At 43.1% G+C, this 58485-nt stretch overlaps 1 protein-coding gene across 1 annotated transcript; it reads right to left on the bottom strand.

The window, feature by feature from the left end:
* Positions 1-18037: 18037 nt before the first annotated feature.
* On the bottom strand, positions 18038-56132 carry Dicer1 (dicer 1, ribonuclease III). The gene is given in 26 exon segments (NM_001244269.1): positions 18038-18226; positions 18547-18622; positions 18723-18885; positions 20948-21216; positions 22735-23608; positions 26570-26725; positions 30515-31295; positions 32521-32696; positions 33212-33317; positions 33581-33763; positions 34163-34316; positions 34517-34730; positions 34839-35018; positions 36756-36895; positions 37701-37776; positions 38587-38719; positions 40279-40433; positions 41099-41341; positions 41471-41603; positions 47604-48076; positions 49124-49292; positions 52370-52530; positions 53253-53387; positions 54228-54358; positions 55176-55338; positions 55948-56132. Coding segments are annotated over 26 exon segments (5754 nt in total). The 5' UTR covers positions 56092-56132; the 3' UTR covers positions 18038-18060.
* Positions 56133-58485: the final 2353 nt, after the last annotated feature.

Here is a 58485-nt window from a genome sequence, read left to right as displayed (position 1 = left end):
CTGCTCTGCACCCCTCCTATGGCCTCTCACACCACTTACACCAGGCTAGCAGGTTGCACCAAGAGTACATTTGTGCACAAAAAACTGATTGGTTTCTGACAAATTCAGCTTGGCCTCCTTTTAGCACCTACTCATCCCCAGGGGCAGGAAACCCGATACACAATGATTTGCTCCAGACCCACTGGGGGGCAGGGTAGGAGTTTGTGGAGGGAACACCTCCAGGGGGAGGCCTGTAGATGTGGTTAGCAGGTGAGGATTCCAGGGGCCAGGAAGTCAGGTGCTGTCAGCACCAGAATAGGCTGCACTGGTGACCCACTTCCAGCTGGGAGTCTGGGCAGGATGGGCTTCCTGTCTAGGGAAAGACAGACTGGAGGAGAGGCCTCTTTTGACTTGTGACTGGACAACCCTTTTCTCTCTACCTGCATCCCTGGCTAGTCATTGCCCCTGTCTCCCCTTCATCTTTCTCATCCTTTTTTTTTTTTTTTTTTTGACTCTCAAGGAGGAAAGTGCAGACATTTCCCAGCTTTGTCTAAATTCAGTGAATAGGAAGAACTTTTTCTAAGATTACAGCAAGTCAATATAAACATTGTCATCGTCACAACTTTTATCTCCGGACCATCGTCATCATCACCACCAGTCACCACTGCTGTTATAATCAACAAGATCGCCACTATTATAATTACTTTTACTATTTTAATCACCATCACCACCTTCATCATCACCATCATTACCTTAATTATCATGATCATCATCACTGTCATTAGTCACCACCATCCTAACCACTGCCACCATCATCACCACTGCCATAATCACTATCATAATCACTCCCTTTACCATCAGCATCACTGTCCCCATCTGTAATGATAAGTATCAACCATAATTACTAATCTATATATTTTATAAAGACTTATCTTCTCAAGGACACCAGCGGAGTGTGTCCTGTCTTCCTGGCGATCACATGGCGACTGTGTCCCTTCCCTACATTTCCCAGAATCCTCCTCCTCTCCTAGTCCCGCCTAACTTGCTCCCCTATTGGCCAACAGTGCTTTATTTATCAACCAATAAGACAAACATATATACAGAAGGACTTTCCCCATCATCTCCTCTTTTCTGTCTAAATAAAAAGAAGGGTTTTACCATTAACATAGTAAAATATATAACAAAACAGTTATCAATTAACAACTATAGTTACAATATTTAGTTCATTAACATTTAGCAAGATTTCAAGAAAATATTCTATCATCGATCCTATCTTTGTGAGTCTAAAGTCTTATATATAGTTTATCTTTTATAATAACTAAAGAAAACTATAACCATAACTATCTGTCTTCAACTCCATCAAAGACCACAGAAGGATAATATATAAACTCTAGAACTGACAGAGACATCTCTCTACCTGGACCATCACTCAAAGTTCCTCTGTAACGTTGGGACATCAGCCCATAAGACACAGTGTGCCTGGCAGACTTCTCAATGGAACAGGAACCCTTCAGGACTGTTCCTCGTGTTTTGTAAGTTCAGCAGTCACTTTCCTGTGGATCCTGCAAGTCCAGTTTATCAAACAGTCCAGGCAAGAGCAGTTTCTTGCCCAAATGGCTAATCTTGCCATGTTAAAAATGTTGACTCATGCTACCTCTTCATCCCCACTGTCCCACGGCCTCTACTCCTCACGCATACACACTGCTTTTCAATCAAAAGATCTTGAGAAGAAATTCCAACACATGAAAGGGTGGGGGCTGCTTGCATATGAAAGGACTGCAGAGCAAGGTGCTCTCCACTGCTCTCCAATAAGCAGGACAGCCACTTTCCCTCCTGGCACCTTGGTCTTCTCAGCTGGAAACTCCCTTGGGGAGAGGAGGTGATAGGTTACACTGGGAAGGATCCTCAAGTCTTAGCTGGCTCTTTGATTCTCACTCTGTAGTGGGAAGGGAAGGAGACACCCTCCCTGGCTTCCCTGAGAAAGGTGAAAGCAACATTCTTTACAGTGCCCCACTAATGTGCTGGCCTTGAGGTCTGGGCTGTGCCCCACATCCTACTGAGGAAAGATGGCTCCTGCTACCAGTCCCTCGACAGCCATTCCTTCTGATTGCCTCTCCCTCGGGCCTCTCGGCTCCTGCAACAGGGCCCAATAGCCTCAGAGACAAGCACACCAGAAGGACCCTTGCAAGCTTCCCCTTCTACCCTTCCCACTCAACTGCATTGGCTGACCTGACCTTGTGCACTTAGAAGTTCAGGATTCAACGTCAGGGATGGGGTTAGGAAGGACAGAGAAACTCCATCTGTGCATATCCTTGGAAGGAGTTTAAAAGTCTGTCCCTTCCTCTTCAAGCTTCCCCCCTGAGAGGAGGGACAGAGATGACTTCAAGCCACCCAAGGGCCCCAGGGAGTCTAGTATGCATGTCTCAGCCAAAGGCTGAATTATGCCTGGCAGAGCGAATCTGACAGCCTGGGCCGACTGCCTTCCCCACAGCTGCCTAATGAGGCCCTCTGCGTGGCTGCGGCTGCAAGGAGAGTGGCCAAGGTGATGATGACATCCAGGGGACCAATTTGGTCACTGAATGACTGACCCAGCCATCGTGCCTCCTGGAGCAATTATTCCCCAGCCTGCCTGGCAGCTTAGGGCAGCTTTGGAGCTCACAGTTCCCCAGGGCAGGCCTTTCAGGAAGAATGAGTCTGAAGTCGCTCTGAAATCAAAGGAGGCACCCCACTTTGGGGCAGGAGTAGCTGGCCATGAGACACAGTTGTCTGTTAGACAGTGATATAGTCCCAGAACTCTTCATTTCACATTTGCCCTGCATAAGACTCTGGGCTGAGCTTAATATTGTGTCTCTAGCTGTTGCTAGGGGTCACCTCTGTAGTGAGGCATGTGAAGCTCAGGAGCAGTTCCAAGGTCACTTGTGACCATGTATGACCAAATTCTTATGTGAATCCACACCAGCCTGTTCACCTCCCAAAACTCTTGTTTCCCCCCTTGTTCTGTGTGCACTCCCCCCCCATATCTTCCTCTCCTGCCACCACCCATCCCTCAGTGGCACAGGGATAAGAGCTCAAAGCCAGTGGGTGGAGCTCAGCCCTGAGTGGGGAAGATGGGTAGAGGGGACCAGGAGATGAGTAAAGGAGGAAAGCTGCAGTGATGTGACAGCCATGGTGGGCCAGCTCACTCACTCCTGAGTGAGGAGTGGTCAGGGGTGGCATTGTAGAGTGGAAGAGCAGATGGAACAGCAGAGGGCACTCTCAAATGGCACAAAACCCTGGCAGATATTCAGGCTACTGCTGGCAGAAAAAAAAAAAAGAAAAAAGAAAAAGAAAGAAAGGGGGAAAAAGGCTAAAGATGTATGGCAGAGGCCAGGCGGGTAGAAGGGGCTATTCCCAGAGCAGAGGCCAAGGCTGTGTCAGAGTGTGGATTTGTTCCAGTTTTGGTCTGAAGGCATCTGCCAACCAACCTGGAGCAGAGCTGGCAAGTAAGGCTAACCTGACCCTGCATTGCCTAGTAGATGCACCGTTCTAAAGCTGCAGGCCTTGGAAGCATTCCTGGCCCCCTACCAGTTGGCATCAGTGGCCAGTGGATTCCTGAGCCTGGGCTCTATGCAGGACAGCCTATCCTTGCCATGGCCCAAGGGCCTGCCCAGGCTCCAGGACAGCCCTCCTTTCAAGCTGACACAATTTCTGTCTCTCTGCTTCTCTTCCACCTCCACTAGACCCCATCACTCCTTCCTCTCAAATTATGGGGGATTGTGTTACCTTCTTAGGGATACAAACTGTGCTCTGGCTGGCTCTCGTGGACATCTAAGTACTTCTTGACCCCTTTGGGGGGTTGATGAGTGTAGAGGCTCCAGGATCAGACTGCCTGGAAGAAAATCAGGGAGAGGATGCTTTCTGGAAGAGTTGACCAGAATGGGTCTTGAAAGGTGAATAGGATTTTGTAAGACGCAAGAGACAAGAGGAAGAAGTTAAGGAAAAGTGAAGCAGACAAAGTTAGAGGTGAGAAAAGAGTATGAGTGTGGGCAATGGTGAGAAGCAGTGAGGTGGAGGTGTGGGAAGAGAAGGTGAGAGTCCCCAGGTGCCAGGTCAAGCGGGAAGGAGCCCTCCCTGTGCTCTAACCAAGAGCACCCATGCAGCAGGTTCCCAGCGGCCTTCAGCTGCCCGCTATGCAGATGACACCATGCCTTCAGCCTGCTCAGTCCTCCAAAAACAACAGCCGTGGCTAGAGTTCTCTAATAGCCCCTGAGAAGGAGGTGCTCCCTGGCTGGCCAGGCTTAGCCCTCCTCTGTCCCAGGGCTCAAGCATGTGGTTCTATCGCCATCATCTTTTCCTCATTCATTCACTCACTGATCGTTATCCTCCGACCCTTCCAACGCTTCAGACAGGCCGTCCATTTAATTTTGTAAAACCAAACAGCACGCTGTTTCTCTCAGGATGCACAGTGAGTGTGATACGGTCTGTGGAATGTTTCTCAGCGCAGTGAAAAATTTAATTTTTCCCCCCAGCATCAAGATGTGTCAAACATAATTTATGCCTGGACATAATTCATCACCAAAGATAAATATTGAAACCCAAGAGAAGAGAGGCAGCTGCAGAATTTTCTGGGGCAAGGGCGCTGCAGAATGGGCCCCCCTCCCAGCCCGCCACTGACAGGGTGAAAAGCATAGAGGAAAACAAGGTAAAGTAGCTAGCCTGGGGTCTGGCCTCGGTCTCCTCAAAATGCTGAGTGATTTCCTTTTTCTTTTTCTTTTTTCTTTTCTTCTTCTTCTTTTTTTTTTCAGGCCTCTTTGGTATCTGTGGACTGTTGCTCTGTCTTGCATAAAATCTCTCGCAATAGAAGTCTTCAATTAAAGTCACCTGCTGGTCTTTGTCAGTTGAACTTGATGCTGTCAAATCACACAGAGCTCCTTAAGCCAATACAAGTCATTACAGAGGGAGTGAATAAGAACCATGGCGGGCAGGAGCCCTCTGTGATCAATTGATATCTTCCTTTGCTTGGGAGGGGGTGGGGGTCTCCGAGTCCTGCTCCCCGCCGCCTCATCCCCTCCACAGGGGCCTGAACCCCTGGATCCAATTAGACCACAGCTCGGCGGGTCTGAGGGTGCGCTGAAAGGCCATCGGTAGGCGAGCCCATTAATAACTCGCCAGTGCCCTGCGTATTGTAATTGTCAGTCTGCAATTTACAGTAATCCTCCCATGCAAAAACCCAAGTCGCTGCAGCTGATTGGAAATTCATACGCCCGTTTGAAAGAGAAAAACACAAGCTGCATGGGTTAAAAGGCCACAGCGTGCAAGTGTGTGTGTTGAGTGACAGACATTTTAGTACTAGCCTGGGACCATATTTTAAAAGGTCACTGAAAACTCTTGGCTTGGGCTCTCTGACAAACAATGAACGTCCTGGGTATTTATTTGCCATCTCTTTGTTTTTACAGCATGCAGAATAAATGACTTAAATGACGTTGTGCGGGCCTGCATATTGTCATCACAGGTTACAAGTCATTATTAAACTCCGTCAAATCAAACCAAACCCGGTCAAGGCAATGAGACTAAGAGTTATTTGCATTCCTTCTGTCATAAAAAATCATATCCCCTTACTCAAGACTTTCAATTCGTTATTAAATGCAGCCACAAGAGTATTTCAGGTCTGGCAATATAAGCCCAGGGAAACCTTCTTGGTATAACTCAGTGTAACAGCTCAGACCCGATCCCACTAAAAAGTCCCAGTTGAGCGTATCTGGGCATTCAATCAAGACATACATATTACTTTTAAATAAGATTAGCCTCTATATTTTGCTGCTTAAGTTAAAACTTTTCATGTCTTTTTCTGCTTTTATATAAACTCCAGCATAATTCTGTTTTAGCAAAATACTTCAAACAAATTAAAAACCTCAAGTCAAATGTGTCCTTAACAAAAACTTTCTTAATGGCATTGCAACGTGTTTGCTGACGCTAAAAACACTTTCCCATAGATGGATTTTTCTGTGCCCCCCCCACCCCCACATCCTTGCCTTTGTAACCTCAGCAGCACAACGACCTCCTGGATGGCTATGGCATGGGGTTTGACCAGTCACTTTCCACTGACCCACAGTATCCATTAAAAAAAAGTGTCCTGTCCTGTCTAACTGCAAATAGGTTCCGTGTTAATTGTGAAACGGAAAGTGATGGCAGGTTATTTGGGAGAATGTAAGGTGGAGATTCGAAGTAGATACTAGTTTGGGACACATGTCTTAGTTTAGTTTCTGTTGATGTGATAAAATACCATGACAAAAGCACCTTAGGGAGAAAAGGTTCATCACCGAGGGGAAGTCACAGCCACCGGAACTGGAAGCAGCCAGTCACACTGCATCAGCAGGCAAGCAGCAGAGAGCAATGAATTAGCTAACGCAAGCATGCCAGTGTTAGGCTGGCTTTCTCCACTCTTGCAGGTCAGAATTCTGTACCTAGGGAATGGTGCCACCCAGGGTGGGTGAGACTTCCCACACTGAGGAATGTCATTAAGATAATCCCTCAAAAGCACCCTCAGAAATCCTCCTCCCTGGTGATTGTAGCTTGTGTCAAGTTGACAAAGCGGATTTTCACATATGAGAACTGTGGGCTGTAGTGGCTTTCTGATCTTGGAAGAGTGGAGAGAAATGTGAGAGCTATGTCCATTCCTAATCCAAAAACAATGGCTATGACTGCCATGGGGCGGAAGGATGAGGACAGACAGCTGCTGCAAACAGCGAGCACCCAGTGATTCCAGTCTGTTCGTCGTTTGGATCTTTGGATCCAAAGAAAGAAAATTGAACAGTGGCTGTGGAACCCGTGCTGGCTCACGTTGAGTCACCATATTTGGTCTATCTTGAGTTGACACAGAATGAGGTCTTAGTGACAGTTTCCATGTTGCATTCTCTCATGCTGCTATGTCCTGCCTGCCCAGGCTGTGTATTCTAACCCTAAAACTGCACCAGGGCTGGTGATGATCCTCTTCTAGGTTTGCAACTCAGGTCCCTTCAGGAGTGAAGCTCACAGAAGTCAGCTTCATTCCATAGCGCAGCAGGCAGATGGCACCTTATCTGACACCCTGCCTGTGAGTGCGGGTGGGGCCCAGGAAGGTAACCGCTGCCATTGCTGAGGCAGGCCTACCCTCTCTGGCAAAGATGCCAGGGTATGCGTCGGTGATGGGGGTTCCCTGCTCGTGGATTGAGTTCACGGAGATAGAGATGCCATAGGTAGGCCCTATAGAAGCCGAACCAAGACCTTCCTGAGAGGAGAGCCACGAGGTTGCCGGGCAGGGTGCTTGTGGGCAGCAAGCAGCCAGGAACCTGCCTCTACGAGATGGTGGAAGCTACCAGCAGCCACGGGTTATGAATGAAGCCAGAGTCCGAGTGAGCTCAGCACTTTGGGGAACTTGACTACAGCTTTGGAGTCTTTACAAAGCCCCTAGCTAGGCTGTACTGAAACTCCAGAACAGAGAGAATGTCAGCTAATATACATGTCTTCTGGGCCGCTAAGCATGGGGGCTTGTTATCTGGCAAGAGAAAATGAGCAGGCTTCCTGACCAGCTAGCAGACTAAAGCTGTTTCTCAGCCTCTCATATGGACTCCCTCCTCATATGGCAATCTAAACATTACATTGCTTTAAGACCTCTTGTTCTTAAAGACATTTATATAAATAATCTACTTCTTGATTTGGCTGTCACTGTGTTCTCTAAAGCAAATAGCTTTTCCTTTTTAAGGCCCCGGACAGGCAGCACGCTTAACATCAGTATAAAATTCTCGTTAAGCCCACAGAAATTAGCACTTATGAGAAAAGCTGTACCTTACAAAAAAAAGACACCTGACCAAATATTTCATAAAGGCAACACACAGCAAATTCCTAAGGTGGATTCTCTGGATTTACAACCATCAAACTATATTAAACTTAACAATATCAAGATTTATCCCCTATTAAGTGGAGTCTCGTTTTGGTAATAGCTCACATTTGGTCCCAGAGGATCTCAAATACCTTTGGCCCTTCACCGGGTACTGAGTCATGATTCATAGTGAGGTGTTCAAAAACCCTCTTTATGAGGCTGTGCAGCTATGCCGGGGTGTGACATACCTACCTGGAAATGAAAGAGGTAGGGACATAAGGCAGAAATGGCACCAGGATCTGGCCATGCAGGAGAGGAGAGGTGCTGAAGATTATTATCTCACAGGCTTGTGTCCCCGGGCACTGAGGGGTAGCCCTTACAGGCCCATGTCCCAGCAGTGTCAAATGTTAATGTCTGGCTGAGCTGTCTCTACACAGTGCCATCAGAAAAGCTCAATACACAGAACAGATAGAATTGAGACAGCTGTGGAGACAGAACAGCAGCACCACCTCCTCTCAGGTTAGTGTCTGCTCATAGCTGTCCCCATTTGGCTATGCCATGAGGTCCTCAGGGAACTTCTGAAGGCAAGTGCTGTGGCTACACCCAGAGATTCTGACTGTGTTGTGAATCAGCCATCCTACATCTGGGAACACAGAACTGAGAGAGGGAGAAAACACAGCTTTTGATTGTAACTCGGAAAGACAGAGCCCATCTTCAGAGCTGCAGGAATGTGCAACAGCCTACACTGAAATCGAAACTTTGGGTGGAAATGTAGAAATTAATTTTGAAGACTTTTAGTGATCAAGCACCTTTTAAAAATTCTTCTAAAATTATTTAGGGTCTTGAGCTGATGTTGCAGTTCAGTGGCAGAGCTCTTGCTTAGCATACATAAGGTCCAAACTCAACCCCCAATTCTGCCAGGAAGAAACAAGTGAGCTCTTTATTCTCTCATACATGGCATCCTCAGAGTATGCACAGCCTTTCATTAAAAAAAAATTAGTCTTGGGCCGGGCATTGGTGGCCCACACCTTTAATCCCAGCACTCAGGAGGCAGAGGCAGGCAGATCTCTGTGAGTTTGAAGCCAGCCTGGTCTCCAGAGAGAGTGCCAGGATAGGCTCCAAAGCTACACAGAGAAACCCTGTCTCGAAAAACAAACAAACAAAATTAGTCTTAATATTTGTTCTTTTCACAAGTAAAGTTCTGGCTCATAGTTCAAGTGTACAGTCAAGCATGGCAGGAAGCTGGCTGTATGGCGTCCATGGTCAAGAAACAGAAAACAAATGAATGGAAGCTAGTGCTAGCTCATTTCCCCTATTTTATTCACTCCAGACCTGATGACCAAGAAATGGTCCCACTCACAATTAAAATGGGACTTACCACATCAATTGGTGGAACCCCTATAGGCATGCCCTCAGGACCACCTTCCAGGCAAGTCTGTATTCTGTCAAATGACAATTAGCAACAACAAGCATAGTGAACAGCCTGTTGAAAAGATGACACCCATCATGGTGTCATTAACAACTGGGTGAAGTCCTCTGTGTGAAGAACAGTTTGTACCTCCCTCAAAACACAGCATGTCTTCCTCCTTGTGTGGTATTTTGAATGGGAACGGCCCTCATAAGCTCATAGGTTTGAATGCTTGGTCATTAGGGAGTGGTGCTATTTGAGAAGGAATTAGGTGTGGCCTTGTTGGAGGAAATGTGTCACTGGGGGTGGGCCTTGGGGTTTCAAATGCTCAAGCCAGACCCACTGTCTCTCTCTCTCCCTATTGCCTTCAGATCAGGATGTAGAACTCTCAAGCTACTTCTCCAGCACCATGTCTGGCTGTGTGCCATGATGACAACGCACTAAACCTCTGAAATGTAAGCCAGCCCCAATGAAATGTTTTCCTTTGTAAGAGTTGCCATGGTCATAGTGTCTCTTCAGTCATAGAACTTTGACTAAGACACCATGTGTAGATGTGTCCTTATTTATGCTCCAGCCTTCTGGACCGTACCTTGATCAGTCCTTATCAACCGTTACATGTGCCTCCTGAACCAACTCCTGTACAGACAAGGAGACAGAACCTCAAGAGGTTCACAACCTAGCTGAAGAGTGACCGAGTAGGGCTCCCCCAGGCATGATCTCTATGCTCCCCACTGTCTCTCTCTGGATCTGAAGGGTTAAAGTTAAGGTGTCCTGGGACATGTGTGGGCCTCAGATATTCTGGACACCCAGCACTGCCGGCTGGTTGCCAGCATCTCCCCTCTGTCCACACCAGTGGTCTCCAAGAGCTTCAGGTCTGGAGAGACTCCATCTTCTATTTATATAGCAGACCACAAACAGGCATTCTGGCTTGTTGGAGAGACTGACTCAGCCCTTCCTAGCAGAATAGGTGAATATAATTTAAGAACTACCTACCATGGGCTGTGGAGGAGGCTCTGTTGGTAAAGTGCTTGCCATTTAACTCAAGGACCTGAGTTGAAGCCCCAGAACCCATGTGAAATGCGTAAGGTCGCAGTTCTGGGGAAGTGGAGGCAGGGGCTACACAATTCAACAAATTCCAGGCCTGGGAGAGACCTTGCTTCAAACGAGGTAGACAGTGTCTGAAGAATGACACGTAAGCTTCCCTCTGGCCTCCATGCACGTGCTCAGGCACATACAAGCACACTCCCACGCCAACCGAGCCACCAACCCAAACCCAAAGTGACCTTACAGGTCTCAAGCAAAGCCCCAAACAAACAACAAAACCCAGAAAGCCCAGGCTCCTTCCCATTAAGCCACTTGCCCCTACTGCTTGAGGCACAACAGGAAACTGAGAGCACAATACCTTGGAAGCATGGAGAGCCAGGCCTGCACAGAGCAGGCATGGACATGGGCTGTACCCACTTCACATGTGCCCCCACAGGTCAGACCAGCAAAAACAAAGGTGAAGTTGAAGCAGAGCCGGAGGGATGCAGCCTGCTGCCTCACAGGACTGCTCCACCCATCCTGGTCAGCCCCTGCCAGCTTAGTAGCTGCTCCATCAATACATCTGAGACCGAGAGAAGCCTCTGTGCTTATCTGCTGCCCGAATCCATTTCCCCAAAGAAGCCACAGCAAGAGAACAACAGCCCAGATGTTGCTACACACAACAGGGTGGAGCCAAGAATGGGGACAACAGGAAGGGGAGAGGTGACTACGGGTAAAACTGCTTTGTTCCCATATGGTAGTATCTATTGACTTGGCTATAGCTTGTTTTCCCCACAGGACATAACTGCCTATGACTACATCAGGGTCATGTTATTCACGGCTTTGTCTCCAGGGCTTTGAAGAAGCCCACAGAGCTGCTAGGCAGTCAAAGGAAAAAGGAGAGACGTCAGCTACAAGATGCAGTATCCATCCAGACCAAAGCTTTAAGAAAGAGACAAGTTTTTTTGACAGTTCTCTACTGGCTCCTCTCCTTTCTACATGTCTCAACTTGTATACAACTGGTCAGGAGGCCTTCCTGTTCCCCTAAGCCCACAGTGCACTAAAATTTAGAAGGGCCCAGTTCTCTCTTCTTTTAGCAAAAAGTGTTTAAAAAGCTAGCAAATTGGGAATTGTCCTGATCCCCCTACACCGAATCTCCCCAGGAACCATTCACAGAGGCAATGGAGACCATGAACAAGGGACTACATTGCCTTTCAGCTGCACACAGCCTGAAGCCTGGAACATGGGGTGGCATGTCCTCTGTACTTCAGTGGATCAGATATGTGATGAGATGGTGCCACCACATGAATGGGGTGTGAGGTGTTGATGTGGGCCCAGAGCAGTGGCCCCAGCTGAAGGCAGGCAGCATCCAGAGCTGCAGCCGGGGCTGGCAGGACACGCTTGGGGCCCCTGGAAGCTGCAGAGTGAGAATAATGGGAAGACAGCACCCCTCATTCTGAGCTGGATTAGGTGCAATTCCTCCAAGGGAGATAACCTTCATGGGTCATGGTCACGTTCTTCTCTGTGACAATCAGGAGCCAGCGTGTAGATGCAGGGAGAACGCTTTTTATATAAAATCTATTCAGTAGAACCTTCGTTTCATGGCTCACTGCACCAGAAATGGGTCCCCTTCCAGTCCAGTCACTTTCTGGTGTGGAAGTACCAACATGGGGTCCCAAACTACTTCAGGGCTGTTTGACCTTGCTTGGGCATATCCTGAACACTACTCAGGATGCCACCAAGAGTGCAATTGTGGAGGTGTCTTTAGTCAGAGAAGTTAGAGAAATGCAGCCCTCTCTGAGACTCTGTGCGCTCAGGCATAAATAAAACCCAGAAGTCCTGCAAAGAACACTCTTCAATTTGTCTCACCCACAACTGCCCGAATATCATTAACAAAGCAGCATGTTTTTAATTTATACCATATCACATCTGTGGAGATCTCTAGAATGTGCTCATCTCCATTCCACAGGGCAGATTTACACACTAAGGGAAGTAGGCAAGTCAAACTTCAAAACAAAGCCAAACAGGGAATGTTGAGTGTGAGCAACTCACAAAACTAAATTTCTCAGAAATGCCAGAAGACATTTGGAGATGTGAATGGCCCCACTTCAGCAACTCACGAGTCACTAGCTAGATTCTGTTCCTTGTATGCCGAGCGTCATCATCCCCAACTTCTGCCACGAGAAGCTGAGACAGTTACCAGACCCAGAATACACACTGTGGGCATGTGAGAATGCCATAGTGGACATAAGTGCTTTTGCTGTGAGGTGCACGTGCATGCCTGTGTGTGTGTGTGTGCATGTGTGTGTGGGTGTGTGCGCACCCGCGGGCGCATGCATGCTCACGCATGCTGCACTTTAGACCTGAAGTTAGTGTTGCTCTCTAAATGGAACGGACCACTATCTTCACTCATCTCCCACTTGTACACCAGCCTGTGCCCCTTCTGCTTGCATTACTTAGCTCTTGGGCAGAATCCTTGACGGATTTACTTTGCTCAGTTTCAGGGGATTCAGATCCAGCTGACACTCAACACAATCTCACTGTTCACTGTTCCCCTTCTCCATGCTTCATCAGCCCATCTGGGAGGGACTTACGGACACATCAAGCCTGATATATCCAGGCTTTCACAGAACCCCTTTACCCCACCCTGCTCCAAATGGCCCCCTGAAGCTGCCTTTATGGTTGCCAGGGAAGAGTACAAACATGCACTTTGGCACAGGCCTGCACACAGTAATCTACATCTTACTCATCACAGGTCCACAAGCCCTTAGCTGAAGTCCTTGAGGTCAATGCAGGCTCCACTGCAGGACTGAGGAAGTTTGCACAGCTCAGAAAATTCCCACGTATCACACAGAGCCCATTACAGTCCCCACTGCAGCTGAGAGAAGCCTATAGATGCTCACATTAGTGGGATGGAAGCGACTCAAGCTTGTCAGGTTTTGTACTAATTCTAGAAGTTGACTGCACTTTCTAGACTTGAGAATTCAGAACCTGGATTTGTGCATGTCCATGTGCTCAAGAGAATTATGGCTTCCTTTCGATCAGCAAGAACCAGGTACAACACAAAGACCTGCCAAGGAGCAGCTACCAAGGAATCTTTCTAACATGCTTATGACATTAACTTCACAGGTGGCTCTCTAGGTGTACACACATACATACATACACACACACACACACACACACACACACACACACACACACACACACACACACAATGTACACATAAGTGATTATGGGTTGACTATACTTTATGAATTATAAGGAAACATAAATAAGCAGGCAACCCTGACAGAATATTCTCAAATCTGCTAGTTTTTATTAAAAAGGAATGTGTGAGCATGTACTTAGAATGCTGCCCGGTGAAATAGTAAGGGCATGCTAATTGCTGGTAAAACATTCTAAGAAACCACATCTAACCTACTTACCATCTCCTCCCAACCTGATGGCCCCTCTTCATGTTACCAACTTTCAGAAATGTTAAAAGTTTAAACGAATTAAAATTTTCACTTAATCAGCAATGCTGGAAATGTGTCCTAAGGATCTGGAAGTGAACACTGTCCACTTAGTTTCAAAATAACCAAATTCAATAAGGAACATGTCAAATATGTCACAGACAATCCAGGAGTTGAAACCCATCAATCAGCAGGGGCAGACTTCAGCAAAGCACACTGTATTATACAGGTCTTAAAACGACAATGTGCCATTTCTCAGAACACAAGCAAAACCTAAACACATCTTACTCAAAATACACAGCTCACGAGAGTCTCTATGTGATGCAAACCTCCCAAGACCACTACAGCTACCATGGCTGACCTGTTCATACTGCATTAAGACACAGTAAATCAAAAACAAGACAAAAAGACACAAAGTGAACAGACCATAACTTTATTGGCTACAATTATTAAAAAGAAAAACGAAAACAAAACCAAACAAACAACTAAAGGTAACTGTGATCCGTAAGGTGCTGACCGCAGATCTGCAGTGACAGCCATGTGCACGAACTACGTTTCTTTAAAAATTAGCTGCAGCATGTGATGGCCATTGTCTATTGTCAGCGGAACCGTCAGTCTGACTTCACCTTAGTCATTTCCCTTTATTTACAGCAAAGGCAGATGTGTTCTTCCCATCCACCTCTGCACTTTTGCTACAGAACCAGCAGCTGAGGTGAATTCTGGGGCATCTGTAACATTTAAACTGTCCGTGGTTGTTCTTCAAAGAAAAAACGGACAAGAAAAAAATAATGAGTAAAATAATATATGCAAGTTAGTTTGAGGTGTTCATTTTCCCTGCTAGTGGACAGCACATGGTCTCCATGCCAGACACATAACTTTTACAATCATTTTAACTATCCTTGGTCTTAAAACATATCTTTAAAATGTCTCATGTACAATATAAAATACAAAATTTATTGAGAAATAGTTAAATTCCAGAAGAGTAATCAGCAGGTGGGAACTATAGGTTCTTAGGCGTTGTTAAATCAACACAGAGGCGACAAACAAAACCTGTGTGCCCCTGCAGACACAAATCAGCTAAGGATGAGAATGTAGGCTCAGCTCAGGTCTGTCCGTCCGTGAAATAAAGGTGCAAGGCCTCGGTATGCTAATGTAAGTTTGTGTGGAAGGATTAGATGCCTTCACCGAGCAAGGAGTCGTTTTAAATCAACAGGCCCCTACAAGCAAACCGGGTGGTTGTGGGGTTTTGACTGTCCGGTGGTGGCTGGTGGTGAGTGACTGCGCACAGGAACTGAACAGCAGAACAAAGCAGCCTCAAGTCCCTGATCATCAGACAGCAGTCTGTATCTTTCTGAGGACGGGTTACTGTCAATAAAATAAAAACATCAGTATTTTAAAGGATAATTATAGGAGTGTTAGAGGTCATTTGAAATTTAATCATTTCACATAATACAAACAAAAAATGTAACCAAAACATTTTAAAAGCATAATTAAGTGTTCAGTCAACAAATTTCTGCCATGCTTTCACTTTACAAATAGAAAAAAAAAAAAAGCCACAGACAAAATAATAGTTAAGTTGTGCAAGTTTGTGACACGCAGCAGGCATCACAGTATCTTCTCAAATTTGGAAATTTGAGAAGCAGCAAGGCCCAACCATGCCCCCTTCTCTGGATGAAGCATGAGTCCCTGGAAACCCTTGCATGTGCAGCATGGACCAAACAGAGGACAGAGCTGCGCATGCACACACATACACACACGCAGCATGGCTGGACTGCAAAGGGGCCACAGAGGGCATCCAGCGCTACAGCACCCTGATGAGCTCCCGTGCCTTTTGCAGCTGCTTCCTCCAGGGGACCTTACAGGCGCTGGGCATCTTCTCTACCTTCCACTACACTGGCAGAGGAGGCACACAAAGTCATCAAGTGAGGTGACAGAGCAACTTTTCTCTGAAATGAAAGCCCTCCAATCAGGGGTAGCTGGGGAAACTGCACAACACAGAAGCATTCCTGACCATCGTGCGTCTAACTTATACTTTGATTTTTCCAGCTTGGTCTCTGGGTGAATCACAGAATGCTTCAAACTGTGAGTCAAATTTCATTATCAGGAAATTTCATCCAACAAGAAAAAAAATGAAAACAGCCCAAGTTTGCTGTTGATAAAACAGTCTGAATAATGGCAGGAAATCTGAGCCCTGAGAATGGATGATCTAATTATATCCAACTCTGAACTTCTTAATATTAACAAAAAATACTCTCCTTATGGTTACAAAATATATTGAGGCATTTTTCTCCCACCAGGAATTGGAACTGTGAAACAATCTGATTTTGGTGCCAGGATGAAAGCGCATCCCATGACACAGGGATAAATGCATGAGTCACAATGCAGAGAATCAGGTAGTTTATAAATTACCAAGAGACTGTGATAGGACCACAAACTCCACCTCCCCAAATCCCACCCCCTTACCGTCTGACTGTACAAGTTACAGCTACAACATTCAAAAGATCACCTGATTTGAACTTGCTCCGATGTCTTGCATTAAGGTTTGTGTGTGTGCATGAGGGAGTGGGTGCTTTAAATCAAATAGACAATCTCAAATCAGAACTAAAAATTTAAAACAAGTCACCCAAATTAATTTCCTCAAAAACTCACTTAATAATTTAGATTCCCAATTGAAGTTTAAGATCAGTGCCAGCAAATGATCCTAGAGAAATTCACTCTCCCCACACCTGAGGGTCCCTAGGAAGTGGGGCCAACAGCTTCTGTGTGTTCACACACACAGCATCTCTTCCGGGTGGATGATGCACAGTAAAACCAATGGTAATTTAAACCTAAGTGCAGCATTACATGAAGCATCAGTCTCAGAAGGATGTGTGGGAAGTAGGAGCCACCCTGGCTCAGCTTGCTGAGACTTCAAGCATAATAGGGCAAATTGCAGCAAACCTCTACTGGATGTCGGTGGGAGGGCATGACCAACCCATAGAGCATTTTAAAAATGTAAATTAAGAGGTATTATAGTCACAGTGCAAAAAATTAAACTTCAAGCATGATACATAAACATAGCACCAACTGGGAAGATGCAGGCAAAGGGAGGGGACTGAGGTGTGTGAGTGAAGAGTGCCTACAGATCTAGTCAAGAAGCTTCAGCAAACGCCTAGGAAGCTTTACTTCTGTTCACTCTGAGATGGAACTAATGACCTAGTTAAGCTAAACTAGTGACTTCCACCCCAGGTGTCAGTCCTGGCAGTCTGTCTCAATGCTGACTCCAAGCATAAACAGCATAGCTTTGGTGCTGCCGGCAACACGGCTGGCCCAGTCAGGACACAGACAGGAGCAAGAGCTGCCCTGTCCTGCCGCTCTAGCCGTGCCTCACTCCACGACAAACCTGCAGCATCTCTAGGTGCACTGTGTCTGAGGGTCATTTGTTACCACAGCAGCCAACTGGGCAAGCATTTCCATCACCGCGACTACCTGGCAGGAAGGTCTGAGGAAAACTGGGCACCTAGTCACACATCCTGCCTATAATGATGTTTTGGAATTCCAAACTACTCACTCCGGCTTTTAGAATGTCTTCAGTGTATGTATATACACGTGTGACAGAAATCCTGCCTGCAATCGTTCTGACTCTAGTAAGCTGTGTCACCCACCTCATCTAATGAATAATCAGATAAAGGAAAGGGCAAAACAATCTGTTCCCAAAAGACTGAAAAGGAAGAAAACTATCAAATCTCTACTTTTAAGGCAAGAACCCTCTCTGTGCAGCACTATGTGGCGTCAGAAACCCTGGCCTTGACTCATCAACAGCCAACACTGACTCAAAATCTGTCCCTTACTATTAAGTGCAGCAGCGCCTGGGAGTCTTCTGGGCCCCACCACAGGGTGCTTCCCTCACAAGCTGTTCTGCTCTGTGGGGCTCAACTGCTGCGGGACAGGCACTAGTGCTAAGGGACTGCAAGGCCAGAGGACTCTACACAGTTCTAGGGACTGTTAGAGGGTTAGGCTCCAGGACCTCTTAACACCAAGCAAAGTCAACAGAAATGAAATGCAAAATCAAAACAACAACAACAAAACCCATCAAAATGAGTTCAAGAACTTGCTAAATGCTGGCATTAAAGCACTCTTGTGATTTAAACAGAGCAGAAGTGGAAAGAAGACAAGATTGTGTTTGCGCAAAAAACTAAAACTACAATTAGTTCCAAAAAGTTTATACACATATTAAATGTTTTATTCTGTTATCTATCTTGTTATCAAACTTTAAATTCTGCCTTCAGTTATTCTGCTCCGTGTCAACTCTGAATCCTCCTTTGCTGTATTTCAAATTGTGGTGCTGGTTCATCGTTTTGCTGCCTGCGCGTCTGGAGGTTTCAGCTGTTAGGAACCTGAGGCTGGTTAGCTTTGAGGCTGCGGAGGGCTCTTCTTGCTGCAGCAGACTTTGCAATCCTGTAGCTCCGACCGACACCTTTAAATTTCCCCTTTCCCACCACTTCCACGGTGACTCTGACCTTCCCATCGTAAGTTCTCTCCGCCGGGCTGCAAAACCCACACAGTTTGAATTAGAAGTCAGAGTTATTTGTTGTTATTGTCAGTCAGCACCTCTAGCCCTCTCAGGCTGATGCCCCTATGAGCTGACCGTGTACCAGGCTTATCGCACACTGTCAACGCAGGCTACTCTTTCCTCCTTCATTCAGCTTTGCTTTATAAAAACAAAAAGCAAAAGAGCAGCCAATCAGACCAAAAATGGAAACCAGGTCATAGCACATCTGTGTGGACACTCTCAGAGTCAGTAGTTATGGTTTCTTGAGAACTCTTATTTTTAGTTACATTACTTTTCAGGCACATTCCCTACTTACCTAAACTTGGCGGTTTCTGGTTCCATCTCAAGCAATTCTCTCACTGGAGAACGGGGCACGTTGGCAGAAAACTTTTCTATAATCAAAATGAAAGATTATATAACGTGACCAAAAATCCTAGAGGCATTTTAAATAGTGCTCTTAAATACGCCAAAGAGAAAGAGCCAGTACTGTACCTATTAGCGGCCGCATCATTGGATAGTACACCTGCCAGACCACCTCCAGAGACATCCCACTGTCCATATAAATGGCGCCAGCGAGAGACTCGAAAATGTCCCCCATGGCCTTGGGGACTTCGATATCCTCTTCTTTCTCCTCATCCTCCTCGGATCTCCTAAGCTATGAAGAGAAGTGACTTGTCAGAAAAAAAGGCACTTTCAAAGGCTGTCCACAGACTGCTGTCCTCGGCTGACTTTTGCTATTTAGCACCCATGGCATGCCTGCTTCATGGCAGTGGATATCCCCAAACCACCTCATCAAAAAAGAAACATGACAAGTAACTGATGCCCAGCAAACTTCTAAATTAAAACAGAATTTAAGTTTAACACAGAACTAGAAGTTAAAATTTTTCAAAATCACCTGTAACCAAATAACTGCATTTATTAGAACACCCTTCTCTCAGTGCCCAGCAAGAGCAACAGTGCAGGGACGAGGGTGGAGACTGCCACTTCTAGGGCAGAGAAGTCCTTTCTGCAGCCCTTCCCTCCAGGCTCCCGTCACTAAAGCATGAGCATACCCTCACTATGACAGCAGAGCTGTCACAGTGTGTACTTGGATCAGTGGAATAAAACCTTTAATGCTGCAATACGATCTCTGCCAATAACTAACTGCATATACAAACCCATGGATCATACTCAGTCACTAACCATCTTAACTAAAAACTACTTAACTATCCCCTTAGAAGGACCATTTAAAGAAACGAGCCATCTCAAGTTGAGTGTGTGATCACCACAAGTCACGATGCTGGTACAGCTGCAGAGCACATCAAGTTTAAGGGCAGCTGCAGTGTACAGCACACCAGCAACATTAGCAACAGTAGACCCACACCAAGTACTAATGCTGACTCTATGAGACCACATCCCCAGACAACTTCAGTTTTCTCTTTCTTTCTTTCCTTCTTTCTCTTTCTTTCTTTCTTTCTTTCTTTCTTTCTTTCTTTCTTTCTTTCTTTCTTTCTCTTCCTTCCTTCCTTCCTTCCTTCCTTCCTTCCTTCCTTTCTCTTGTTTACCTGTATTTTCTAAGAACAACAACAAAGCACAGATTATTGTGGAGGAGAAGAAAAAGGGAAAATTTTAATTTGTATTTAATATATTCACATGCTGGCTTCTCTAAGATACTCATTACTCATAGCCCACAGCTCTGGGATATGAAGAAAATTTCAAACCTGGCAGGTTTGATTCTCTCTCTTTATAGTAAAGGAAGCTAAGGCCCAGAAAGATAGACTTCCTTAAGAAAAAGCATTGTTGCTTCTATACAAGTTGATACAAAGGACAGTAAAAGAAGGAAGAAAAACTAACAGCCAGCATGCCTCACTGGCATCAAAAGAGAACTTGAATTTTAGTAAAACCCTCAAACTTAAAGAATTCAACTAGAAATGTACATGGATGGTTCCCTTCCTCACCTCGCTGCTGGCAGGGACTGCTAACAGAGGCAAAGTGGGGAGTGTAAGTGGCTGCTAGGGCTTCAATCCCAGACTCTACACTCCCACAGAAAGCCCAGAAACTCACTATTCTCCAGAGGTTTGGGCAATTGCAAAAGAGGCAGTAAAAACTGAAATCAGACAATGAGCTGGGAATGAACCCTAGACTAGAATGCAAGTTCCTTGGCCACTGGGTGCAGACGGGAAAGGGCAGCTGAGCAGTGTCCCTGCCTACAGAGCCAGAGCAGTGCAGAATGCACACACGTGAGCCAGGCGGCACTGGAGAGCAGCAGATGCCTCCCAGCGCCCAGAAGCTTACAAACAAGAGCTCCCATCGCAAACAATTCAAGTGTACATTTGCGAGGCTTACACCTGAGGTGCTACCAAATATTTCTGAACCAATTAATAAAAGACAGGAAGAGATCCTGTGACAGCAGAGAAGCGAAGGCCATTTTGGGGCATGGGAAGAGGTGCACTTGTACAGCTTTCTATGCCTGCTGTAGGAGCCTCACTGGAGGAACTGAAAACCCAGTCTCCTCGCCTGAATGACTACTTGGTCCATGGAGTGGGCAGCCAAGTCTCAAAAGCCTACCTGATCGAGGCAAGTCATTCTCAGTTCTGCTTGGAGATCCCACAGCATGTGAGCAGCCTGGCCCTGGCCTGGAACTATCCCTCTGGAGAGCCATGAGTCAGAGCTCACACTGCCCAAACACAGTCGGCTGCTTCCCTCAGCACTGAGTTCACAGTTTAAATAGCACTAACCTCAGAGTCCATCCCTTGCATCTCGTTCTTCTCAAGCTGAAACTGCACAAAGTCGTCAATGACATGGAAGAGCTCGGGAGAGACAGCTTTAAAGTACTTGTGGTAGTCATACTTCACAGCCAACGATGCAAAGATGGTGTTGTTGACCAGTGCAGAGCGCAGGTCAGTCAGGACCCCTGGGGAATGCTGCCGCGGGTCTTCATAAAGGTGCTTGGTTATGAGGTAGTCCAAAATCGCATCTCCCAGGAATTCTAAGCGCTGGTAACAATCTGCGCAGAGATCCAAAGTGCAACGGTGAGCCTGCATGAGCACATGCACTTTCTGCATACTCTGTCTGCGTGGGAGCAGATGAAAAAGTTGCAGTCCCAGGCTCCTTTCGAGACTTCTACCAAGAAACATTTTCATTTACCTTCCTCAATGAAATTATTGGACATATATTTGCTAATGTGCCTGGAAGTTAAGTTTTAACAGCAACTGAAAGCATATTTCTTATATATAAATTGGGTCATATAATCTTCAAGTGCCCAAATAATATGCTTGTTTTGGAGGACAAAAGGCACTTTCCAGACACAATCAAAGTCACAGCACCCCTTTCCTTGGGTTCTTACATTAGCCAGACAGGCACTGCGCATCATTCCTGTGTCTCTAGCACATAGTGGCATCTCAGTAAAGCCACATACCCTTTGTGCACTGTCATCAAGGCACTGTAGTGGTATAATTCCTTAGCACTTTCAGGGTTATACGGTACATGAGATAACAGCAGGGAAAACATGACTCTTCAACTCTAACTAGACACACGAACCTGACACAAACCAAGGCACTAAGAAAGAAGTTGTGCACTAGAATAAAACCCCAGACAAAAAGGGTTGCTTGTCAGAATGAAAAGCTACCAATGCTGACCAGCACTCTGATTTTCCTCAGGGTCATTAAAAGAATTCACTGAGCTGAGAAAACTGAGGCTGGGACAGGGCGCCCAGTTCCTGAGTACCTACTGGGTGAGGAGCAGGGAGAGCCAAGCCACCCTGGAGTCCAGGCCTCATAGCTTCTAGCAATGCATGCAAACTATGCCATTTCCTTCCCACACAGAAAAGCAGGCTTTAGTTTAACAACGTCACTTTCAGGTTTTATATTTTGTAAATGGCTTTAACCTATCCAAACTATAAGTTTTTTATTTTGATTTGATATGTTTGATATTCTTATACAAAAAGAAAAATAAAAAACTTTATCTGGGTCCAGAAGCTGAAGCTAACTGGCTCTGGGGACTTACTCTCCTTTTATTAGGAGACTACTAAATAAAGAAGGCGAAGGTGATAACAACAGAACAAAGGAAGTAACAAGCCCTTCCTATAGAATAGTTCTGTTCCTATAGAATAGTTCTGTTTAATCTTCTCATCTTTAGATTTAAAAAGCCCAGAAGAGAGGTACCTTTCTGTCTAGGAGCAACAAAACAATGTGGAAATATAACCTGATTATATGAGTAAATCAAGAAGCTAAAGCAGCAATGAATATCCCCGAGAAAGGTATTTAGGTAGGAAAGGATAGGAAACAGCAAAACACACAGGCTTCAGTTTCTAAGCCTGCAGCCTGTGAGACTCCATGTATGACAGGATGTAAGAGCCGCACCTCAACTGCCACAGTCACAGAGCATTCCTACTCCCCAGTGATGGAGAGCATAAAGAATTCTGCTCTCTGAGACTTCCACCCCCTGCCACGCACACTGAGCGCTAAGACTGCATACACGCCAGAACAAAGCACTAGACACAAAGTCTCCTTGTTGGGCTCCTTACCAGTGATAGTGTTGTAGTGGTAGGAGGCATGTGTAAAAGCCTGCAGAAGGTAAGCCTTATTCTTGAATCTGTAGTTGATTTTCTTCTCAAAATTTTCAAACCCAGATATCAGGTGGTTCAGGGTTTTCTCTGCATCTGGATGGTCAAACATACACCTTGGTGGGATCTTCAGGCAGCCATACTCCAAGTCTTTCCCTGCAGAGGAGCGTGGGCTGGCTGCAGTGGCAGCACAGCTCCCTGAAAGGCTCTTTTGTTGGCTGCTGAAGTTCTCCTGAGCAGGGTACAGGGCCTTTTCCCGGCTGGTCCTTTTGATGACTGGGAGCACCTTGAGCCCCAGCGAGCAGAGGAAAAGCTGAGCGGCCCTCTCGCCGCAGCTGGTTAAATAGCAGCCCAGCAGGGCCTCCACACAGTCCGCTATGCTTTTGTCAGCAATGCACTGCTCCGTGTGCAAGTCGTAAGAGATGGACTGCTTCCCTGTGTCAACGCCACAGTTCTCTTCTGATGGATTCCAGAAACCCACCACAAAGTCATCCTCTTCAACGGCTTTGCTAGGATCCAGATAACACATTGCATCCCAAGAGCTGTAGTCAAAATCCTCGAGGTCTGAGGAAAACGGCATACTGCCCAAGGAGGACTTTTTGGGCATTTTCCATTCATAAGCAGAATCGGAGGTTGAAAAAGGAGAAAGAGAAATTTTCTTCACAAAGGCTCCTGACCCCATTAACATGCTGTCTATAAACTGGATGTGCTCCTGATCATATTCCAGGAAGTCGTCTTCATACTCAGCCTCCTCTTTGGGAGCCCTCCACGTCAGGGCCTCCTCCTCCTCACAGTCCTTACCTAGTTTGCCATTAGCCAGCAAGCAGTCTTTTGTCTGAAACGGGGAACGGGAAAGGAGAGACAGAGCCGCTGTTTTTAAAAGAGTTTGAAACTCAATAAAAGCAAGGGTTATGGATAATTTCAAATGACAACCACAAATACTAAAAGGCAACTTTTAAAAATCATGGCCATTTGTTTTCAATTAACATTAAATAAGTTATTTAATCATATAAACAAAGTCAAGCATGTTCTTTGAATGCTCATTTTCTAAGTTATAAAATGACCTTTATCTAGTATAAATCTGTAAGTGAAAAATCCTGAACATGGATAAAGTTAAAATTGATGTCCACCATGCAAAACGTCAACTGAGTAGCCCTAACTACTGATACAGCCCTTGTGTGTCCATCAGAGGCCTTTCACTTAGCTGACAGAATTTGAAAATATGGTAGCCTGACTTTCAAACCAACAAAATGAAATTCCAGATGTAGAAAGAGCACCATCTTTTCAACTATATGCATAATATAAAAACAGACAAAATTTAAAAAACCTTTAATATTATAAACTACAGTAGGGTTTTATAATACTTTCTATTTCCATTTCAAATCAAAAACTATTTGCTACAATGTAAAACTAAACTGCTTTGCTTAAAAAATGAATGTGACCACTGAAAGAGGGGATGAATTTGTGAAATTATTTTTTCACCCTCTATTCTGAGCCATGGTATTCAGGCCAACAGATCATAACAGACTGACAAAATAGAAGAAAATTTAGACTAACATGAAACATAACAATCCCATTTCTGTCAAAAAAAAATCTTTGCTAATTCCAGTATCTTTGGCAAAAGCTTATTTGTGAATGACAACCTTAATAACGGGCTACAATTCAGCAGTGATGTAACCTCTCAGCAATGCTAAAAAGATGCTCAATTTCTGCTATACCATAAACACAAACTCACCTGGGCAGAGCCACCACCACTGCACTTGGGGCAAACAAAGGACAGTAAGCTTCAACTTTGACTGGGACAACTTTCCTAAGTATCCTGACAAAACACTTGCAAACTATTACCCAAGTGTTTTTCAAAGAGGCATATATTTCATTTTCAACCAGACTCAAAAGAGTTAGAAATTTGCTTGAATTTGTGGATTTGCTTGAGAAAATAAAATAACAGTGAGTCTAGCTCTGTAATCACGCACAGTCCACTGTTTTAAAAAATACACAAAACTTCTTCTGAAAAATAAAGAACACCAAACAATCAACAGGGTGGAAGGGATGGCTCAGACATTAAGAACACTGGCTAATCTTGCCAGAGGACCCGGATTCCATTCCCAGCACTGACATGGCAGTTTATAACCATCTGGATCAACACCCTCTTCTGGTTTCCACAGGTACCAGCATCTACTAGCTACACACACATACATCCAGGTAAAACACTCAGCAAGTAGCAAATCTCAGCAAACTGTCAGAACCTTTGTGCCTTTCCAAGATAAAATGAGAGGCTTTGACTACTTTTTGTTTCTGTTAGTTTTATCTGAGACAGGATCTCATTATGTAGTCTTGGCTGTCCTGGAACTCACTGTGTAGACCAGGCTGGTCTTGAACACCTGCTTCTGCATCCCAAATGATGGGAAAAAAGCATGAACCACTACACTGGCTTTATTATTTGGATCTTACAACAAAATGGGCCAAATTTAAATTACTCAGCCTGAGCTTTGCAAAGTTTCTCCATAAATCACTGTGTCTGTAACATGGTGGGCCTCTTGCACTCTTCATTCTCACAAGAAGATGTACTTCAGAAATGCTCTCCAAAGCACAAGTAGCCTCTGAAGAGTCTGTGTCTCAGACAGTACAGTCTACCTGAGCTACCCTCCCTCTTTCTCTTCGAAGAGGCATTCAGACATTGAGGCAGAAGGAACTGTAAGGACACAAGCCAAAAACATTTTGTGATTTCCCAGTGTGTCAGTTTAAGTAAAGCAGCAGATGAAAGCCTGAGGAGTACATTAGTGTATGCCAAGAACCACAGTGCTGAGTCGGCAGAAAAGGCCAGGAACCAGAAGTTGTAACAGTGTTGTAACATCTATTTCAGGAAAGTCCTGATATGTCCCTGACACCTAAAGGGTCAAATGGACAGAAAAGGAGGCCTGCTGACTGTTTTTTCAGAGATGAAATACTTTTTCTATGGTGTGTGTGTATATATACATATACATGTATGTAAATGTTATGTGTGTATGTTCTAAATCAGTAACAAATGTCATCCTTAGATCTAACTTAAAGTAAAATATTCTCTTAATGCAGCTAAGCTGCATTTCTGTGATAAGTCAAATCCTACTTGAGTTACATATATACTCAGCAAACAGGCCTGTATCAGAACAGCTTCCCAGACCACACCACTACATATGCTTAGGACTTATTGGGATAGAAATGTCCGAAATGAGGCATGAAGATGTTGCTATTTATAAACTTGTACCTGGCAATCAGAGTTGCCTGAGCAGATGGTAACTTCAAAGATGTATAAGACAGCTCTCTCCCAGCCACTAGCCCAGGGCACACAGACCTCCCAGCTGCCCCCTGGTGGCTTTTGGGACAAGACAAAGGAAGCTGTGGCTGCTAAAGAGATGAGTCTTCAGTCTCTGGCAAGACTTCAATTATTCATAGCATACTACAACCTTCCCAACCTTCCCATATGATGATCTGTTGTCCAATTTGCAAGAGCAAACAGTCTCAAGCTAGCCCTGCATCGCATAAGCTAGTGTGTGCTGCAGTGAATTCTTCTGGACACAGCCTGGTGATCACAGGTCTGCAAAGTCACTTCAACAAATAGCTAAGGATACATGAGAGTAAAGGGAATCTGAAAGGGATCTGATTTTATTTTTAAGTGGAAACATAACAAAATTTTATCCCCCTAAAATGAACACTATTTCTGAGGTCAGACAGCCTACCAACATATGAAATATCTACTACACTGCAAATGTGCTCAGTCAACAGAAACGGAGGTGCTGCTTACTGAGCGCTTGCTTACCATTTCATCCTTTTCCCATTTCTCTGCATTACTTTTGTCTTGATTGACCACATAACCAGGAGGAAGCCAATTCACAGGAGGATCAAATATTGACACTACCATGCGGCTGGGCAGTCCCTTCTTCTTGCCAAGGCGATACAGGTTACAGTTGCTGACCTTGGGTGGAAAAGAGTCACAAACACTTACCCATAAATGGTCATGGCTGGAAAACACACATGCCAATGTCCTCTGTACTACACAACCAGTCACCAAACATAAGGACCACACAGTTTTACTACCTATTTTTAACAATGACTAAAAATTCCCAAGTATTGGATATCCTTTGGTGTCATCAAATGAATATTCACTACAAATGGAGTCACAAAAACCTAATGTATACAAATTCCTTTCCTTATATACTAGTCAGAAAAAGAGCTCAATTTCAAAGTTGTAAAGCACAGATTGATAATATGAAATGCAAGACGGCAAGTGCAACTGGGAGCAGAAGATGTCACGACGCTGTGACTCGAGATGTCATGATATTCTTAACAAGTAAGGGAAGGACATCGTGTTACATGAAAACTGTCACTGTTATAAAACCATTGTATTTCTCTAAGCACCAATATAACTCCAATCCTAATATTCTCAAATACTGTTCTTTTGTTGTGGGTAACATTTTAAGACACTGGAATAAAAAGTGTTAAAGAACATTTGTTGTACAAGTACATTACTCAGGCAGCTTTATTAATCTTTCCTCTAGTCCACTTGCTTTTCCTAATGGCTCTATCACATCCCTAACCTACTTAAAACAGTAGCTGTCTAGCTTTCATTTGGAGACTAGGATCTAATACCATCAATTTCATTTCCAGTTTCTAAAATCGTACTGGAATACTCCAGGAGCCCTTTCCATATAACTCAAGTACTACTTAGTCAGCATGTCGCACCCATGATCAGCAGTGGCTAGGCAGTCTGGTAGAAAGCAGGCAAAGGGACAGAGAAGAGTCCTTATAATGTGTACAGACTGGCAGACAGCTCTGACTGGGACTACCACGTGCCAAAGTATTTCCCAACTGTCTATAATGGAGCCAATGTACATAAATGCTGGTTTCCTTTTCCACGCTATACAAGAGCATCCCAAGAGGAAGAAGGCAATAAGAGCCCAGAGAGAGAAAATATTCCAAGTCAGAAATGCTTGGTGGAATGGAAAATATACAACTAAGGACTTGATGAGAGGCAAAATTCAAAGCCAAGAGGACCAGCAATGAGGAAGATCACAGTGAGGGCCAGCTTTGAGCAAGGACACAGGCTGTGCAATGAGCATGAGGCTTGTGTCAAGAATGGCAAGCAAGAGTCTGGTCAGGATCTGTCTGGAAGAGCATTCTGTACACACTGGAACACCAGGCAGAGGAAACAATTATTTCTGCAAGAAATCAAGTCAAAGGGCTCCAAGTAGATGAATGGATAAAGTTTTGAATGTTAAAATAATAAAGTATCTTTCTTGCTTAATAGGGTCTAATATTCTTGTTTCAAATGCCTTCATGACTATGACCTTCATCCTCTAACGAGCCCTGAGACCTTCAGGACTGAGTTCTAGCTTCTAAGCATTCTTCCAGTCCCTATACCACAAGGTCTAAACAACCAGCCCTGCCTGATGCCTCGCTGTCTTTCTCATGACACTTGCCACTGCCACCCCCCACTGTAAGCTGTCACAATTGTCAGGTCATTGCACCGATGGCCTGTCCTAAGCTCACCGGGAAGTCAGCCAGCATGGATGTGGCCTCTAGTCTCAGACATACTCCTAAATATCTGGGGCTGGTGAATAACCTCACACAAGCTCATGCCCCTATCATCTGCAAAATGGTGGCACATGTCACTGCAATGGAACTGCAGGGAGATTAAGTGTTGTTTGTAAGATGTTTACATGTCTGGTGTTTGAAGCAAGCTGCCATGACTGGGACAGGCAAGGAGGCCCATAGCTATACTGTCAGCTCAATCCCAGCTCTGCTCCCTACCACAATGTTTTCGGGTAAGTTAAACCTCTCCTGCCTCATTGTCTTACCTACCAAATGGGCATATAAAAACATGCACCTTTCTAGGCTATAAGAAAACTTAGATTAAATTAAAGAAATTAGTATTTGTCTCTATACCTTCATGTATATGTTTTACATAAAAGAACTAGAATAAGAAGTTTGTTGAACTAAAATGATTTTTTCTGATATTATCACTCACCTCAGTCCCTTCCTTTCAGCCATTTTTGTTCTGCTTTTGGCGTAGCTGTGCTCTTCAGCCCATACTACACCCCGGGCCACATCAGTCTCTTTAGCGGTCAGCCTACTAACAGTAGCATCTCCTTGCTCAAACTTCCTCTCAAGTACCCACAGCATGTGCACTCCTGTGCTAAATCCTCTTCATACAGTTGGGCCTCTTCTCACACCTTCCCTCAGTTGGTTTCCCAGTCCCCACTGTCACTATTGAGTGCTACCACACTCGGCAGATGCAGCATTGTTTTGCACGATAAGGCGTAGTATAAGGAGGTTTCTGTCCCACCTGGTCCCACAGCTGTTTAGTCCCAAATACACACAGAGGCTTATATTAAGTATAAAAGGTTTGGCCGATGGCTCAGGCTTCTTATTGGTTAGCTCTCTCTTAATTATTAATACATTTCTATTAATCTATGAATCTATGCATCTCTATGTGGTCTTGGCTTACCAGAGAATGCCCAGCATCCTACCTTCCTGGTAGCTACATGGCCCCTCTCTCTCTCTCTCTCTCTCTCTCTCCCTCTCCCTCTCCCTCTCCCTCTCTCTCTGCCTCCCTCTTCCCAATATTCTCCTAGTCTGGTATCCCCACCTATACTTCCTGCATGGCTACATACTGCCTGTCCACTGGCCGAAACAGCTTTATCCATCAACCAATAAAAGAAACATTCACAGCAAGAAACATTCACAGCATACAGAAGGACATCCCCATCAATAAGGTTTCCCATGAGCACATTCTCTGACTCACAAGTGACACTCCATCCTACTTAATGCTAGATCATTAGCAGCTTTGTAAGTTGTCAGAGTTCTGTTTTCTATTTTATGACCACTTAAATATTTTACCTTAATTACTGTTCTTCCACACTAAGCTTATGAACTAAGCGAGTAAAGTGTTTGCTCTGCAAGCATGAGTTTAGATCCTTGGCACCAACATACAAACCAGGCGCTGTGACACTATCTGTAACCCCAGTGCTGGTGGGGGAGAGGGCAACCACAGAAGACGGGCAGATCCCGAGGGCTTGCTGGCTACTTTAGCTGAATCAGTGAGTTCCAAGCTCTGTGAGAGACCTTGCCTGAAAAAATACAGAGCTCACTGATAGAAGACACCTAAGACAGACCTGCAGCCTGAACAGATGCACACAGCTGAACATGCTTGTGTGCTTATGCACACAAATAAGCATGCACATATGTACACATAGGAAAATAAAAAGAACTTACTTTCTTGGGACTGTGGAACAACTGTTCAGAACTATGGGGCACCACTGTCTACACTGGGGAAAGCCTGATGCTCTTCCCTTGCTTGCCTGGCTCCCTGAAATTGGGAAGAAGTGCAACTCTTGGAATGACTGCATCTTACTCACATGCATACATTTGTTTACCAAAGCACTCTCTTAACCAAAGGCACAAGTCCCTGAACAGTAACACTGGCAATTTCTACCCCTTCATGATCTAAGAGTTCCACCCATTTGCACAGAGGTTTATTTAAACTGAACTATCACTAGAGAAGGTTATCAGCCAGCCCCACAGCCTGGTTGTACCATTGGTACACAGCTGTCATGCCACCTATGGGCAACGCCCCATGGGCTTGGCTGGCCCAAATATACTAGAACACAGCTGCACTGACGCGTGGAGAAAGCTCCATGGGTAACCTGCCCCATTTTCAGGCACACTGAAGAAGCTACAGCTCAGAATAAAAACCGTGCCTTACCTTTTTGCTTCTCATATACGAAAGGCGGCCCTCGTGAGCATCAGGGTAAGTGCAAAAGAGATATGTGGTGATAGCATGTTTTAAAAAGGAGTCGCCAAGCATCTCAAGCCGCTCCAGGTTAAACCCATCACTAGCATTTGACAGTGTCAAAGCCTGAAGAATCAGTCCAGGATTGGGGCCAAGAGTCCTTGAGGAGTACCCAGCAGAAGGGCTCTGCTCAGAATCCATCCTGTCCTTGAGTGCTCTCCCAGCACTCATCACGGCAGGCATCGTGGACACCGCGGGGCTTCCATCTGAGGTAGATGTGTTAGCGTTTCCATCAAGGTATTTATTACTCAGTAGAGTACATTCATTGCTGGGCTTGGGCTGGTTCTCATAATGGTATAAATTCTGAATGGGATATGAGGTAGTTGGTTGTACAGGTATTTCCTGCTTGAAGTAATTCAGCTGATTTCCTTGGCAAAAGTCTCTGTTAACTAAATCATAACTGCCATTGGCAAGATTTTTGTTGTAAGAAAGACCATTAATTGCTGTAAGGTCCGTTGAAACTTCAATTTGGAGCTTACCAGATGACTCAGCGGGTAGCCTTCTGCAGTTCACAGACATTTGGTCATGGTTTTCTAAGGGGGTTCTAGTAGCACCTTGATGTGCAGCATTTTCAGGGACTATAATTGTGCTGTGCTTACAGTAATTATCATTTTCAGCCAACGAGGAGTTACAAGTTGAGATGAAAGACTTGCTATCAATAGATTTTTTCCACCCGAAGTCTAAGTTAGGGTATCTGTAAAGACATTTTTATAACTTTCTATCCATTCTTCAGAAGGGTAAGCTCAGAACAGCAGCATTTTTGGATTAAAAACTAACAAAGCAAACAACTCTAAAAGTCCTCCTACTTATGAAGAAAAACACAATCCCAAGCTTAAAAGAACATAACTAGAGATTCTGCACATACTCAACTATAATGCACAACAGTTTGCTCTGGGACTTCTGCTTATGCACCCACAGCACGGGGCTTGAGAAGATCCAAGGAGGAGGTTCCTGTAGGACCTGGAGCCACAAACTTTCTGCTTAACCAAGTAAGCAGCTTCAAGCAACTTATAAACTCTGCACTTGGAAATGACATCCTATTCAGGACAGGACACAGAACAGAATGAGTTAATAAAGGCTATGTTGTTTAAACTAGTGTCTCATACTAAACCAAGCACTCAACTATTATAACATTATCTTTAAGTTCTTCCAATCCTAGAAGAACATCTATATAACCAAAATTAATTTGAATGATTAAGTAAAAACTTCTTTGGCATACGGAACTTTACTAACAGGGAAAAAATGATAAAGAACAAATGGATGGGGCTATAGAGATGGCTCAATGGTTAAGAGCACTGACTGCTCTTCCAGAGGACCTGGGTTCAATTCCCAGCACCCACATGGTGGCTCACAGCTGCCTGTAACTCTAAGATCTCATACCCTCACACAGATGTATATGCAGGCAGACCACCAATGCACATAAGAATAAACAAATTATTTTTAAAAAGCAGAGACGGAGGCTGCTACTTTCTGATATGTAACTCATTTTAACTGCTTTCACCCTCATTTTCAACATCACCACTGAAGAAGAAATGACTGCTCTGTCTCGGGAGCTTGTCTCTAACTTGACAGGAACAAAAAGTTCAGGACAAACAATACAGTTAACTTTCATGTTTGTTTTTTTGTTTGTTTGTTTGTTTTGGTTTGGTTTGGTTTTTCGAGACAGGGTTTCTGTGTAGCTTTGGAGCCTATCCTGGCACTCGCTCTGGAGACCAGGCTGGCCTCGAACTCACAGAAATCCTCCTGCCTCTGCCTCCCGAGTGCTGGGATTAAAGGCATGCGCCACCAACGCCTGGCAAATTCTCATGTTTTAAGTGTCCACGTTTTCTTTTCCATCTTTTAGTAACTGAGAAAAATATAATTTTGACTTAATTTTATTTTGTTGTAAATTAAATTTCTGGCCAGCAACACAGGCATACCTAAAATCCGCAGGAAGTGATCTGACTCCCACACCAGCATCGCTGGCTGTCTGAGCTCTTAGCTCCTCTGCAGTCAAAAGGCAGTGAAGGCGATAAAGTATGCTGGGGAGACAAACTGCTTTTCTCCACAGTGATGCTGGGATTGGATGTATAGCACAGAGTTCCGGAACCAGTATCTTAGAGTAAAGAAAAATATAGGCTGACAATATAGAGCACACACACAAATAATCAAAAGACCAATTTCTCTAAGGGATAATGATGAAAATCATAAATGCTATTAAAATCTAACTTCAAAAACTAATCCAATTTAAAACCTAAATTGGATTTATGAGGGTGATTTCATGATGCATCAACGGACCAATGTTAACAGCAAAACTCAATCCTTACCAACAAGGAGATTCAAAATAAATTCAAAACCCATGGTGACCTCCCAGAAATTCACAAGTCATTGTTATCAATATATTATTGAGACTATTAGGTCATGTTTGAACAGATTGTATTTATGTATGTGTGAATGTATGTATATAACAATTAATGAAAAAAGAGGGCATGAATTTGAAAGAGTTGAGGAAGGTGCATGGGAGTATTTGGAGGGCGGAAAGAAGTGGTAAATGATGTAAGTATATTAGAGTCCCAAGAATAAAAGAGCCAATTAAAAAACCATTAGGTCACGCTAGTAGCCATTCATTACCTGTTTGTTCTGCAGACTCTCCCATTTGGCTTTCCTCTTTTCAGCACTGCTTAGAGGAAGTGCTTTCCCCTTCTGATTCAAATGCCGAGGTGTCAAAAGGTTAAGTCTATAAAAATTTCAGAGCAGTTTTATCAAACAGGCAAACAACAGTACACCCTCACAGTGGCTGGACTCCAGCTTTAGTATGCCTACAAGCCACCCAAGGAGCTCATTCAGCACAGCCCTCTACTACCCGGGCAAGTCTTTGTGCAAATGATCTCTTGATTTCAAAGTCCATGGGTAGGCAGAGGCACCCTGACCCTAGAAAGTAAGCTGCTCCCCTACCTCACCTCCCCATCCACACCCAAGTGTCATTTCTGCAGCTCTTACCTGGAAGAGGTGTGGTCAACATCCAGCAGTGGCTGGTTGAGATTGGTCAGGTCAAGGTTATACTTTGTTTTATAATATTCTGCAAAAGTTTCATACTCGGGGGAAGGAAATTTACTGAGTGGGGTAAGATCAGTATACACATCAGCTACATAAAATCGATGAGGCTGATCAAAGTTTCGGTATCTAAAAATAAAGAAAATCAAGTTGCCTTTTCGTGCAAATCAACTATTCTCAAAGCACAATTAGTTTAATATAGAAACATGCACCATCATTAAGAATTCAAATGGCTAAAAGTAGATAACATTAACAAAATTTAAATACCAAAAATATATTTCAAGAGTTTGAGAGGGGTAATTTTTTCTTTAAGTCTATCAATATTATTTACATGAGAAATAATACTTTTCACAAAGTAAAAATTTTCACCTACAGAGGGAGTTTTTTGAGTTTTTGTCTGAATGAAGTGAACTGGAGAGATGTGTTCATATCTGGAGCACTCCACCCTGCTTCACCCACACCCTCAGGCACATGAACAAGCACAACATTTGCAAATACTGCCATTCTCCTTTGCACTCAAACACCTACCTGGGAATGATCACTGCATCTTGGTAATCTTCTAACTTAAAAACAAACGGTGTTTCTTTTGAATACTTAGTGCTGGGAATGCCTATTCGAGCTTCAGACTTCTCAATATCCTCCATGAATGTAAAGTCAATGTCCAGAGTGCTAGAGTCATTAACTTAAAGAAGAAAGAGTCTTTAGCATGGTAAATATAACCCAGAGAAGATTGCTCTATAAGGTACACTAATGTGAGTCTCCAGTAAAGAGTCTGTCAGTAAAGAGTGTTCACAGGATACATAGTAAGCTAAGTTTCCAGCAAAAGCCTCACTGTGCAGCTACAGCAAAGTGGCACAGACAATAAAATGGGCTCCCCCTTACCGACATTAAGAGGTAGAACACAGTATGCTGACTCAGCGCCTGTTGGTTTAAACTCTAGGGCGGGCTTCTCAAGCCGAAGAATGTGTGAGAATATATACTGGTGGAGTCTTGTAATCAGCTCAAGCATTTGTTGAGACAGTGTAAAGCCAGACTTCTTCAGCTCAATGGATATGGTGACTTCTCCAGAGCGTGTGTACACAGGAAAGTGAGGAATCTGAGCAAAAAGAAAAGCACCTTTTAGTCCAGAGGCATTGTACTGCATTAGTTTATTCAATCTCTGGGTACCAAGTGGCACTTTCGACAGACATGGTGAAGGGGCTACCTGAGGTATGGGTTTGGCTGTCAGGATCCCAAAGCATCTTGTGGTGTCCTCAGGAGGGTAGAGTTTCCGTCGCCTGAAGTTGAGCTCATCAGGGAGGGGGGTAGTTAAGACCATCCCTATCACATACAGGTAACAAGGCTGATCGGGTTTAGGGTAACTCTCCCTCAAGCACTCTGGGATCTAGAGTTGGAGAGAAAAATTAAGCATCAAGCTCAAGAACAAATAACCTTTGTTCTAGATGCTGGCAAGAAATTTATTTCTGTTAGGATTTTTTTTTTTTAAATTGATTTCGCAGTGAAGTCAACACTGGTCTGGTCTGGGCTTCACACTGGCCTGTTTACCTATGTTATAATACTCTGCTCATTATACTTTCATGGAATATCAAAAGTATGTAAAATGGTCTTTAAAAAATTAGATCATTTGATCTATTTCTTTTGATTGAAAAACACTTTAATTCCATGATTTTCTAAACTATTTACGTACTACAGAGTATCAGAAAAATAAAGGTAGACTAGTTTTTAATACTATGTATAACCCCATCACTCAAAGATAACATTCAGATATACTATGTGATTTCTAAAACGATTTTATTAAAAGAACTTTTTTCCCACCATACAAATCACATCTTAGCACCAATGGGACAAGAAGAATTCTATTTTTCAGGACAAATAGAGTCACTTAACATAAGACTGAGTTGAGGGATGTGTGCAGGAGGGGAAGGAGGGAAGAGAAAAGGGAGCAGAGAATGGAGAGGGAGGAAGGGTTTTTGTCTCAGTTACTACAATGGGCCATCTTTCACGCGTCAGTGTCACTTTTTAACATGTATTATCTTTATTTATTTGAGAGAAAGGAACGTGGGTGATAACTCAGGTGCCACACACGTTTGTGGCAATCAGCCTGTCAGAGCCAATACTCTAGGTCCTGGATGTTGGACTCAAGGCAAACGGGCCTGCTGAGCCCGCTCTGTGCCTCTAGTATAATTTTTATGAGAGTGAATCACAATCAAATTAGCTCAGATTTTCTGAGCTTTGAATTTTAACAGACTCGTAGATTAGGGTGCTACAGCTCTGAGATTCACTGGCACACTGCACTGGTAGTTCACAGTTATTCCTGTTATGCACTGGCTAAAACACAGTTCTAATTATCAAAGAAGACAAAATGGGTTGGTCCAGGAGGAGGCAAGAGGCATCCCAAGTGGCATTTATTACAACAAATTTGTCCAAGAGGAAAAGTGAATACGAAGGGGGAAAAAAGCTACACACACACACACACACAAATGGGTAACATTCAGGATTTGAAAAAAAGTATGATTTTTAAATCTTGAAAATGCTTTGTTGAGGTATAGATATTTAAAGTAAAAACTGAAAAAATAAAGAACCAAATATTTAGGTGAAGATAAAACACAATGAAAGTTTGCTTTTGTTTGGGAGCTAAAGATATTAGTATTTTAAAATCAACACTTGTGTCAAGCATGAGATGTTGATATTTGAACTCTGCTGGGCATCATCACCACAGCCCAGCCTCCTCCACCTTCTGATGCGCCTCCCATGACCTGAAGGGCAGCCTTTCCAGCTACCTACTTCACCATGTGACTTACAGTCTAAGCAACAAGGGCTGATAGGCTAAAACCATACCACTAAGTAAGAATAAGTCAAAGAATGTCAGAGTAGAACTTAATAAATGACTCACGCATTCTTTTGAAGGACAAGACAAAAAACAAGCAACAAACCCAGCAACAGTTAAAGTCAAGTAAAGGGAGGCTCTGGAGGCACTATGCATCAGGGGAATGAGCTGAGACCCACAGTTGGGCAGAGACAAGGATCTGGGCAAACATCCAAGCAGAGTAATTTAGGATTTGATGTAGCAGGAAACAAAGTCAGAAAAGCCAATTTTCATTCAGTTCTAACCGATACTAACTGCTTTGGGGTAGCACTGCCTTCGCTTTGTGGACCCTGGTCTTCCTGGAACACTGGTTTCCTCTTCATCATGTAAGTCAAGCTCTTCTTCATATTTAACAGTCTCTTTTCCAACTGGCATCAAATGTTCATCCAGTTCACCTAAGACATTTAAAAGAGCTTATGTCAGCAACCCAGTAAGTAACCTAAAACAGCACTATACTGAAGAAGCAAGTGAAAGAGTGATAGCAACTGAAGGCCCTTTGCCTTTAAAAATGTAAGAGATGGCTCAGCAGTTAAGAGCAGAAGACCCAGGTTCAGTTCCTAGCACCCACATGGTAGCTTACAATCATATGTAATTATAGTTCCAGGGGATCTGATGCCTTCTTCTGTCCTCCACAGACACCAGGTATACACAGTGCAAATACACTAAGGCAAATGCAAAGCATGCATACATGTAAAATAAATAAATCTTAAAAACAATGCAAATTGACAGCAGGTGACACTGCAGAGGATCTATCTTTGACACTCGTACATTCAGCATGGGCAAGCCTGCAAATTCTGAGATCCAAAAATAAAGTATCAGCAGGCCAGCCCCACACATCCCTTTTAAACACAAGCTTTTTTGCTTTTTAAAGCCTTATTTTCTTCTCCAATATAGACTAACCTGAGAGTCTAACAAACCATGTGGATGGCTTGGGATCCAATAGTTAATAAGAGCAGTCTTACGTATCTAAAAAGGGTCAATAACAGAAGCAAACAGTGGCAGCTGTTTTTAGTGAAGCTGTAAAAAGTCAAGAGTCCTGCCCAGCATTGCAGGGTTTCTGAGTTATAGAAAATTCAATACTAAACCAACCAAAGTATAGCAAAAGCAGCAAGGCCACACACGCCCTGACAAGCTCCATGTGCTTTTGTGGAATAACTGTCATTTTTTCATTTACTATATGTTTTCAAACATGCTACATACCAATTTTGTGCAGTTTTTCACAGCAAATGAGAGCTACCACTCTTTCAGCCAACCGGACACAGCCCATTGGTGGACCCTGAAAGCAACAACAGAACACTTCTAGATACAGTTTATCAAGTCACTGAGCAGCCTTGGAACCTCCTCTGCCCTGGTAATGTTGATGTCCAACTTGCCAGAACCAAGTATTTTAGTTTGAAAATACCAACAATTTTTCAAAACTTCTAGTTGGTTTTTTGTTTATTTGTTTCCCCAAATTTCTGGTGGTGGGGGGGGGAGGGGGGGTTCTAGGGTCTCACACATATGAGGCAATGGCTCCACCACCAAGCTACATCTTAATCCTGAAATACCCACCTTTTAAAACCATGACCAGTAAAAAATGAATTTAGAACTAAGATGTTACAATTTTAAGTAAATGTGCATTTTAATAAAAATTTTATTATTTTCATTAGTCAACAAATACAAAACAAAAAAGGTAAAGACATATTAGAATCTAACTATGACATAATTATATGGAACAGCTTTTCTGTGGACTTGAAATTATTCATTTGCAACATCTGCAAATTAGTATTGGAACCAAGGAAAGGACAATCGATAGTTTACAAAAGGCAAATCTCAGCCAGAGCAGCTTAACTACATTTAATGAATCCTGTGTCAATGCATGCAAAGCCACAGCTAACGGTTGTCTCAAAAAGATTCAAATTAATAATAAGAATCCAAAAGGAACTTCCAGGGGTCATCTGGTCAAGTTCTAAGAATTTGCAGAGTGTGGTCCATAAAAACCTGAACATAGAGCTGACTGTGCGACTTACAAATGATTTTTCAGACTATAACTAGACAAGCCCTAATGGCATACTTCAATGCAAGGCATGTCTTTTTCTTAACTTACAACAATGGAGGCTCGCAGAGGTGAGTTAATCGGAAGATAAAGAGTTGAATAAAATGTACCATCAGGCAACTCTTGGGTTCTACATTTGGGAGCTAGATGAGTAAACGGATCACTTGGTAATCGAGCACAGTATCTGTGAAGAAAAGAATTCTGAAGTTGAATTTACAAACGAGAAACTGATAGAAAACTGTCAACATTCACAACATCTGTTAGGCTGCCATTCGCATTAGGAATGTTTTTTGTTGCTCCTTAACCTTCAACAGGACAAAACTGGGCACTGGAAATGGATGTGTGTAATTAGGAATCTACATTGTTTAATCTTATTTTAGTTAAAACTGAAGCTTGCATTTAAAAGATTAGCCTGTACCTAGTGATATTGAACATTACAGAGTAGTGCTCTGAATTAACAAGAATGCATTACCAGTCTTGGTTTCTTAATCATCTTACATTTGCCAGCAGCCATGGCATGTATGAGGAAGGTATCAGGACAGCAGGACAGCCTAGAGTTAAACCAAGAAACAGAAGCTGCATGAATGGTAGCACAAAATGGTGGCAGAGCAGGAAGCAGGTCCAGAGAAAACTCATCCAAGGAAGAAAAGTGTTGGGAGAGCAAGCAAACTCACAGGAGAAGACCTGTGCAGTTGGGGTGCTCTGAAGACAAGAAAGGCCAGCAGACAGGCAGGCTGAGTACACTTGAGTACAGTGGGTCAGACTTCTCATCACAGGAAGAAGGAAGTACAAAGAAAAAAAGAAATCTAGAATGAATCTAGAGCCACCCAGAGTAAAAATGGGGGCAGCAGAAGCAAAGGATGGGCCATAGGAATGAGCGCACATGCACAGGACACATAAGCAAGCAGATGCCTGGCTTGGCTTACAAAGGACACCCCAGAGCCTGCTGAGAGTACAGCTCGTGCCCGTAAGTCCATTTGCCAGCACCATTACCATTCACTCTCCATTAACAGGAAGCAGGACCTCACAGAAAACACTCACAATTAAAAAACAGGCAAAGAATGTATTCCACTTTACATTTTTGCATTGTGCAGTATTGAATTTTCCATTAACAATTAAGTATAATTATCATAAATTAATTTGAACTACAGTATGACTAACTTTTTCCTGAGCTGTTAACATTGCTAAGAAGTAAGAAAAAACAGTTACAGATCTAGTTTATGTACCAGGATAAATCTCATTTAAGGGCAAAACAAAGGAGCAAATTAAAGATTTAATTTATATTTTTATTTGAAAACTATTTTAGACTTTAAAATAGTTGCCAGGGTACTAGGGAATTCTCATCTGCTCTTCACCCAGAAAAACCATTCAAGTTTCACAAAAACATTCTTTGTAGTCAGAGCATGTAGCCCAGGAACAGAGGCTACACCAGGCTGCCACGTCCCCTATCTTTGATCTTTCCTTGGTCTCAGTAACCTTGCTTTGCAACTCTTGAAAACTGTGGGCCTATCCTTTGGAGTCCACCTCTCCATGTGAGTTTCCATGGGATTTTTCTCAAGATTAAGCCTAGCTTATACATTTTTTTTGGCTAGTATGTTCTGAAGTGAAACTGTGTTCAAGCTGTCTCACTGTGGTCATTGTTGGTGGTGGTGGCACTGGCCACTGGGTACAGTCTGCCAATGTCCTGTTGTAAAGCTACCACATGATAAACTTCCAACACTGACAAATGATCTGCTCCCTCACCTGTTAACATGTCCAATGGCAGTGTTGATGGTGACCCGTGGACCCCCATCGTCAGGCCTCAATACATATGGTGGGAAAACATCATCATCGTCTACAACGGCATCGACGTCAGCCTCAGCACCATCCACTGACTTGGAACACTTGTTTCTTAAGATCTGAGCATTCCCAAACAAGACGGAGGGTGAGAACAAGCATCTTCTTTCCTACATGTTAGCTTTCTGCCTCTGTATTTACAGAGAAAACTCTACCCAGGCATGGTGGCACTTGCCTATAACCCCAACATTCAGGAGGCTGAAGCACAATGACCATGGGTTCTAGGCCAGCCCAGGCTACACAACAACACCCTGTTCTAAACAACAACAACAAAAAAATTATTTTGATATATACTGTATGACACAACCATCTCTCCTCATATACTTCAAAAATTCCAAAGTCATTGCTGCAGCAAAGCTCTCCACAGAATCCTCTCAGCTCCAGCCTTATGAAAACACACTGCACAAGGATTATCTGGCACTATGCATGCACACACAAAGGATACTGTCAGTCTCTTGTTGGTAAACTACTGCCTCATCATTCTCTTGCCACAACTCAATCACTGGCCACTATACTGTCCACATGTACAGTGCCCTCCCTCATACACACCTCTCAAATGATCCACAGGACCTTTTGCACTGCTATTTTATCAGGGCATTCTAGGTCTCTATAATCATCTCAACTTCCTTATATGTACACACTACTGAGACTGCCCTCTATAGAACAACCTTTTTCTCTTTCCATGCACACAGATAAAAAGGAAGACAAATGAACTTTCTCATCACACCTTTTCTATAGCTTTGTAGGTTTTAAGGTCTTCTTCAAAGCTTTGTATCTTGTCTGTATCGGCTAACATCACATAATTAGAGATCGGGGCTCGGGCTCGTCCTTTGGACTGAACATATGATCGATACTCCGTGGGCAAATCAAAACGAACCACCAAGTTGCACTTGGGAATATCCACACCCTCTTCTACAACACTTGTTGCAATGAGCAGGTTAGTCTCGTGTGCTCGGAATTTCCTAAGTACCTGAAGAAAAAAAAAAAGAAAGAAAGAAAGAAAGAAAGAAAGAAAGAAAGAAAGAAAGAAAGAAAAAATGAAGTAATTGCTGGGGAACTACAGGTCCAGGTTTCTCAGAACTACTGTTGTCACTGTTACCTCCTCCTGTTTTCTGAACTCTGCTTCCATCTGTTTGCTGCGAGGCTGGTTCTTCCCAATGCCATGTCCAGTTATAAAGTTGCTACTGATATAAGCCAGCTCTGGATCTTGCTTGCCAGCTTCCTTTATCAATCTAAGGATGTGAGACACAGATGGAGTTAAACACTTCCAAGGAAAACACATTTTAACTTTTAGATTTTCCTGTTTTTCATTTTTCCACTTTTAGTGTGCACACTCACCGTGCCTGTTTGTCTGTCTGTGCACCACATATGCACAGTGCCCACAGAGGCCAGAAGAGGGCATAAGAATTCCTGGAACTGGTGTCACAGACTGTTGTTAGCCACCGTACACAGTAAGCAAACACCAGTCCTCTGGAAAAGTAGTATGCATTCCTAACCATTGAGCTATCTCTCCAGACCCTTAAAATCTAGTCTAGAGACTCCTTTAAGATAGGAATACATGTCCAGAGTTTACACTTGTTCTTGTATTGCTTGGGTCAACATCCCTAACAAACAATTGCTCTAGCTTCACTTCTGTTGCTATGAATAAAACACTCTGACCAAAAGCAATGCTGGGGAGGAATGGGGCTATTTCAGCTTACAATTCCAGGTCACGGTTCATCACTGAGGGAAGCTGAGGCAGGAACTCAAGGGCAGTCCAACTTGCTATTCCATATAGCATGATTACCTCTGATGAAGGAATATATTTCACAACCAAAGAGGTACAGCAGAAACAACAGAGGACGATGCTTACTGGAAGGCTCAACAAGCCAACTTATACTCAGCAGGGAGTACTACCCACAGTGCATCAGGCCTTCCTCCATCAATTAACAATCAAGGCAATCCTTCCCATTCCCCAGACCTCTTGACCTGGACAATTCCTTAATTGAGGCTCTCTTCTCAGAGGACTCTAAGCTATGTCAAGTTGACAGTTAAAGCTTGGTAATTTCTTCCTACCAAGTTTCAAGAAAACCAGCGCCATGTCTCACCACACTCATCTATCTGTAGGCTGGGTATTTGCAATGACAAATACAAGGCTGCCTTACACTTGACAAGTGAAAGGGTCACTTTACTTCCAACCTCCAATTTAGTGATGTTGACTTAACATAATGGTGTCCCCGGATGGGACCAGGCTAGTGAGAGAAGCACAGGCCCAGACTTGTAGAGATGACAGACTGCTCGTCACACCTTCAAGCCTCTCCTCTCTGAAGAGCAGTGAGTGCTGAGTCTAACCTCACATGCTCCTCCACAGGCATGAGAGTGGCCCACCTATGCTCATCTTACCAACAGCAAGCTGACTAAAAGCAGAGCTCTTGGGGAAAAAGGGCCGTCATTGCCATTCAAATCCTCTTTTGCCCCCCAAGGCCATGAGTCACAGAGCTCATTCTGCAGAGTCCTGGGCTTTTCCACAGCAATGCTAAAGACTTCCCACCACATTGTTAGGAAGGAGCCCCAAAGCTATGGCCTCTTTCCCACCTGCTCCTTGGCATTAACCTGTAGTGCCAGAAGCCCAAAGGGGTCTTCTGACTAAAACATGGAAAAGAGCTACAGGACGGATCACATTACATAGAATGAAGGTTAACAGCCAGTGCTGCCATTACAGCTATTTGGAAATACCCACATTCAAAGACTCAGCACAGGATAAACGGTTCCACACCTGACCTAAGTGACTCCACATGGTCCCTCTGAAATCATGCTATATAGTATAAATTCCTAATGGAAAGTTGCATTTTCAAGTTCTTTTTAAATATATACATGAAACAGGCTAATATCAAAGAGCTGGCAAAATGGAGTTGCCATGTAGAGTATCTTGTGCCCCCCGGTCAGCAGAACCTTTCCTGGCCAGGCTAGCCAGAGTGTTCTGGGGTTCCATGACTTTAAAGACAGAATCAGAGGTCTGTGTCATTAATGTAATGAATACACAATGTCAGCAACAAGGAACAGAATCACAGGAAAACAAACAGCAAGCCCCAAAGCCCCAAATCTGAAGTAAATTACCTTAGAAATAACATGTCCTCTTAGTTTTAGTTTACATAAATAAGCATCAATTTGAATGTAATAAGAGGTCTTAAAACACACTTCAAGTTACTCCTAATTAAGAATATGCTTTGCCCAAATTATCAAGCTGGCAGGCTTCAATTAGCTGAGAAATAGAAATGCTAACAGGAATTTATTTCTCTTTAAAGATGCTGACATGGAATTGCAGAGCTGAAGAAACATGCATATTAATAAAAATTCCTTGTAAACAATAATGAAATGTTACATGTGTGTGCTGTTAACATTAAGCAGAAAATGATTGCTCAACTAAACTAATGTAGAGAATGCCTAACCATGTCCCGAGCCTAAGCCACAGGCTTCAAGGAAAATAAAAAAGTGTCTCCTGTCCTCAGCAAGTTGCTAAGAGATTAGCACAAACTTCTTTAAGAGTTCTTGGCAGGTAATGGGACAGGTGAGAAGGCCCTGTTCCTGTGGATATTGAAAGGGAATTGATAGCTGTGTACTGAGCTTCACGGTTCTCCCTAGATCCACATGAGAGTAAAAAGGCGGGTTTGTGAAAAACCTCCCCAACTTACCAAAGACCTGTATTCTTGTAAAATGCCATAAAAATAAACTACTAGGAAAATGTGACCTAAAAGCACTAAAATTTAATCATATTACATTCAGCAAGCACAAAATTCTTGTCACGTAGCTTCTTAGAGTGTCCATACATGTACTTTTGTTTGCCAGTCCCTAATCTGATATGACCAGAAAGGAGTGCTACCTCTACAGGGATTTTTTGAAATCCCTGACCCTAGCTTAACCCCAAGACCACCATCAGCCAGCCCAAATGGAGCAGCAGCATATGAAATGCCTGACCAATATTCCTAGCCCTCAAGACCATCAAAAACAAGGAAAGACCAGAGAAGACTGATTAGAGAACAAAAATGCTATACGATCCTTGGGAGGACAGGAAAGCTGAGATAGTGGCACACACCTACATCAAACCAGTTAGGAGGAAGAGTAAGGTAATCCTCAGCCACATAGTGAGCTTGAAACCAGCCTGAACTAAATGAACGAGATCCTGTTTCCCCACCAAAACAAAGCAAAAGAGGAAAGTATGTAACCCCAACAAATGGCTACGACAGAAGGAGCACTAGTGTGAGGCAAGTCTTAACTACATCTCAAAGTGAAACCATTTGGAAGACAGGAATGGAAAAGTGGCAAAGCAGAAATCCAGGGTTCGGTGCCTAGTACTGCACTAATGTTGATTCCCTGGTTAAGACACAGGCCTTAATCGTGGGGAAACTGATGAGAGAACACAGGACTCTATCCAACTGATCTGTAAATGTAAAATTAGTTTAGAATAAGAAGTACTAGGGAGGAAAAAATTGGAGATAGAGAGGACGTAAACTCAGGTCTGTCCAGTGGAGGTACCACACAACTCTGGTACAGCAGAGTTAGAAAAACATTGCACTTAGCACCTGGGCACTACCTTCTGACACCTGTGTCTAGGACAGGGTGCAAACATCTACCATCCCCACATGGAGTGAGTGCTGTGAACACTGTGAGGGTACACAAGAGGGAAACCACAAGTGTGAGAATGAGCTGTGCTTGCAGCACACACAGCAGCAGTGTGACTGGCTGGTCAGGGGATGAAGCAGCCTGTGTGTTAAGAGCTTCTACTCTGCTGTACAGGAGGCTTTTCCTCCTATAAACAGAGGGGAGGAAAGACTCCACATTGTACAAGTTTTTCTAACTTAGCTTATTAGAACAAAACATCTACTGTACCATTAATTAGATGCCACAAAGTCAACCCTCAGACTGCTCTTCATTCATCCTAGGACACTAACTCCAGCCACATTTTATGAAAGCTAATCACAATTAATCTGATCCTTAAGTCGACAGGAAGTGACTGATTTTAGATAAGCTTTTTCTGGCTAATAATTCTGCAAGAAAACTGATACATCTCTGCATAAAACACATTAGTTCTTTATAAACTCTCATAAAGGGGGCAGAAAGAAGATAAACTCCCATTCTCTCCAAGGCCTAGAAAAGAAAATGTTCATCCCTGCCCTGTGTGTGACTGCATAAGGAGTCTCTACAGTATGACACTGAACTGTGCCAGTGTTTGGCTTTTTTGCTCCTGAAATGCCCTCCCCCACAAGAAATACTGTCTCCCCATCATATACATGTTTCTTGGTTCCCTGGCTTGCTTCCTGCCAAGAGCACTCTGTCCTGCTGCTTGGGGACACCCAGGAGCATTATGATTGTAGAAAGAAATGGAAACTGGGAGCTAAGTATTAGGATTCTAGAACTGTCTATGCCACTGACTAGCAATTTAACTTTGAGTAAATCACTTTTCCTCCTGCGGCACTTTTTTTTTTTTTTTTTTTTTTAGAACTAAGTGGCTAGATTAGATGCTCAGTGAGGTCCCTTCCATCCTGAACGTCCTGTTAAATATAATTCTGTGCCTCAAGTTATTTCACTTTATAGCCATCAGGAGGCTCAGGCTCAGTGACCAGCAAAATCACCCAACTGAAAACTGCCAGATGACTGCTATCCAATCCAATTTCCCATTACTCAAAAAATCTAAAACTCCGAAACATTCAAGAAGCAGTCAAGAGAAAAAAAAAAAATTCCAATTACCTCAGGAAACAAAGCTTAATTTCTCCTCAGAGAGGACTACTTTCAGAAAAGATTCTCGGGGATGGAACTTTAGCCAATTAATGGATCTCCCAGAAAAGTGCAGCTTTAAGTACAAAAAAATAAGGACCCTCTTTAGGAAGAAAATTATAGAACATTTACCAAAAAAACAAAATTGTCATATGTTAAATGACCACCTGACACATAGGTAAAGCACAGCTCCGTGTCCAGGTCTATATTCAGGGAGGAAAAACAAAAGCAGTATTTATTAAAATAATATAAACAGGGACTAACCATTATCTTCACTAATATTCTCAGAATTTTATAACATTCTCACCAACTCAGCTCTGCAGACTGAACAATGGTTCTTCCTCCTGTGTTCTCAAACACAGAAGTCAATACAGAAGGCTTCTGTGGCCTCAGAAGGCATGCGCAGGGTTTTCCCCAGCATACAATCAGTTCCACAGAAGCAGACTCGCCGCTGCTCGTGTCCGGTAACTTCATTTGATTCTGGCACCATCAACCTGGAGATATGATCAGATCCCAAAGCCTGAAAGGTTCAGTCTCCAAGAAATGCTCCTAGTTTTCAGGTGCCAGTCATAAGTCCCAGTAGGTTCTTCTTCAGAGGGGCCAAGAGGCCCAGGACACCGTTTTACTGGTTTGTTACACAGGTTAATAAAAAAGATACAGATGAATGGAAGCACAAGGCAAGACACGTGAGGAAGGGCACATGACTTCCACCTTTTCTAGGTCTACACCATGCAGGAACTTAAGTGATCTGGAAGCTCTCTCCCCTCATTTTCTGGTTTTATCAAAGTGTTCGTATATGGCATGACTGGTTAAATCAGTGGCCACTGGTCATCAACTCAGCCTTCAGCCCCTTCCCTCCCCAAACACTGGGGAAGAGCTACCTTCCAATCTTGTCTAGATCATTCCAGACCAACCCTCATCCCAAAGCCAACCAATTCTTTAGAATATAAATGACACTTAGCATTTTGAAGGTTCTAGGACTTCAGGACCTGTATGCCCAGAAACCAGAACAGCATTTCACAGTATCACATTTACGGAGCAAATTTTTAATTAAAAAAAAAAATTCACCCCCCAAAAATTTCACCCTTAATACTAAGATCAAGTGTATCCTAGGAGCATGTAAAGAAAACAGCTGTGTGGGAAATGCCCAACAGAGAGCCTAAATGCAGTCAAATGCTAATCGACCCAGCACACAAATCAAGACATGCTTTACCTCAGGCTCAATTTTTCTGCATGCTCTCAATCTCTACCTTGGATTAATTAGGATGAATAAGCATCCTTTAACACAAAATGTCAGTTGTGTCAAAATGAGCCTTGAAAGTGACTGTAGGCATCCTCTAGCATGACACATGAATTCCAGACGAGAGCTTGTAGAAGACAGAAACAGACATGTATGTAGGCTCTTCAAGGCCTTACAGCACTGCTTCCCCCCACACACCTGCTTTGTTCTGCATGGAACAGACACTGACCCAGACAGTTACCTGTTTAGGACAACTGCTGTGTATCTTCTTTCCACAAAAATAATTCCACATAAGATATTGGTAAATGGAGAAGGAAAATTTGTCTCTGGCTTTTCTTTTTCTTCAATTTCTTCATCGTCATCATCATCCTCAGAATCACTCCAGGACACATAATTATCTTGATTCCTATTATTGTACCACTCAACACTCTCAAACTGCTGTCGCTCATAGGGCTTGTATTTGCGCAGGATCTCGAGCAGTTTCATTACTTTAGGAGTTACATACTTCAGGTCAAGTGAGGCAGGTGAGAAGTGCTCTTCACACAGTGCATGTATTTTCCTCAGCAAAGTGTCTGTAAACAATAAGAATTTCCTGTGCAGCTCCTCTTGCTCATGTTTGATGTACTTCTGCAGTTCTCTTACCATCATCCCAGCTACTTTATCCGCACACCACGGTCCCAGAACAACCAACACAGCACGGCAGTCTGAGAGGATCTGAGAAAAGTGAAGAAAGCCAAAAGCTGGATAATCCTCACAGCTGAACTGGGCCTTCAGCAGTCCTAAAGTACTCCTTCAAAACTAGCTTCCCCAACAGGAACACAGAGGTTAATTCCCCAACATTAGAGGGACAGCCTACTGGTCTGCCCAACTTCCCTTCCACAGATTGATGCTTAGAACCATCTCCTTTCATCCCAGCAGACAATAAATAGCACTTAAAATATGCAACTGTACAAGAGCTTAAAAAACTGAACTTTAGATGCAGGATTTGTCAGGAACTACAACGGAATCATCTGGCCCTGCCTGGCTCTGTAAAGGACTATGGAGTGCAGTAGCTCAGAGCAGCCTGCTCTTCAGCAAAGACCAAAGCAATGTCCCTTCTCTTGAATTCATGCTCCAAGCAAAGATACATAGTGAGACTCTGTCACCAAAAAGCAAAGCAAAAACCAACCTGGACATTGCTGCTTAAAAAACAAAACAAAATCATCATGAGAAACTCTGGGCTACATTGAACAGAATATTGATATTAAAAAGTCGCTTCATAGTTCAATGCCATCCGGATCACGAGAAGGGCTTCTCAAACTCCAGTCAGTCCTACAGACCCCCTTCTCAGACCCGATTCAGCAGGCCAGGAATAGGTCTTCACTTCTAATGAGCTGAAAGGCAGAATGTCGTGGCTGTTGCTGCAGGTGTAGAATATTCCTGTTACAAACATTAGGGAACAGCAGAGGACTCAGACCAAAGTTCCCCCCAGAACTAACTCATCTGGCCCAAAGCAAAGCAAAACAAAACAACTTGGACTCACTTCTTAAACAGGCATGATCTGAACCCTTAGTCCTGCAGGAAGGGTTATAACATACAAATCCAAGAGCCAGCCTGTCAAGCAAAACCTAACCCTGACCCTGACCCTAGTGTGCTATCGCAAGTTCAATGAAAAATGTCCAGAGCTCATGAGATAATTTGCAACTGAAACGCATGGCAAACAGCCTCAACGGAAGCACACACCATTACAGTGCGCAGTGGGAAGACGCTGCGCATACTTACTTGTTTGGAAATCAGAGTAGAATCCCTTTCCTTTGAATGTACAGATACATTGCAGTCATTGATAAAATTAATTGCTTCTTCTAATTCCATCAGCAGCCTTTCATAAAGCCCACTTCTGTCAGTAAATGGTCCACAATCTACCACAATCTCACATGGCTGGGAAGCGTATCTTTAAAATCAGAAACAAATTGTCAATATTGGTGAAAATGCATAACTGCTTTTTAAAGAACAAGGAAAAGGAGATAGTAAGGAAACATTCCATAGTGTTAGCAGTGTGGTAGAATTTTACATACTTATTTTAATTATTTTTTCATATTTTTGAATTCCCTACAGAGAATAAACAGCCTTTTTTGTTTTTAAATAAATATTTTATTTACAAGAGGTTTTCCTAAAGAAAAAAGGAAAGAAAAGAATGCCAGTTAGATGTTTATTACATCTCAAGTATGCTGGGAACTCTGACTTAATCCAAATGCAAGGAGGACCGAAAAAGAAATGAGTGTCAGCAATATTAATTGCTGGTAATTAATCCCACCAAAACAGAACCAACCACCTTCTTTTGAAGGCTCTTTCAGCTATAAAGTTCCTTGCCTTTCCCCAAATGCCCTTTCGTCATCTTTTAAAAATTCAATACGACATTCTGATTCATTTACCTCCTCTATCTAGTTCATGTCTCTACTTAAGCAAAAGGGCAGATGCACGGCATGCCTTCCTTGGCTTTGCACCAAGTTATGTGCAAGCAATCCTGTCAGGCTAAAGTTCAAAGAACTCTGTGAGTAGATTTCACTGGAATCCCAGAATTGATTTTGGTTTGTACATTGACTGCTATCTTTAGCCCAATTAAGCAGAATGGAGAACAAAAATGTTCAAAATACTCAATTATTTTTCAAAACAGAACTGATCAGAAGAAGTCACAGGGGAATGTTTTACTGTTAAATGTACAGGTTAACATATGATCTGAAAACTTTTATTTTTAGTTACTTTTAATTATGTAAGATGTGTGTGTGTTTATATATGGATATATACAGGAGTGCAGATGCCCAAGGTTGTGTAATGATATGGGTAGTGCAAACCAACTTAGGTCCTCTGGAAGAGCAGCAAGCACTCTATTACTGCTCATCCATCCCTCCAGACCCCTATGTAAAGTCTTTTAACATCTGCAAATCACAATTTCAAAGTTTGTATGTGTTAACTTCTTTGTTGTTGTGTGTATGATGGGGGCAGGACTGTGAATTCTATAATGCACGGGTAGGGGGCAACTTTGTGAAGTCAGGTCTCTCCTTCCACCTTTATGAGGGTGAAGTCACAGTGCCATGTCACCCATTCTGAAGGAGGGACAGGAGTTTGGAAGGGACAGAACCCATGTATTTAACTCAGGTAGGCTTGATCTGTTAAGCCATTTCACTGACTTTGTCAATATTAATGTATTTTATAAGGTAAACTACCCACTTTCATTCATTTCTGATGCCATTCCTTGGATCTGCAGTGTCTTTCGCAAATCAAGGCAACCCAAACTACACAATATCCTAAAAGCACATGGATGATTTTAGTGAGTAAAATACAATAAAGACACTTAGTACATGGTTTCATTTTTCTTAACTCAAATGTCTTTCTTATGTTTCTTTTCTTGTTGTGAGATAAATTACGCTCACAAGGAGAATGGATTAATTTGAGCTCACAGTTCAAAGAATGGTTGGCATTTCAGTCAAGGCAGCAGGAGTTTAAAGCAGCTATATACTTTACCACAGCAACAGAAAAAGAAACAAAGGCACCAAATCAGACTATACTGGTGTGACCTGAATGTTACACTTACTTACAAACACATGTCCATACTCACACTGTTTATTCCTGCTTACAGTAATCTGGTTCCCTATTATATATGTACTATATGTGTGAGTCCTTACCTCTGCTGTTAGAAAACACCCAGACAAAAGGCACTTCAGTGGAGAAAGGGTACTGTGGCTCACAGTTTAGGGATACTGCTCATTATAGCAGGAAAGTCAGAACAGCAGGAAACTGAAGCAACTGTTCATATCACATCCACAGTCGAGAAACAGAGTGTTAGATGCCTATTTTCAGCTCCCTTTCTCCTTTTTATTCAGTCCAGGACCCCAAACCAGGGAATGGTGCCACCTGCTTTTAGGCTGAGTCAACCCACCTTGATTACTCAATTAAGATAACCTGCCAGAGACTTATCTGGTAGGTAATTCTAGACTCTGCCAAAATGGCAGTTTTCACTAACTGCCACATCTCCTTTCTATAAATGTAAGCATATTGGTCAGGCTGTACACATGTGTCTGCTTCCATGTCAATTAGATTACAGAAGCTGAAAACTATTAACTCCTCAACCAAGACATTTACAGACACAATCAGTATCTTTCTCAGAAACCTGCAACCAATCTTCAAAATAGAGTGTTCTTAAGTATTTTAAAGTATACTGCTGAACTCTTAGAACCCTTCAGTGTACCCTGAGAGATGTCTCGGTCAGAATAACAAAGCACACACTGATGGTGTGTTCTTTATACTGAAGGTAAATGTCCTGGTAACAGTCCCCAGGCTAGCAACACAGGAACAGGAAGGGCTGGCTGACTTAGTTTGGGTGGCAACTGCTTCAAAGAAACACTGTGACCAAAGGCAACTTGGGGGGAAAGGGTGTATTTTGCTTACACTTCTGTATCATAATTCATCACTGAAGGAAGTGAGGACAGTAATTCAAACAGGAACCTGGAGCCAGGAGCTTTTGTAGAGGTCATGCATGGAGAGTGCTGCTCACTGGCTTGCCCCTCCAGCTCATTCAACCTGCTTTCTTATATAAGCCAGGACCACCAGTGCCCAGGAAGGGCACCTCCCACAATGGGTTGGGACCGCCCACATCACTAAGAAAATGCTTTACAGGCTTGTCTGTTTACAGCCCAATCTTCTTTATGGAGCCATTTTCTCCATTAAGGTTCCCTTCTCTCAGATAACTATAGTTAGTGTCAAGTTGACATAAAAGCAGCCAGCACACCCACCATGCAATGCCCCATCTGAGGCTCTCTGCAGAAAAAAGGGTAGATGCTTGCTCTTGCAGGTAACTAACTGTACAAGAAAAAAAAAAGAAAGAAAAAAAAAAAAAGACTTGTTCAGTCTTGTTCATTCCTTTTAGCAGCCATTTGTTCACTGAAACAGGTACCAAACACAAGATGCTACAAAGACTCCTCTCACTGGTCAACCCAGGCTTTTTAGAGCCAAGCCATGAGAAGCACATACCTGTCTAAGACCACCAGGTCAGTGGCAGTCTCAGCATTACTCTTAAGAATCTTCTCCAGTTTCTGAATCTTTTCTTCCAATTCCTCTGGATCACATTTCCCATTTAAAATGGAAGCAGTTAGTCCCAAAATTCGAGGGCATGATGGACAACTTTCACAGAGCTAACATAATAAAAGATACAGACAGTAAGGACTTCCTCATGCAAGACCACAACAAAGAAAAAACAAAACAAAAACAAAAACAAAACAAAACAAAACAAAACAAAAAACCCAAAAAACAAAAAACACAGCAAGGAACAATGCCATATCCAAATACTGGCAGTTACTAAAATCCACTTCTGTGGAAACAGCAGCATAATACTATAAATTACTACATTTTTTTTGTTTGTTTAAAGATCTACTTTTCAAAAAGCACATTTGGATACTCTAAAGATATATCAATTGATAATATGATGTTAAAAACATTATAGATTAAATGAACACTAGTTTTAAGATTCATTCATCTGTATACTGGAGTCAAATTCCCAATTCTGGTAACTAACATCACTGCCCTTTGGACCTTTTCTTTTCTTTTTTTTTGTAAACACAGCATATAAGAGCCAAAGACATGGCTAAGTAATTAAGAACACTGGTTGCTCTTCCAGAAGACCCATGTTTAATTCCCAGAACTCAAACTTCAGCTTACAACCACCTGTAACTCCAGTTTCAGAAGGACCCTTTTCTGGCCTCTGAGAATACCAGGCACAAATGTGGTACATAGACACATATGCAGGCAAACTCCTATCCACATAAAATTAACATTTTGAAATGTTAAAACTGTATTTACTCAATAACTTAATAATTTGACCATCAATTACTGAAGTTGATAAAGTCTAAAAACCTACCTTCATAATTTCTCGGTAAGGGTGGTCTAGAATTGCAAGATGACACTCATCAAACACCAAAAGGTTAATGTCTGACAGTGATAAGTAACCATTTTTCAAAACATTCAAGGCGACATAGCAAGTCATAATGAGAACCTAAAATAAAACTGATATCAGTACACAAATGCCATTAACCTGCCTGGCTATATCTCTACCAAAGACCAGAGTGTCAGTATATGGAAGTGAAGATTATGAAATTCACGGGTCAAAATTAAAGCAAAGAAATTTACATATGTAAAACATAGGAACCAAGATGTAAACAATGACCAGTGATAGTATGGGAAAAGATTATGAGAAAAACGCCTTAGAAAGGGAGACCACGTCCTTATGGTAAGTTACTAAATCTACTTCAGGTTTCCCCAGCCATTGAAATATGAGACCTGTCAACTTAGTCAAAACATAGAAGAATTTACAGAGCTGACAGGGTTTTCTGAAAAATTAAATACTCTTTATACAGCCTATTGTTCTGGAAGGCTTTATTTAAGTAGGTTCATTCTAATATTCGAGAACTACTAGTGGTTAGCAGGCTGTTGGATGTTAGTTACAAAGCAGCCCTCAACCATTGTGTATCTCCCAGTACCACACACAAGAAGCCCTTAGCACATGCTATCTACTGAAAACATGAAGGCAGAGGGAGCCTCCCTCAAAGACCAGGGACCTCAAACAAGGAACTTTCCCAGTTTCAAAATACATTCTCTTCAAGTTCAATAAGTCACAGGTATTTGTGTTTTTCAAGCAAGTAAATAACGGCAGCTGCTCTCTTTTCTACCCTCTGGAGGCAAACACATTAGTAATGTATTGTTCATACTGGTTTCAGATGAACCTTACAGGGAGAGAATGGAAAGGACTGGGAGAATGTCCCTTTCTAGCTTCCTCCATAGCTAAGGCTAACGGGCTTGTAGTGTCTGTACAGTGAAATGTCCCTGCAGGTCTCACCTGGTGCTTAGTAAACTCTTGGCTCCATCTCTCTTTTGTCCAAGATGCATTTACTTCTAGGTTTGAGTACTCCCCAACCTTGAGGTCTGAGTGAGTTCTGACAGCTGAAACTTGTTGAGCAACCTGGTTTGCTGGCCACGAAGAAAACATGCAAATAGGAACAATGTACCCAGTTAGCTTTCTGAACAGTTACAAAAATTATCAGTTATACCTAGCCACCAATTTTTTAAATGGCTAATTTAAAAATCATAGTTCCAAGATCACCCTCTAAAATCATGGATGAGGCCTGCCACTTCCTCTTCCATCACTTCCTCCAGACAACCTCATATCTCCTTCACAGTTGACTTCCTCCATCCTAAAGATCTAAGTCCTTTTCAAACCAGAAGGACACCTACTCGACACCTGTCCCTTCTGCTCTCCTCACTGAAATCAGGTCAATCCACCAAGAAGTCATGTTCAAATCACACAATTATGCTAAGACTGTCTTAAAAAAAACAGAAGGGGAGGTCATTCTGGATTCCCAGGTTATACTTTCATGTCGACAATTCCAAGCATACAGACATTGGTTTAAGACATCAGACACTAAGTCTCCTCAGTAGCTTTAAAGACCCATATAAGTTTCTAAAACTGCTCCAGCTAAAATCGCCCATCAAGTAGGTTCCTATCTCTAGTCAGCCTTCAACCTGCTGTATGGAGTGAACCAAGAATCAAAGTAATTTTAACAATCTAGCCATCTCCCCAGAGCAAACCCCATTAGGAGAAATGCAGAGTCTGAACTATTGAGAAAGATGCTACAGAGAATAAAATAGTGTTTTGGCTAGCAGGGCTTCAGTAAGCTCATTGTTTGCCAAACTCTTTACTTCCAATAATTTAACTTAATACCCACAGAGATAAATACAAAGTCTCATCCAATTTTCTCCTCACATCTGGTAAATGATATTTGATTACCAGAGTTGACGAGGAACACGGTCCTTTTTGCACGTGGGTTGAGGTCGCCCCTGATCTGATGGGCCAGCTCTTTGGTGAGCAGGACCGCGATGAACGTCTTCCCTGAGCCGGTGTTCAAGCAGACAATGGTGTTATGGTCCAGAGCCGCTTCCAGCAGCTCAACCTGAAATATGGGAAAAGACCACACACTTCTTAATGAAGCACCACATATAAGAATTGACTTTTGTTTTAAACATAGAAATTTCCCTGTTTTCTCAAATCTAAATCTGCAGACAACTTTACAAAAAGAAAACCACTGTCTTCACATTTACTCAAGAATAACAGGGGAGTGAAATGGCTGTTATACACAGCTGTGCTGCTGTAAGCATATATTAAAATGGCACTAACAAATTTATTTAAGAATTATTTCTGCACATGTTAGTTACATATAACTGAATCTCCACTAGGTATGTTTCTACCAGCTCAGGGCTGAATACTTTCAAACCAATCTCCATCCCTACCCAGCTCACTAGGACTGATACAGCCAAATGGATATAAAGGAACAGTGAACTTGGGAGGGGATAAGGAACTCACAAACAGAACCAACACAAGTCAATTACCCAGCAGATGTTAGAACAGAAAAGAAAACAAAAAAAAAAATGTTTTAAATAAGAAAATTAATCAGAAGAGGGAGGCTTGAAAGAGTAAATGAGTTTTATAAGTTGTGTCAATTCTATAGTAATTTATTCTATTTTAGTGAAAAATGCTCCAGTATTAGTGGTTTCATTAGTACCTGGTATTTTCTTGGCGTATAAATGTTATCATGAATTGCTTCTTGTTGCCATGGCAGTCCAAAGAAAGGACCCATTGGTGAGGAAGCAGGGGTCATGAGCTGCAGGCCTGCCATGCTGAGGGGCTGCAAAGCAGGGCTTTTCATTCATCCAGTGTTTCTTTCATTGCATTTTGTTCTAGCACAGCTTACTACAAAAGGGAAAAAGAATACCATTACACAACCATGCAGGGTTAAAACAAAAGAAAGCACAGGAACAAGAATGACATCAGACTACTGCTCCAGAGAGCCTTTTCAATTCTTTCTGTGGTTGGTTTGGTCTCTCTTGAGATCTAAGAGGATGGTTTTAAAAGTCAAGCAGTCTATACTCAACCTGGCAATTATACCTAGAAGCTTTTCTAAAGAATGAACCAAACAACTGTACAAATATAAACACATCAGTCTGTATTGTTACATTACTGGAAGACAAGAAGTAGCTTTAAAACTAGTAGAAAACCATAGTAACTGTAGCTATCTAAAGGTATTGTCAAATAATGTAAAGGAATTCTTTAAAATTATTCACATTCTCATGGGTCTATATTTATTGGCAAAGAGCAAAGTCTACTGATGCCTTGTTAAACATATACCTACATGTAAAGTACAAACATACAAAAACATACTCTCTCTAAGTTCTCTAATATGCTGACAAAATAAGGAGCCAGCATACACGCAGGCACTAAAGGTGCAAACACCCGACCTGGTTAAATCACATTAGTAAAAGGGGTGTTTTGCTTAACTGGCAATCTGCAACTACACAGCTAAAACTATCCTTAGACATACATGTTTAAAATTATACATATCCTGATAAACTAAACACATGACATTTTCTAAATGGAAATTCTTCTATGACATCTAAGCACTCTCCCATTTTCATACATTCTTTTCCAGAAGTAAATTTCATTATGTAAGCTGGTAAAATAAAAATTGATCTTTTAAAAGTTTTCTGTGTGCGTACACACATGTATGTTTATGTGTATGCTGGTGTGTGCAAGTGTAGAGGTCACAGGTCAACAATTGGATGTCCGTCTCCAGCACATTCATTTTTTGAAGCAGGGGCAGCCTTGCAGAGCACTGTCTTCTGAGCATAACAGCCACCATTCTCACCAGGACAGCTGTGACTACGTTTAAAACAACCCCAAAGCAGATCCTGCTGAGTGATGGCTTTCCCTCAGAGGAGGAGCAGGCAACGAGAGTCAGTGAATACTTACCTGGAATTCCAGCTGCTCCCCCTACACTTCCTGCCGTGTGTGTGGAATCCTGATCTAATTGCACATGGCCTCATGGCCTCAGGAGGTCTAGAGTGGAAAATTAACAGAAGAGGGGACTCCAATGGAGTCTATGTAGCTATAGGAAGCTGCCATCCATGCTGGGAAGAGAATTCCTAGTGGTGTGGCTGCTTTGCAGTCACTCACTCTCCTATAAGTGACCCTTATGTTCTGTAAGTGAGCCCAATAAACTGACACCTTTCCCCTAAGTTGGACTTTGGTGGAATTGTATTTTGGTTTGTCACTGGAGCCCTGAAATGAAGGGACAGAGGTCTCAAAACATTTAGCATAATCTGCAGGATCATAGTAACTGGCTGGCCACCAATACCTCAAGATTTGCCCATCTCTCCCTACACTACCACATCCACACAACCCAACCTACCCCCAGTTCAGATTACAAATAATCACCAGGTGCCTGGCTTTTACACAGGTGTGTGGGATCAAAAGGGTCAGATCCTCAGCCGGGCATTGGTGGCACACGCCTTTAATCCCAGCACTCGGGAGGCAGAGGCAGGCGGATCTCTGTGAGTTAGAGGCCAGCCTGGTCTCCAGAGCGAGTGCCAGGATAGGCACCAAAGCTACACAGAGAAACCCTGTCTCGAAAAACCAAAAAAAAATCAGATCCTCGTGCTCCCACTGCAAGCACTGGGCTACCCATGCTCTCCCAAAAGTCTCAAATAGAACAGAAGGCTAAGGTGTCAAGACTATGTGAAAGCCCATCACTAGCTACCTCAATGAGCAGCATTCACCAATCATGCACTTGGAATGTTTACCCCTACTCTGCTTTGTGGTGTTCACTGCTGTTACTCTATGAGACTGGAAGAGAATCCAGCTCTCAGGTTTCCTGAAAACCAAACATTTTACTTCCCAGTCTCTTTCATAATGAGGTACAACACTGCACTCTTGTTTCAGAAAACAAGATGGCATAATTCGGTACACAGCCCATTCAAGGTACTGTTGAAAGGAAGCAGCACAGAGCACTGAGAACCTCAGAAACATTCTTACTACACTTTTCAAAGGAAGGAGACCAGCAAGGGGTGACAGGCCACTTTCAAAGAAACCATCAGCACCATCACTGCCCCAGCATTATTTGATCAAAGAAACCATATTCTTCATGGGAAGTAATCAACTCACTCTCTACTGGAATCAAAGTCTAACATCCATTCCCTGTACCCTACACCTGACACAGTTCCCAATTCCAGAGCACGCAGGACTGAAGCACCTCACATGGAAGTCA

The sequence above is a fragment of the Cricetulus griseus genome, chromosome 5 (assembly GCF_003668045.3).
Source record: "Cricetulus griseus strain 17A/GY chromosome 5, alternate assembly CriGri-PICRH-1.0, whole genome shotgun sequence".
In the NCBI taxonomy this organism is placed as follows: Eukaryota; Metazoa; Chordata; class Mammalia; order Rodentia; family Cricetidae; genus Cricetulus; species Cricetulus griseus.
The sequence above is the reverse complement of the archived record's forward strand: the minus strand, read 5'-3'. Positions and strand labels throughout refer to the sequence as shown.